Genomic DNA, 71,538 nt, shown 5'->3' on the forward strand with positions numbered 1-71,538 from the left:
CATTGCATGTTGCATTAGTATGCTGATTTTCTGTTCAACATTTTAATTTATATATGTATTTGTTTTTATTATTATTGTTTTTTAATCATTGTGGAGACACCTTGTGGCCCTTTTGTAAGTTTACTGAGCCCTTCGGACGCCCGGTTTGTCCATGTTTGCAAAAATAGGTGTAGCCTGTGTGATTCCTAGAATTACATATTGTGGTCTACTGAAAATTATAATAAAATATTAATAAATAAGTCCTGCACAAATCATATAAACAATCTATATTTGACTATGGGATGGGTATATTACAAATTCTGAAGGCAATCCTGTTCCTGTAGAATATTTGACAGGTATGTGGACAGCAGGACACTGTACACTGACCTGTCCCCTGTCCTGCAGGGGTCCTACATGATCCCTGTTTACAGAACTACACAACATTTTTGTGTAACCATGACAGAAACCAAAAGATGTGGTGTCCTCATGTGGCTGTGAAAGGAAACGCAACCACTTTTCAATAGGTGAAAGCAATTTGGAATTAATTTTGTATTTTGAATACAATAGAGTTTAAAGCTCCAAAAACCTACAGCTGTTGCATAGGGATGTTCTCAGATTGTCTGTCTCTCACCTCAATAGGATTACGAGACAAAAGTCTGATATTAAAATAATTGTCAATTACTAACATTTGCTAAAGTCGTTGAGTAAATAAGTGAACACACGATAATGAAGGTACATTTTAACCTAATGCCTGAACTGTGATTTAAAGAAATACGTATTTTAAGAAATGTCAGGTCAGGGCAAGCTCTCAAGTTGTATTGTTCATACATGGGCGTTACATACATGTGTAAATTCATACAATTTGTTGAACACAATGTTCGGTTGGCCAGTACAATGGTTTAATATTTTTTTGTGCTACCATTTATGTTTGATATTTAATGGAACTTTTTTACCGATCAACTTTCGCTGACAAGCTTATGAGTTATTTTAATGGCATGTTCCCATTGTGAAAACATATGTTTTTTTTTTTCCTGGGCAAAAAAACCAAAATTATTCATAAAATGTTTGTATTAATGTTGACTACAATAAGCAAGTCACAAATAATTATGTAGTGTGATAGGGTCATATGTATGGCACCATGTTAGAGGAGCTCATCATAAATTGATAATGACTTTATAAAGTAAAAAATCAGTTATATTTTGTTTTTCCGATTCCTGGTTGGATTTGTGTGGGGCCTCAGATTTGCTTTATTAGTTTGTCACTGCATGTTGATTATGTTACAGGTTATTAGTCATAACTATTTCATCCCAATAACTTCAAAAGTAAAACTGGCAAAAAGGTAAAAGTCACAATGTTTCAGCAGTGAAGAATGAACCTGAATGGAACTTGGTTTTGATTGCATTTAAGAAAATTAAATGGAAATGGAAAATAAGTGACAATTGTGCATCTGATAAAAAAAGATCCATCTTTCCAGCTGCCCTGCAGGTAATGGTTATCTTAAAACATACACAAGTCCTCAACCTCTCAATAAATGTTTACACAAAGTACAGAGAAATAGGAGAGCGAGCAAAGCACAAAATGTTATTTTATTTACAAAGTTTTTGTCTTACAGAAAGTAAAAATGTAGCTACAACCTTGATTTGCGCCACAGGCTGCCACACTAAAATTATGGCCCGCTTGTCGCACAGTTGCTATAGCAATTGTATTGGGAAATTTGGAACAAAAACTAAAGGGGTAGGAAATGTCAACAAAAGAAAAAAGAAAGAAAGAAAGAAAAACACTTTCAACAAAATATTAAAAGCACAGACCCAAAACTAAATACCAGTCCCCAAAGGTTTTTGGAACACAAACGGGCAGGGGATTGACAGTGGACTTGTGGAATGCCGAGTAAGCCACCGACCCAGAAGGCTTTCATTCAGCTCGTAGGCTCCATATGAACAGCTCCACCCGTCCGGTACAGTCTTGCCCCCACAGGGAGCTTAGCGCTTGGGTAAGGGGGAGAGAAAAGGTTGATGGGATAGCCAAGTTGTTGGAAAGGAAGGAGAGGGAAGGGTTGGTAACAGAGTTGTTCAATGGCTTTTAATCATCCTCGTCATCGTCGTCATCATCATCATCATCCTCCTCCTCATCGGCTTCTCGTTTTCTCTTCTCACCCTTTCCTCCTTGCACTTCGACTGAGCGAGAGAAAAATAATGTTACTTAAAAATCGCTTGGACACCAACAGAACTAAAGGATGCCATAAAAGCAGAAAAAGGTTCATTTGAATATCTCACCTTCATCATCATCGTCGTCGTCATCATCTTCGTCATCCTCTACTTCTCCATCCCGACCAAAGTCTTCCTCCTGAAAGCAACAAGCCATGTAATTAAAAGCCATGTTTTCTGTGTTCTTAGTCTCCATAAATCAACACATAATAGTAAACTCGTACCTCATCCTCTCCACTGCCATCCTCATCATCCTCGCCTTCAACCTCATCTTCGTCGTCATCGTCATCTTCCTCTTCATCAAACTCCTCCTCATCCTCCTCTTCTTCTCCTTCTGTGATTAAAGCGACATAAATGAACATTGGTAACCCTAAAAAATAAACAAACCGCTGTTTAAACACTGAAACAGAGCTGGCCACACCAACCTTCATCATCATCATCATCATCGACTCCATCAGCTTCTCCGTCAGAGTCCGACGCCTCGCGGTCATCCATATCGTAGCCGTCCAGATATGTGAGCTGCGGAAGGAGCTTGAAGACGCTTTCCCGGTAGTCATTCAAGTTTGTGACTTCGCAATTGAAAAGGTCAAGACTTTTCAAATGGTCAAGTTTTTTCTGCCAAAATGAACAGATCAATCACAAAACTGTACAACTCCATGATTGGTTTCATTTTCATCATAATTTTTGATGAGGAAAACAGCTCAAAGTTTTTGTACAATTAAAGGGATATTAATCAAAAATGTACATTTACTCATTCTAATGTCATTGGAAAAACTTTGTTTTCTTAGGTGTAACACAAAACATGATATTTTGAGAAATGTCTTTTTTGGCCAGTAAATCAGTAGCATCCACCTATTTTTATGCACATTTTGGAGTATTGAATAAAAAAAAACACTGTAAGGCCTGTAAAGCCTGACATGAAATAACTGTCCGTAAAAATACAGTTGATTGAACCTTTAGACAAAATCCTAAAAACAAAATCCACAAAACAAACATTTCCATGTGTTGAGTATCATATTTGATACATCAGACTTTTATAGTCAATATTGTATAATACAGGAGATCACATGAGAGGAGGAAAAAAAAAAAGGTCAAAACGGAGCCAAAATATGAAATTTGGTGCAGTTGCTGATATTTATATGGCCAAAAAGAAAGATAAAATTCTGACAGATTGTAATGCAAATCAATGAATAGGTTTAATAAGGTTAAGCTGTAGAAACTTTAACGTGGAAAACTATATGCAAGTTTATGAGACAGGAAGTCTGTACAAACCAAAGGTTCCAATGTGCTGATGTCTTTTAGTTTGTTGCCACTTAGGTTTAGATGTGTGAGATTGGGGAGTTTTTCAGCTAAAACATCAAGGCCACCAGAAATTCTGTTGTCACTGAGTTCCAACTGAAAATGAAAATACATATATAAATATATATATATATATGTCAGAGCACAAATACGATAACATTGTACTATAGAGATAAATAAACACAGTGTGATATTACCTTTTTAAGTTTTCCAAGTTTGGGAAGGTTGGAAACTGAGAGAAGACCAACATTGATCAAACTTAGAAATTCAAGATTAACAAATTCTGCTGTGAGGCCTTCAATTTTCCCTTCATTTGATCTGCAGTTGTCAAGGACAAGTTCTCGTACCTAGAAGGATACAACATAAGAGCAAAAATGTAAATACTGTAACTAACGTGTTAATAAGGTTCAACAACAATAACATGAAATGCAACTAATTTTTATCAAACAGGGGTGTTGGACACGCTGGCTAACATGGACATGCTCAATGGAGGCGACAAACTATGCTGGTTAAAAAAAAAGTTTCTCAACTGAAAAAAAAAAACATGTGTTTTTAAACAACTTGTATTTACAACGTGGTGGGGCGTTTTGAGTTGCCTTATGTTCATGTAAATGTTTATATAGATTTTAGGAAAGAATCTAACGTGAAAATCATTGAACACTGTTTAAGCGGTTGCTGTTGTGGCCCGATGGCTCACTGTCGCAGCGAGTCACCAATGAGAAAACAGCAGATTACACGCCGACAGCCAGACAACATGGACATATCCGAAAGACACCACCGTCTTTTTAGTGAAATTTTGTGTGACATACTGCAAATGGAGGGTACTTAAGCCCCTGTGTAAGATGGAAGCGATATGTCGATGGCGTATTCCTGCTGCGAAAGACGAAGACAGCGGAAATTAGTGAGACAAAAATGGAGAGTTTCTTTCTCTCATGACAACATGGCGCCTCCTCAGATACACTATATTGACAGGAAAACTCTACATATTAAACAAAACTCAAACGCTGCGTTCGAAAACCTGATTCTATGCGGTTCCTTGGATTACATGATCATATTTTACGCGATGTTTTGTTGATTTTATAACTGAATTTATACATTTCCACCGGGTTGTCCAACCAAACTAGCACATGTAACGTTAGCTTCTTCTTACTCAGTCGCTCGTTCCGTCTTTGCAGACGTCGTGCTATTTACTATATCTTTAAAATGTTTGAAAATCACCAGCGCGAGTATTTATTGAGTATACGCGTTAGTTTAATCGGTAGAGGCGCGTGGGGAGTAATGGCGGGAATCGGTGTCTCGCAGCAGCGAGTAACAATTTAACAAATAAAACTCAACACCATCTCATTAATAACAAATACATGTGTTAATAATACATAGTTAAAGACTACTTTTGATAATCTCTTTGCAGTTTAATAAGACACTTTTTAAAATAAAATATCACTTTATTCATATAATCGACAAGCCTCGGTGCCCTTAAAAATAAAATTAATAATGCGACTGTATGTTCGTCAAATTACATATTTATTTATTGAACCGGTGGTATTATTACTCTTCCTGAACATCGTAGGAAAGGAAGAGCTTTGTTTTAGTGTGATGGAGACCAAAATATGACCGTATTTAAGAAAGTGTGTTAGTGTATGGTTATCTTCAGATATATCTGGTTTAACGTTATTACTTTAGCGTTTAAGTGGTTGTGATAAAAGGCGCCTCATGTTAGCAACAAACATGGCCACCACGGTGAAATAAACCATCCCATCCATATCGTACCACGCCGATGTTAAACCGAGCAAATATTAAGCATAAAAAGCATGCTAGATCATGAATACACACATCAAGCATGGGGGGCATAAAATGCTGCAAATAATGCCTTCAGCTTTCTAAACTAACGTTACTCAGTAAGTTATAGCTTAACGTTACACAGTCAGGATCCTTTCATTTCAAAACAAGACGGATGGACAACATTAATGCTGTGAAGATACACGCAGTACGTTACTTTCTCTGTGCCGGGGGTATTACACCCATGTGCTTACCATTAAACTACTACACACAGGTCAGTTGAAGTAGAAAGTAGCCCAGCTAGCATGGCTGGGCACAAAACTAAAGGTTTGGCTCAAAATTACTCACATCAGATGGTGTCCTGTTCCTCAGCTCCAAATGAATCCTCTTTTTCATGTCCATATCGCCCTCAAAAGTTGGACTCTTCCCTCTTGGGTTCTGGTGGAATTTCTGTTCAGCCCAAAAGGTAGAAAGATGCCTTAATGGAGGGAGAATATAGGACTGTATAATGATCAGAGCCCAGCGCCAAGTTACTCTGGGAGAGCAGAAACCATGGAGGGAAACGGCACTGAAACAAATATATACTCAATAGCGCCATCTCTGGCCAACGACACGCACTGCAGCCACACAAACAAGATCAACGACAGCAGTGCTGCATTACAGTAGCCTCTATGTGACATGAGAAGTTTGTCAACATTTTGTACTTACAGTAAAATGGGTTGGAAAGGTTCCATATATTTGGTATGTCATTTATTGTCGTATCAATAAACAATGTTTATTATGGCTTTTAAATACACATTCATGCATCATCTTGGGGAAAGAAGCAGAACCCTGTTTTTCTGTCTGGGACAAAATGACCTTATTTTTGTATGGCATATCTGCGTTAAAACGTGTAAACATCAACATTTTATTTTCCTTGTTACATCAAGTTAGTTATTCTAGCTCAGACAGCCAATTTGATAGCTATTTTATTATTCAATATCTGCAAAAAGACAGCAAGATCTTAAATCCTAAATGTATCCTAAACGTTTCACTAAAGAAATTATATTAGATAGATATTCATTTTTTTTCCAAATATTGTCAAATGGAGTGTTCTCTCATCAACTATATTGATATTCAATATATATATATATATATATATATATATATATATATATATATATATATATATATATATAATGTTATACTTGATTTTCCCTTATGCATACTTTGTTGTATTCTTTCCATATTTATTTCATTAGGTTAACAGTGTCTGGGAAGCAAATCACTTCATACACTAGACTATATACACCAACTTAAATTATTCTAAATTAATTTTTTTCCCCCCATGTTGCTATTGCAGAGAAATAATCTGTGTGTGTTATAGTAATATGCCTCAAAACAGTATGATTTTTTTTAATCGGGGTGATATAATTTATACAATATATTACAAAATTAAAACATATTTGTGTCTTTTTTTCTATTTGCATTATATGTGTTAATGTTATAAGGTTATAATTATTGTTTGCTGTTCAACAAGTTCACTTGCTAGGATCTTGCCAGGAGAGGGCATCATTTTGCTTCTACGTTGTGACAAAAATTAAGTGAAACCAAGGGTAACTAAATAACAATTACAAAAGCATATGCATATGCAAATGGATGTCATACTTTAAATAAAAAACAGTCCTATGTAAGCAAACTATAAGCACACAAGGCAGCAAGGAACAAAGAGGCCACAGAGTCAATCGCAACTCCATTGTTCACAACTGTTCACAACAAATAATGACTTCATTAGCCAGACATGAACAAACTGTATTTACAAAGAAGAACAGTGGTCAAAGCTCACCTAGACAGACAGTTTCCCTGCAGGTTAGTTGGTCAATACTATAAAAGTACAGAATTATGAAACCCCCTGACCCAGTTTTAACAAGCACTCTATGCCAACAAGGTAGGAAATTTGTTGGGTCAGCCATCTTATTGGTATCATTAAACCAATGATTGCTCTGTTCCATAATGGCCAAAGAATATGTTGTACTCGGTGCATGTGGTGCAAACACTTTTCCCTTATGATATTTCAGTGCTCCAGGAGGTTTATTTTGTTAACAACCCAAAATAAACTGCAAAACAAGACCAGTTTCAGTATAGAATTCAAACTCCTTCCATGGCCTCTCTGACTACTGACATCTTTAAAAATGTATTTTATCCTACAAAGAACTGTAGGCTTTTCTTCATGAAGAATAATGCAATATCCCACATACAGGCTTCTGCTGTTCTGAAGGCGTCTTGATATTAAAATGCGGTTCGCTGTTGCTGTTTTTTTGTTATGATGGTGGAGGTAACCACATTATACCAGTGGGAGAGAAGAAAATGAAGTATTTAATTTTAATGGCATGCAACAAAGTGCTAGGGGAAAGTAATTTGTTGCAAAAAGTGTAATGAATTTATAAATAAATGTTAAATCATTTTAATATAAATGATGAATTGTCTATGTTAATTTGTTCATGGAGAAGTCACGCACAGTATCTAAATGGCGGGACTGCAGAACTCAATATGTTTGGACCTGATTGTAACACACCCAGTGAGCAGCAGAGATAAAATGAGAGGGCATGAGCTTTATACTTTTTGAGTATTCAAATAACATGGAAATACAGAAATGCCTTTAATGTCAGCATGGTTTTTTTCTCTTTCAAAATTGATTTATTGTGGGTGGGTTTTCTTTTTTAAACGTCTTCAAAATACAATACTAAGAATTAGAGAGTCAGTGTGTGGATTCATTAGCCATATAGGCTACCTTTTTATCATTTAAATAATTAAATTCTTGTAATCTCCTAAAACATCCTGTTTTATGAGATCCATGACTTTTGTTCACCAAACAATAAACAAAGGAATAGAAGACATGAAAACTGATATGTAGAAGGTTAGGTTAAGAGAACGTTCTCAAAACCTAAACTGAAGGCTACAGAAAACTTGTCTGACTATAGCAAATAGAGAATGTTAGGATGTATATATTCGGGGAACTTTCCCAAAATGTTCCAAAAATTGTTAGCTGGGATACAGTGTCTGAAGCACCTGGCGTCCGTCTTGGACTTTAGTGTCTTTAGTGAAAAACCTTGCTCAACTCCTGTGATATAAAGTTACTTACAAGTTGTCTCTTCAAGATAGATCTTCACAGTATACAATTCTTTGTCTAAGTCAATCTACTTTATATTCATTTAAACCTATAAATGAATTTTTATTAGTTTTGGCCTATATTGATCATTTAGCTACATGTTAGTTTGTCTATGACCCTTGACCAAGTCAAGAATAGCGGTCATCTCTCATGACGACAGGCAAACAGTCACAAAAGTGCACAGGCAGCCAGCATCATGACCTCCTTTTTTTACTTTCTTCTGTGAGTATTGTGCCAAGTCCTCCACCTTTGCAAATAAGATAAGAGCACAACTGCAAGAACTCTCCCAGCACTACGGTAATGTTTAACCAGATAATTATTCTCTTAGCGGCAGGAAGAGTAAATGCGCACATATTTTTTTCAGCCCTGTCATTTCAATACTTCATATTCATGTGACAGGACAACAAAATGGAAGAGATGTTGGAGAAAGAGATTCTGCTGTCAGAAGTAAAAGATTCCGATGAAGGTATGCCTTTTGTATCAAAACTTCAAAATTAATCACTTTTAAGAACAGCTTGATGCCCTGAATTTGTTCATTATCAATTCATTAAGATTGTATATTAGTGACCGTTTAAGTTTTCAAAAAAACTAAACTAAAATGGTTTAGATGAAACATTCAACATCAAGAACAGAAAACTTTTTGAGTAGCCTATATATGTTCTTAAGGATTGTAAGACTTTTCCCCCTGCGGTTTATAAGATATTTGTGTACTAGTTGTTTATTTTTGTGTTGCAATGAGATATTTGAAATGCTCTGGAACCATAATAATTGCCATGATATACTGATCATATATCAAAGTCTGAAACATGCATTGAGCAGCTCTTTTATACACTCATGACCTGAATTCTGAATACTTTTGGTTGGTGCTATACTGTTACAAAGTAAACTAAAACCTGCAGCAGGCAAAACAGCAAAGGACTGAGTGATTTGTTTGTTTGGTAGGTGGAATTCGGCTGCGACTGAGAGACAGAGACCTGTTGAAGAAACGAAAAGCCGAGGCAGAGGAAAAGGCAACCAACCAGTGGGTTTATGGGTAAAGATAGTGTTGAATGAGGCCAATAAAAGCACTGGGAAAGGCTATTGTGCACTGATTATTACTTTTTCAATTCAACTCACATTGTGATACTGTGATGCAGATCCACAAATTTGGAAATTTCGCTCAAATAATGTCTCCTCACATTGACTGCAGGGCACAAAGCCTTAAAAGAGTGAAAAAGAGGACCAGCAGTACACTCTCAGAAATAAAGGTACAGTGAGGGTACAATTAAGTACTTTAAGGTATAAATTTCACAAATGTGCCAGCAAAGGTACAAACATGTATCCAGCTGAGTACCAAAAAGTACCTTTCCAAAGAAAAGGGGTACACAATGAAATATGCATGGTGAAAGGTACATATAGGTACCCTTTGAAAAGGTACATTGTCATATAAAGTAATAGTTAAGGTACAACATTCACAAATGTACCATCAAAGGTCCTATCTTGTTCCCATGGGTACCAAGAAGTACCTTTCTGGTACACATCATGTAAGGCACAAAAAAGTACCTTATTCAAGTCAAAGGGTACACTTCCTGTGGGGTACTAAGAAGTATACTTTTCAAGTGACAGGGTACACAATCCTCTGGGGTAGCAGCTTGTGCCTTTTCTAAGACTGATACCCTTTGTCATAATTTGTAAACAAGTCTGCCGAAGAGAAACGGGTATTTCTCTCTCCCCCACCTCTGCCTGCTGCGCTGTGGCCGTGTGTGTGTGTGACGATCGGCCAACTTGTGGAGTTTAACTCCGAAAAGACAGTTAACCACAGGTTCCCGTTTATCTGGACATGTGTTGTGATATTTAAACAAACGAACCGTCCACGGCGAAATAAAAGCCTCGTATTTACGAGAACGGTCTGAGAGACCTCCAGCTCACAGCGCCAGCGGGGTCTCTGAGCAGGACTGGCCGAGCGACGAGCTAGCGGCCGGGGCAGGCGCCTGCTGGCTGTCGCCTCACTTCATGGAGCTTCTCAACTCCGAAAACTTTGAGGCAAATAGTCAATTCGGCATCAATTTTCACAAGACTGCCTATATTCTAAATCTAAACAGGTAATTTCTCGCCTAAAACGTTCTCATAAGTGAATTTAGTGATGAATAAGGGCGGATTCACATATGATATAGCGCCTAAAAACGCGTAGCAAAAGCTAGGCGCTTATTGAGGCGCGCCGCGTTCTCAATTTTTCCAAAGCGCTAGGGCGGCTGGGCTCCTTTATTGTGTACATTATATTGCACATACATGTTCACATTTAAATGTGAATGTATAAGGTTGACGATTGGCCGAATACCATAAGAAATAATGGCTGTGCACTCCTCGGCACAGTGATAGTCTTTGGCTAAACACTTCAGTACATGCAGGTGTGCTTGTGTTTTTGATAACTACTTTGAAAAAATTAAACATTTATAATGTAAATAAAAAAATAAATAACACATTATATATTTCTTTATGTGAGTTAATGCTGCATGAGTAAACATATCTGCAATATATTACACATGGAGTACCATATCTGATCACATATACATCTATATTATGAAGTGTAGGCCTATTACTGAATATAAAATTACATACATTATGATATATTAGTAAATATAGTGTCTCACATTTTAAATATATGAAAAGTGGCAAATCCTTAATATTATTCAATATAGCCTATTGTAATATATTAACACAATATTCTGTATATTTTCAAATATTAAACCATTTAATATATGTATCACTCATATATAGGGAAATATATTTTCTTTTCCCAGACAGTAAAATGTGATTTTGTAACATCATGATTTTTTTTAAACATACTCACTTCATTAAAGTTTTTAGTCTAACCATTTTTTTTATTATTTGCCTTGATTTCATTATTAGACCTACTAGCAACGTTAGGTCAGATTCACTGTATGTAACTTACAATTCTTAGTTTCATTCATGGTGGTAACATGAAAAATTAGCCATAATCTAGTGGAAAATTGCTGCAATCTCCTGCTGGACAACTAACACTTAATAACATAAAATTTCAACAAAAGCCACTAGATTTCACAATAGCCTGGCTACAATCAGACATAATTTCAATTTATTTATTTTAGTCTAGCTATAGTAAGTGTGCGCTTAGTAATCAAGTGTCATGCCATTTAAATCAATGGAACTTTTCATGTAAGCAAACGTCAAGAATTTGTAACCTTTGTCCAATTTCGATCTTTTCACAGCTCCCTGAAAACTATAAACAAAACGGACAACATCTGCTATTCTTACTTTTGGAAGATAAATTAATGACTGAGAGAAAACAAACTGTTCACAGACTATTTTAAGAATGAATCACTGATCTATATAATGTCATTCTAGATCAGTGGAATGAATGGGGATCGTAGAGGGCGGCGGCGCGACCAGAATATTCCGGAATCTTCCGGTCTCAGCCGCCATTTTGTGAAATAGGCCTATTATGACTGGCTGTTTTTTCGCGCCGGCGGTATTCGCGTTCTAGGTCAGTGGTCACGGCTCTTTCTTTCACTCGGATTGGCGGCAGTCGCTGGAGCCTGCAGGACGCTTGACAGCTCAACAATGGCCTTGCCAACTTTATCCTCAGATGAGCTGATCCAAACATTGATAGAAGGTGGATTAACTATGACAGAAGGAGAAGCGCAGAAATTCAGAGGTGAGTAATACTGTCGCTAGCTAATAACGTGCATTTGAAAGTGACACTTTAAGCTGATTAAAGTTGGCTGATCAGCATTTGCTAACGTAACGCTAGCGCCCGTTAGCTACAGTTAGATCAAGCTAACATTATATCGGGACTTATTTGTAAGTTACCACTAACGTTCGTTACATGTAGCTAGTTGTAAAGAAGAAAGCATAACGTTAATGTTAGCTGACCTTAGCTAACGTTTGCCAGTAAATTCAGCTGGCTGGCTAGCTAACGTTACCTTAAAGTTGGCTACAGCTATCGTTTCCCTCATACAGCCAACGTACTCAACTGAAAAGTTGAGTTAAAGTTAAGTTGATGCCCAAATAGTGCTGCAGCTATGTAGATAATCAAGTATGTAAGTGTTTAGTGTACGGGTATTATATATTTATAAGTTGAAGATGTTGGATGATGTTCGATTCCATTTTGTGCACGTGGAACTGTGTAACACAGTTTAACGTTAGAAGATGGTGGCGTCTATGTTGTGTACGTTAGAATTCCCGGGTCTTCTCTACGCAGTGTTTCTCAAGCTTTTTTCAAAATTGTACCCCTTTTGAATTGCTTTTTTAAGCCAAATACCCCCTAACCAGTGCAAAATATTTTTGGTATAATTTTTTTTTTTTTTAATATAAAGCTTTTTTTTAACTAGCAGATATCACCATGAAACTTTACCAGTTGATTAACGTTACAAGATGAAAAAAAAAATGTTTCACATGTTTTCTGTAATTTAATGTTTAAATATACAAATGAGGCATTATCTAATTAAATATGCACTAAGGGGTGGAACGGTACATGTATTCGTACCGAACCGAAACGGTACGGGCGTCACGGTTCGGTGCACGAATTTACACTGAGAATACACGGTATAAAAATAAATAAAACTCAAGTGAAAATTAATTAATGTAATGCGGAACTACTGTTAGATACGCGGGTTCTTTAGGGACACATAATCTGTACCATCGGCTTAGCTCTGAACGCGCGTTCACTTCAAACGTTGGCTTTATACGCGCGTCCTATTCGCTTTGGACTAGCGTCGAACTAGACGCGATAGACGCGAATTTAACGCTCTATTCGGGTTTGGTGTGACCGCATAATGAACAGGCTGCGATGTCAAGATTGCAATGCTGGAGTGTGTGTGTTTGTGTGTGTGAGAGAGAGGCGCGGCCGCGATTGAACAGTGGAAACATAAAAAACATACTCCGTCATTTTGTTCATACAGATCATTAAACCTGCAAAGTGTTTACTTATATGTGTGTACACTCGCAATAAAACACAACATTGTGCTTTTGTCACACTGTAATCTCTTGTCAAACTGTAACCTACAACTGTCACCAAACCAAAATCTCTCTCTCTCTCTCTCTCTCTCTCTCTCTCTCTCTCTCTCTCTCTCTCTCTCTCTCTCTCTCTCTCTCTCTCTCTCTCTCTCTCTCTCTCTCACACACACACACACTGTTTTAAAAGCAAAACATATTTATCCAACTACATTTCAAAACAGTCTGTGGGTCCCATCTTTTAGACATTCATCATATCGCATTGGTTTTCATTTCTTGTCCCCGGAGCACTAATCTCACACATTCTACATTGATTAAAAAAGAAAATCTAATGCGTTTTTAATGGTAATATTATTTTATACAGAAATCAATTATTTATAATTCAGATGAGAATAATGTTACATTGTTAATTAATAATGTTAATTAAAATTAAGGAAAACAAATATATTGATCTGAAATATAGCAAATTAATTTTAAATTAATTCAGGTACAATTACCAAACATATCGCAAGGTCTTTTTGTCTTTTTATTAATTTAATTAATAAACGAATTATATAAAACTATTGTCAGTGCACTACAAATAAACTGGTTCTATGCCTTTATTAATAAAACTTATTTAAAAAATACAATGCCTTCTGCATTTTTGTTTTGCTTTTCCCTCCATTGTACCGAAATCGTACCGAACCGTGATCCCTGAACCGAGGTATGAACCGAACCGTGACTTCTGTGTACCGTTCCACCCTATATAAACCTATATAGAACCTATATAAGGCCAGGTTCAAAATTATTTTTTCATTGTGTTCACATATTAGATGGGGAAAACATTACAGGATATCTACTTTTTGTTATCCCTGTAAATCAGAATATAGCCTACTGCCAATAGCCTTAAAAATTTTCCCCATGTTTTTTGGAATAAAATGTTATATAAACCAGGCTAGGAATAATATATTTACAAATCCCTTTGTTAATGTCTTTATAATATAACTAGGTACAAGACTGGAAGGTTTGGTGTATACAGGTGCTACTGAAGTGGAGGTTTCTATTTTCGTTTTAAACCAAAACATTTAAATGCTACATTTCAAATGTAGAATCCATCACTTAGGCTAATTCATTCATTATTATAGTATAATTATTGTAGGAATTATGCATGACATATTTTTAAATTAGTTTTTTTTTGTAAAAAAATCACATACTCCAAAGTATCCCTAGGGGTACACATACCCTTATTTGAGAAACACTGCTCTACTGTACAAATGGAATCTGTGGGAATTTCTGAAATGTGGACAACCAGTTACTGTGTATATACCCATAATGCATGAGTAATGATCAAATTCAATGTGCTATTTATTCCGTAGAAAATGAAGTGGATGGAGAGACGGTACACCTGGGCTTAACTGACTCAATGCTAGACCATCTATTCAAAGGCTCGTTCAAAAAGCAGGCCAAGTTCCTTCAAATAGTACGACAGATGCAAGAGCCTGGACACGGAGAGGCCTGTCCCACTCAAAGCAACACACAACCCAACATAGGTAGAGGCTGTCCCGTAACGGCTACTCACAGCACAGGTAGCCCTAGGTCTCCCACCATTCCTTCCACCTTGTTATCAATTATTTAAACAAATTATTTATTCTTACAGAGGAGATGGACACAGAGGAGATGCACACAATTACATTTCAAGTGCTAGATGTTGATGCTGCTATGAGGCAAGTGTTGAGTTTCATTCAACTGTAACACTGCAACACCAACTCCCTTTTATTAAGCTCTCATACTTACCTGTTTTAAAGAAATCGAAACAAATCGTTGTACTTTACGGTGGCCGTGAGGGGTCACATGTGAGTGTGACCCCTCTCGGCTACCATAGTACTTACTATAACGAACTTACAGACGTAAATTGTCTATTTTTTCTTGTAGAACTAGTTCTCAGTCCGTTGGGAGACTGCCTGATGTTTATGTCCTCCCATCATTCCCTAAAGAGCTTCAAGCAAAGCTGGATGCTAAAGAGGAGGTCCAGAGAGTTCCACAATATAGGCACAAAATAATAAGAGTATTGCATGAGACTGTTGCCATGTATACTATGTAAGTACTACTGGCTGAATTCTTTGTCCCGTGTGTGTGTTGTGTCTTGTCTTTTGATCACCGATCCAATCCAGATGCTATATCTGTCACTAATCATCGTCTTAGGTAGATAAGCTATTGTTTATTCTTAATAAACATTTTTACCACAGCTAGCGAGCCATGATTTAAAGCTGCACATTTTAAGGTCATAACATAATTTGTCAGTTTTTATGGGAAGTGGGGAGCTGCATACAAATCTCCTACCATAATGCATAGCGATATGCAGTACCTCCCTGCGACCACACCTTTAGATGTAATGTGCACTCACTTGGAGCTTCCAAGGTTCTGGTGCAGGTTAGACAGCTGTCCCTGTATATAGCTTGTAATTATGATTGGCGACAGGTTAAGTGTCGATTCTGCATTTACTTTTACTTGTTTCTGTTCTATGGTAGGTATCCCACTCACGCAGAATATGTCAAGGTAGCCCAGGCATTAATCCGGAAATACCCATTCCTGAAGGATGTTACAGGAAATGGCTATGTAAGTAGCTTTGCTTAATTTACTCCATGATAAATATTAAACCATGTGAATGAGCCCTGATAGTCATTATTGTCTAGCTAGCTTTGTTGTAGTCCTATCCTTCATCCTAATAGGTGAGTATTAAGTCTCAGAAGTGACAATGGAAGCATCCATATGCCAATCGACCGTTTCACAGTTTATAGGAGCAATGTGACCACTCACCTGCAGCAGGTCACTGAATGAAAGCACAAATGTTGAAAAGAATGATACTTTGAAACTAAACCGCCAGTAGGAGGCGGCAGGCGGCCGTCTTAATGAGCGAGTTATTGAGTCATTCATTTAAACGATTTGTTCAAAAACGGCTGATTGATTCAGAATGAGGCGGTTTAATAATGGGTAATTGAATCTTTGACTGGAGCGATTCGGTCAAAACCCTAATCATTCAGTAATGAATCATGGATGAGTGTTGCTGTGAGATGCGCTGTGGTTCTGTTGTTTGGAACTATTTTCGCTGCTGAAACAGAACAAAAACAGTCATTGCATCTAAAAATGTAAGTAACTTAATTTAAACTTTTTGTTTATTGAACTGTTATGAAATCAATATCTCGGTTTCAATCGTGATGTCATTCTGGAAAACAGCACTCTGGTCATGTGTAGCCTTTATTGTTTCTTAACTATAATGTTATAAATAACTGCGCGAGCCTCAACAGCGCAACTTTGTAACCGTCCGTACATTACCATGATGGGAGTTCCGTGTCTTTATTACACTCAACACATTATAATGATTTATCTGTCATCCACCCTCAATTGAATTGAATGTTGTTATTACTCGGCTCGCTCGACCCGCGGTGTATGATCCGTGCAGCACTATCGGCAAACTATACGGTTTGACCCAAGCGGGAACCGCAACAGAACCGTCACGGTGGAAAAAGTGTATATGAGCACGTGACTGTCTGTCCGAGTTGTGTAGAGAGGCGGAGGCGGCACGAAATTTGATGGAGGTGGCCACCTCATAATTGTCTATGCAGGAAAAACCCTGTAGTGGAACTGGTGAATATAGCCTATAGGCTACTGTAGATGGACACACATTTGTGCCTTGATTCCGTGACCTGCTGCAGGTGAGTGGTAATATTGCACATATAAACTGTGAAACAGTCGTTTGGCGTATGGACTCTTCCATTGTTGTAACTGCTGAAACCTAATACACATGTATAAGGACGAAGCATGGGACTAGCTTTGTTCATCCAAAGTGAGTGGTTTTGTTGAGTAATTTTGATTTTTTTGTTGAAATAAGCATACCTGGCACATGTCGCTGAAACGGAAATTCAAGACCGAACGTGCTCCGCTTGTCCAAAATGAAGAAGTGAAACTGATCAAAGAGAAGTTTGCCCATGGAACGAAGTCCAAGCTACCTGACGCTGAGATTCCAAACACCTGTCTGAGAACCAAGCCACGATCAGTGAGTTGGGTGTAAACAATTTTTGTTGTTTGATTGTCAAATTTCAATTTAAGGGGGGGGCAGTTGATTAGTCACATGTGCACACACAAGCCGTGGTTGGGGTCGTATCCTTACCTAATCTCTTGTCTCAGCTCAAATCTGTCCCACACTCCCCTGGCCTGATCCTTTTTTTATTTTTCTGTTCGTTACTATTTTTGTCAATAGGAACTTGATATTCTTGGTGAAGATGCATCTTCAATTGCTGGTCATGTTAAAATTCTACAAACACAATACAGCAAGGCGCAGCCAGACACTGCGATTGTACGCAACCTAATGCAGAGAACCTTTGCATGGAGGCAAAAGGAGATCGCCGAAGGAATGAGTGTTGAGGACACTGTGAAGAAATATCCCTTCTTAAAGACACCCTCAGGAGTAAGTGTTAAAAGTTAGATGTACCCTAGAACAACATCGAGCTGAACAACTAGACCTTTATCAAAACATGTAAATAAATATGGCTTTCTAGACTATACTAGCACCGTTTAAACAAACCATGTTTATAAAATCTTCACTTACTAAAATTGGCAGCATCACCCATAGGTTCAGGAAGTGAGTCTGGCCCCACCCCCTTCAACTGTTTGTAACTTTCGTAGAAGTACTTCCTGAACCTTGGTGATGCTGCCAAGTTTAGGAACTTAAGATTTTGTAAACATGGTTTGTTTAAACAGCTAGTATAGTCTAGAACTATACTCCACTTTGCATTGTTACAACTCCCCATAGCGTGTTAAAATACTCTGTAATCCCCTTTCTCTCATGGTCAGGTGCTTAATTGTCTGTCTTTGTCTTTCTGCAGCTGTTGGATGAGGTGGGTCGTATCCACTCCACAGTGAGCATTAGCTTCACTGATAGCTTTAACCAGATTGTTCCCAAAGTGCTTGCCCTGGCTCAAGGAAAATCTCCACTAGCCAAACAGTACTTGGAGGCCAGAGAAGAAGCGCTCACCGAGGATCTACCAGGTACTTACAAAAAGCTTATTATGAGTGTACTCACACAAATCATTTATAATGATCATAATCATAATATTAATTTCCTTCAGGATGAATAAAGTATTGATTTTTCTTGATTCTCTTCTAGGAATGGACTTCAGAGCGGCGCTCATCCTCCTGCCAATTATTTTTAAAGAGAGTGTGGATCATCACATTATGATAGGACAGGTATGCATCTCTAGCACTCTAGTGTTTTTATTTTAATTTTATTTTGACTATCTCTCTTTTTTTGACCAAACATGTGTTTGCATCCCTGTCTGCTTTGCTGTATTCTTCAGAGTGAACCCAACACACCATACCCAATTGTCCAGGTGACCCAAGAAGACTGGAAGTCCACATTTGGGGGACAAAGCTCCTGTTCCCTGAAGGTAGACAGAGTCGAGGTGTGTGAAGGCATGAAGGTAGAGGAAGCAACGATCTCATCGTTTTATTCATATTTTGTTTTCAATCTTGAATACCAACCCAAAATCAAGAACACTCTGACCTTCCTCCAGCGATGTATTGCGAAAATTAATGTGAAGGGAGACCGGCCTCTGCCGACGACTGTAACTAGAGTAATAAACCTCCTCTTCTAAATGCCTCGTTTACGCCCTCGTGTACACCAGTGCCCTAAGTGCCAAAGAAAAACTTTCACTCTCATGAAGTTGGTCCAACATGTGGGACTAACTCATGCCCATGAGGCAGGCTTCTCGATCACATGTGGACTCAATGACTGCCAATCCACTTTTTCCAGTTACCCATCTTTCAGATGTCATGTTTATAGAAAACATAGAGCTTGCATTTTACCTACTGTTGATCCTGCTAGTGAGGAGCCTGCTAGTGAAAACCCTGCTTCTGAAGATTAACTTGAGCGTGTTATGTGTGATAATGATGCAGATGTCCAACCCCCCCCCCCTTGTATGGATACAATTTTATATAACTTTAAAAATAATCTTTGTAGCTTCATCCTAAAATGCAGGGAAAAAAACAATTTACCAGAATCTGTTCAGCAAGAAATACTTAGTGATGTAAACTTTCTATTTAGTTTTTTTAAGGAGAATTACGATGAATTTTTATCTTATCATCTTAAAGAAAATGGTTTTGATGTCAAAGGATGTCCTGAACTTCAGCAGGTTTTACAGTCCAATGATTTTTTTGAGGAAGCATCAAAAGAGTTCTCTTCTCAGTTCAAATTGAAAGAATACTGCAAGTCGATGTTAGACTTGACTGAACCAGTTCAATACACTTTAAGAGGGTCTACAGGACATAAAATAGGTTGCTTCTCCTATGTTCCTGTTTCTGATGTTTTAAAAAAATATTGTTCCCATGAGGATGTATGGGATGACATGGTCTCTGTAAATATTGAAGATGAACTGGTCTTAACTGACTTTTGTGATGGATTGTACTATAAAGAGCATCCTTTCTTTAGAGAATATCCAAATGCATTACGACTGCATTTTTATGAGGATGAATTTGAGGTAGTTAATCCTTTGGGTTCAAAGAGAACAAAACACAAACTGTGCGCCTTCTACTACACTGTAGGTAATGTACATGGAAGGTACAGGTCTCAAGTGAAGCATATTCATTTAGCATTACTGGTGCGCTATTCCTTTTTAAAGGAGTGTGGCTTAGATGTTATCCTAAAGCCACTGCTAGATGATCTTAAAGTGCTCTCAACAGATGGGTTTACCCTCACTGTTGGTGGGGTTGAGCAGAATGTCCATGCAGCCCTAGCTACCATTTCAGGTGATAACCTTTCAGCTCACATGATTGGAGGATTCAGTATGTCATTTAACTCAGGAAGAGTTTGTAGACATTGTATGGGAACATATACAGATATAAAAGAGAAATTTCAGGAAGATAGTTATGTTTTAAGAACATCTGACGTTCACCGGTATCACCTGGAATGTATCCAGCAAAATCCTGACAGTAGAGTAACATATGGGGTACAGTGTAGTTGTCCATTTAATGTGCTTCCTTATTTTGATGTTACTAAGTCCTTACCTCCAGACATAATGCATGACATGTTAGAGGGTGTCATACCTTTAGTTTTGAAACTTGTCCTGTGCCAAGCTCATAAAGAGAAACATATTAGCATACCAGAGGTAAACGAAGAGCTACAGAGAATGACAATAGGTCAAAATGATAGAGCAAATAAGCCGGTACAGTTGTCTGAAAGACTACTACAAAAAGGAGGCATTGTGGGCTCAGCATCTCAGAAATGGTGCCTTTTTAGACTTGTTCCTTTTTTGATCGCACATCGTATACCTCCTGAGTGTCAATATTGGCGTGTGTACCTGTTGTGCAGAGAAATTGTAGATATTGTTCTAGCTCCAACGGTGAGAAGAGAGAACCTTCCTCTTTTAGATGTACTTGTGCAAGAATTTTTGACAGAGTTGAAAGCTGTATTTGGAAATGTTATTACACCGAAGTGCCATTATTTAATTCATTATTCTAGATTAATGTCAATGTTTGGGCCTCTTCGTTCTCTCTGGTGCATGAGGTTTGAAGGCAAACACCAATATTTTAAGAATATTGCAAGTAATTGTCGTAATTTCATTAATATAGCTTCCACTCTGAGCAACCGTCACCAGTTAAAACAATGCTGGGAGTTTTCTTCAAATAATTTCTTAGATGATTTTGAGAAGGTACCAAGAAGCAGTACTAGCACTCCATTTTGTTCCTTACCACGTACTCTCCAGTGTGCTCTAAAGCAATATTTTACTGATGTTTCTTTTAGTGAAGATAAAGTAATTCAACGTGTTTCAGAAGTAACCATTAACAATGTCAAGTATGCCACACAAGATGTTTTTGTTTTGGATGTGTTGCATGGTGAGAGAATTCCTCTTTTTTTCCAAGTGAAATACATTTTTAATGTGGACACTACGTGGGTTCTTTGTGGAAAACTGATATTTCCGAAGTATTTTAGCCAGCACTTTTTTGCTTATTCAGTCAAATTTGACCAGGAATGGACTGTGATTCAGCCTGGGGCAGAGCTAGATTTTAATGCCCTTGATATGTATACAGTTGATGGTGATATCTTTGTGGCAATGAAATACTGTGTGTAAGAATAGATTAAAAGAATTTGGAGGGGAAGGATAGAGGTTGATCTGAAACCTACATGCATGTGAGGAGCCTGCTAGTGAAAACCCTGCTTCTGAAGATGAACTTGAGCGTGTTATGTGTGATAATGATGCAGATGTCCACCCCCCCCCCCCCCCGTATGGATACACTTTTATATAACTTTAAAAATTATCTTTGTAGCTTCATCCTAAAATGCAGGGGGAAAAACAATTTACCAGAATCTGTTCAGCAAGAAATACTTATTGATGTAAACTTTCTATTTTGTTTTGTTTTTTAAGGAGAATTACGATGAATTTGTACTTTTATATAACTTTAAAAATAATATTTGGAGCTTCATCCTAAAATGCAGGGAAAAAACAATTTACCAGAATCTGTTCAACAAGAAATACTTATTGATGTAAACTTTCTATTTTGTTTTGTTTTTTAAGGAGAATTACGATGAATTTGTACTTTTATATAACTTTAAAAATAATATTTGGAGCTTCATCCTAAAATGCAGGGGGAAAAACAATTTACCAGAATCTGTTCAGCAAGAAATACTTATTGATGTAAACTTTCTATTTTGTTTTGTTTTTTAAGGAGAATTACGATGAATTTGTACTTTTATATAACTTTAAAAATAATATTTGGAGCTTCATCCTAAAATGCAGGGAAAAAACAATTTACCAGAATCTGTTCAACAAGAAATACTTATTGATGTAAACTTTCTATTTTGTTTTGTTTTTTAAGGAGAATTACGATGAATTTGTACTTTTATATAACTTTAAAAATAATATTTGGAGCTTCATCCTAAAATGCAGGGAAAAAACAATTTACCAGAATCTGTTCAGCAAGAAATACTTATTGATGTAAACTTTCTATTTTGTTTTGTTTTTTAAGGAGAATTACGATGAATTTGTACTTTTATATAACTTTAAAAATAATATTTGGAGCTTCATCCTAAAATGCAGGGAAAAAACAATTTACCAGAATCTGTTCAGCAAGAAATACTTATTGATGTAAACTTTCTATTTTGTTTTGTTTTTTAAGGAGAATTACGATGAATTTGTACTTTTATATAACTTTAAAAATAATATTTGGAGCTTCATCCTAAAATGCAGGGAAAAAACAATTTACCAGAATCTGTTCAGCAAGAAATACTTAGTGATGTAAACTTTGTATTGTTTTTTTTTAAGGAGAATTACAATGAATTTTTATCTTATCTTAAAGAAAATGGTTTTGATGTCAAAGGACTTGATGTTTTACAGTCCAATGATTTTTTTGAGGAAGCATCAAAAGAGTTCTCTTCTCAGTTCAAATTGAAAGAATACTGCAAGTCGATGTTAGACTTGACTGAACCAGTTCAATACACTTTAAGAGGGTCTACAGGACATAAAATAGGTTGCTTCTCCTATGTTCCTGTTTCTGATGTTTTAAAAAAATATTGTTCCCATGAGGATGTATGGGATGACATGGTCTCTGTAAATATTGAAGATCAACTGACTTTTGTGATGGATTGTACTATAAAGAGCATGCAGATGAGGCACTTGTAGATCTGTATTTGTGGCAATGAGATACTGTGTAAGAATAGTAAAAATTACACCTTCAGATTGTACAAATATTTTAGCACTTGTGTTAATTGACTAATCTTTTGATGTTGCCTTTCTCTATAAGCATACAATGACCACTCACAGTAGCTTTTAGTCAGTATAACGCATGATGTAATGTCTCCATTAAAGTTGTTTAAATGTGAAAAAATGTGTTCATTAAAGTATTGCAAACGAAGATTGTGGTGTGCAGTAGTTATTCATTTTCCAGTATTTTAATTTGTACAATTTAACTTTTAAATCATTGATTGTGGGAAAACAAAACATTGCTTTCTTTTGATCTCATTCTTTTCTATTTATCAAGGACATTTTTGCCACTTTATAGGTACAATGGCATCGTCGCTGGGGTGGTACCCCTAACGAGAACAAATTGGTACCATCTAATGGGGTACCTTTTTGTACCAGTGGATTAAGGTACAAATGTATTGCTAAGGTACCAAATTGTCTCTCAAAGGTACAGTATAAAAGGGCACAACTCTGTACCTATGGTAAGGGTACCATTTCTGTACCTCGGGGGTACCACCCCAGCGACGAGCCATTTGTACCCTTGAAGGAACATATTTGTACCTAAAAGGCACAAACTGTAGTGGTACTTCTTTGTACCCATTAATATGGTACAAGTTTGTTCCCCTTGGGGGTACTGCCCCAGCGACGAGCATTTGTACCTTTTTTTTTACTTTTCTGTACCTTTATTTCTGAGAGTGTACCCCAGGAAGGAAAGGTCGACCAAGGAAAGAACAGCCCATAGTTATTCCAGAAGATCTTGGTCTGGCTGAGGAAACAGATCCTTCTCCTGTCACACTTCCCATCACAGTAATACCCACTACAGCAGAGACAGTGCCTATTCAACCAGCTGAGCCACAACCAGAGCTGGTGCCTGTGGAAGCAGCAAGTGAAAAACCTCTCGAGGAGTTTCTGATCGAGGATCTGGGGCCGGATGAGGAGGAAGACATGCCTCAAAGAAGCCTTATCATTGATACAGGTATTTGGGGAAATGGCCCTACATTTTTCAGTAGTGCATGGTCTCCATTAATTACTGGGTTATTCATTTGTAAAATGATATATATTGATTTGTCAATGCAAATGAATGCATGTTGGTTTTTTAGGTGATAGTGAGCAGCCATTTGCTGATGTGCCTGAACAAAGTGAAGTCTCAATGCCAGCATTTCTCCCGCTACCTGGTCCTTCTCAAGCAGACAGCCTAAGCCTATCTGAGAATGTACTTATCTGAGTATCTATTTTCTACAGTAAAATAAAGCATTTTCTATATTTACTTTATCTCAAAGCATTTCAAAACCTGAAACAAGAAAAAGTGTATATTTATTAAAATTGTTCATGTTTCTGTGTATATAAGCCACTCATCAATATACTCTGTCCAAATTATTTCAATTAAAAAATAAAAATATGAAATCTAGTATAGCACTTTTGTGCCCCCTGGTGATTATAAAATAGAACTTTTAATACCAAATAACCAGATATTTTCCTTTAACCTCTATGACAAATAATCAGTTTAGTTTGTTTGTACAACTTACTTACTTTAAAATAAACGGGTTTTATATTTTGTCTTTGTCTACAGCAATTTCTTCATTGGATCCATCATCCATCTATGAGAATCTATTTTATTTGCAACATTTTGTAAACAGTACTTCACTGGACACATATTCAACAAATTCTAAAATGCAACAAACAACACACAAACTATGATTAAAATACAAATTTTATTACGTTGTTAAACTACAAAATTCTAGGACAGTGCAACCCCATACAGTTTCAAACCATTTTTGCTGAGCACAGTATGTTAATCTATAGAAAGTCAATGCTGCGAACCACAAGAATATCTTTAGGTGTTTTGTGAAGGTCTTAAAATTATTATTTTTTAATGACAAGGATGCTGCATCAGTTAGGTTTGAGATTTACTTCACGTCCTGCTGCTATTAGTGCACACACACACACACAAAAAAATACACTTTTTTTATTTTTTTATAATTATACAAATTAAAGGGTAACTAACCTAAACATTTCTGTCATCATTTAATCACCCTCATGCCACTCCAAACATACATGACTGTATTTCTTATGTGAAAAATATTTTGAAGAATGTTGGTAACCAACCAGTTTTGGTGAACACTGACTTTCATTATATGGACAAAAAACATTTCAAAGTTTGAAGGCGAGTAAATGATGACTGATGATGATGACATTTTCATTTGTGGGTGAACTATCCTACAAGTAATTTTCACTGAAAGTGCAAATCTGACAAAACTCACACAATATTTGTGAGTTCTGAACTCTGCACAGGTTTGACTCTCACAACCTCCGCACAACCATCTCCAAACCAGCAGGTGATGTCAGCTGTATCCAGGGTAAAGAAGAACAGGCGGTCTTGACAACGAGTGCGACGATATACTGATCTGGGGTCAGCTGACAGAATGCCGTGGATAGCAGCCACTGCTTCATTTGGTCCTTTCAAGAACTGGAACTTTGGTCTTGTGCTGTCTATTAAATAAGAAATCAATTAGAAAAATGACATTTGCCTTGATTAGAAAAACACTCAGGTATCAGAACGATCTAATACCTGTACTGTCGCAGGGAAGAAACTCTTTGAGCTCTTTATCAGCATTTGCAGTAAATCGCACATTTAGGTTACTGATAGGAGGTGCCCTGACCCAGGCAGCGATAGTACTGTAGTCCTCATGGCCAAATCTGAGACTGGATGAACTTAAAGGGTTTGTACCCGCCGAAGTGCCTTCAGGAGTATCCGTGTTTTTGTCTTGATTCTCAGGGAAAAGTTGTTGCTGTCTGAGATAGTTTTTAACTTCTTCAAGTACATCAGTCACTTCACTGGATCCAGACCTTTCTGAAAAAGAAAAATCTGAAGCAGCGGCTGGACAAAGACTGAGCTCTGAGGAAGGTTCAGATGATGTCTCTAAGGTGTCTGGTTCTTCATCTAGATCCATCGGGTCTGTGAATGATGATGTTTGTTTATATTTACTGTTGGTATCATCTGTTCTTGTTTTGGGAGAATCGTAGTCTGGAATATACGGCTTGATGTCCAGGACAGGTGTTCCAGCGATAATATCAACCCCTGACAAGTGAAGTGTATCCCCTTGAAAATCAAATGATAACTGATTACTTATATTAAATATTGACTATGTCAAACTAGATGCTACACTAGCTGTCCCGTTAAGCGGAAAGTCATTGTTCGTTTTCATTAAAGCTTTGATTGATGATGATAATGGCCTAAAGTGAAAATAAAAAGTCACTGTTATCACTGTTTCCTCTGAAAAATCTTACAATGCAGTACATCTCTACACAATATATTGAATCTATCCAAGTTAATTTAATAATAATAGTAATTATAATACAAACACAACAACCAACTGGTTAGTTAACAGTTGTTGTTAACAAACTAAAACTATTAAAAATAAATTGTCAATTGACAAAGCTGAAATAAAATAAAATATAAATTTGAGGTGAAAAACATAAAACTGAGAAATGTCACCTTGCCAACTAACTTAAATAAAATGTAAATAACATTTAAATAAATAAAAGTACTAAAATGACTAAAAGTGAAATAAAAAGAAATCTAAAAAGAAATAAATGCGAACAAAATTGCTAAAACTTAAACACTGAAAACATAAAAATAAAGCCTATTGCAAAATATTAATAAATACTATAATAGTACATAAATAACACTGCACAGATGACAATCATCTTTTAGAGCAGTGGTTCTCAAGCTTTTTGGCGCCCCTCATTGTTCACAACATTATTTAAAGGCCCAATGACTTTTTCTGTTGTTCTTGATTTACTGGATAAGGATTAAGGATAAGAATTTTTTCACTCAAATTCTTTCTGACAAAATATTTTTTGAGCTAAGCATAACTAGAAAAATGTTTATTCATAAAACGCTCATGGAGTTTTTAGATAATTTATTAATATACACAACTTCTCCAGTTCTAGAAATTACATTTTAAAAATTAGGCGGCCACGGCTCATACAGTATATCTGGACATTGGAAACCCTGGTTCTTCAAGAGGTGAATTAAAATGGGAAATACTTCTTATCATATCACAAGTTATTGATAATTAGTTGTTTTGGCTTCTTTAATGCTTATTTTGTTGTCATTTTGATGCCCCCTTGGAAGTTTGCTAGGTTGAGAACCGCTGTCCTAGAGTTCATTAAGTCCAGTAAAACTGTGGTACCTGTGATTCTTTCTAGCTTTGCCAAGGTCAGTCCCAAAGCATTGGGCCTGTGGGGGCTGCGGGTGGAGTACACCCCCACCCTCTGGCCATTCAGACGGGGCGGCTTTACTTTGGCTTTATAGCTCATTTGCCCATTCTTATGGAAAAGGAAAATGATCCTGAGAATGTGAAAGAAAAAGAGAAAAGAGTTCACACAAATGTGTACTTAACTTTCAATTGTCATTAATTAGGTCTGGCCACTTGTCAGGCCTGTTTAGAAACATTATCAAATGTACTTCTTCTAACGGCTAAACCCATTCACTTTTGATTTTGAATGACCAACATTATCTCCTACAGTGCGTTGCTATTTAAAAAGTGCAGTTCAGTTAAATTATTCTATCTATTGTCCAGACCGTCCAGCTAAGCTCTGAGGATGGTGGTGAACATTATGATTTTGCCACTAGGCTTGCAATGGTATTAGATTTTCATGGAATGGCAACTGTCTCAGAAAATATCATGGTTTCACAGTATACAGTATTACACTATAATTGTTATTATTATAAAAGCTACATACATCATAACAGTAACACGTACGCTTAAGAACGTTGTTTGGCTGAACATTATGATTGAAACTTGAAACCATTTTTAATGGAAGTATGTGTACAAAAGTCTGCCTTTTGAAAAATAAATTAAAAAGATATGTACATCTTCCATTTGAACAAAATAAATTAGTTCTAAAAAAGTAATAGTCACATTTACTGTTGTTCTGCTATTTTTTTGTGAGCAAAATCCAGTCATTTCAACAGGAATACTTTTTGTATATAATATAATTTTGAATGAGGAGGAAAGTTTTCCCCACGCTGATTTAGCAACGGGTTGAAGTTGGTCAAGCGGATTTGCCACGGTGACAAACAAAAAGCTGCACATCAACTGTCAAAAGTTTTTTTATGTTGTTTTTTAGACAACATACATGGCAGTATATATATATTTTTAAATACTATTTTGTTACCGAGATCAGATTATTATAGCAGCATGAATTTCTTGATTTCTGTCTGTAATGAAAGTTGGCAAATCTGACAGGTAGTCGAGGAGGAAAGGAGATGATGTGGATGCGCAAATGAAATTCTCTGCCCAGATTTATTTGTCAATATCCTAGATAAGCAATTTTTTAATACCTTAGAATACCATGAAAACCAGTATACCACTGCAAACCTATTTTCTACACACCAGATATGGGAGTATTGTTCCAGTCCAACTAAAGAATGTTCAGGATTATTGAAGACTGATGGGTCAATCTTCAAGCTGGCCCGTGAAGAACTGCATATTGTGGGTTGACGTGGAGTGCCAGTTTTGACTGCAAAACATGAGCTGATATATCCAATAGGTACCGTCTGAATACGCCCTGGGATTTTAAAGACAGACACATATGGTTTAGACATATTTATATGGCATGATGAAAACAAGGTGTGACCACAGCCTCTATAATACTTAGGTTGGTTAACATGGTGGCGAGAACAACATCTGGACCCAAAAAGAGACTCTGACAGCTTTGACATTATCTATGACAGTTTATTCATCCAATTCTGAAAAGGTGCAGCAAATACAAATGTTGCCTACAAAGGTAGACTGCTGTATCAAAAGTGAAAGTGCTGTTAGGTTCATTTTACCTTGTTCTAATAATTGATTAATTCCACCGGGGCTCTGAGATGGGCTTTTGCTCACTGATTGTAATCTGTCATCATGTTTCATACAGTCTGTCAGCATGGACTGAAGAGACGACAACTGCTTCTTATGTGCTCGTATGGATCCATCAATCTGCTGTCTGTTTGATCAACAAACCAATAAAGGAATCACATTTTCAGGATAATCATATCTCATATACGACAATCATGCTGATTTGAGGACCTACCTGAGATTTTTTATCTCTCTTCTCATTATTGATGCCTGCTGTGTCAATTTTCTGACTTGTTCGGCACAACTACACAATGATGGCGGCATTTTAGTGATGCTAACTGTATAACTTATACACTTCAGAAATTATTTGATGTGATGGTAAACTAGTTTGTTTGTTTGTTCCATCAGTTGTTTGCTTCACTGACTGCAACTGCAATACGAACACGTGTTTCGCTATTGAGAAGAAAATGTTGGACGACCAACTACTTTCAAGGAATGACCTTCTTCTGGTGTAGTACCGTACCGCCACCTACTGTTTACTGTGCTATCAACACAGGCCATCTTAGACTAAATGCCTTACTGACCAAAAAAGACAATATCTACTAAAGCATCTCATGGGTTTCTTTAATATAAATGTGAAATTTGGAAAGCGAGGAAAATTATTTGTATGTCAATGACAATGATTTTTTAAAATGTTTTTGAAAGAAGTCTCTTATGTGTACCTATTTGATTAAAATACAGTGAAACAGTAATATTGTGAAATAGTATTACAATTTAAAATAACTGTTTTCTGTATTTAAAAAAAAAAGTAATTATTCATGTGTGATGGTAAAGCTGAATTTTCAGCATCATTACTGATGGTCTTCACTGCAGTCTTCAGTGTCACATCACATGATCCTTCAGAAATCATTCTATCCTGATTTGGTTATCAAGAAACAGTTCAGATGATTTTTTTTTTTTTTTTTTTTTTCTGTTTAATACTTTGTAGTGTATATGGCTTTACTACGATCTATAGTCTTTTAACAAAATTTGGATTTGACAAAACTATGTGTAATTTTTGACCATCGACATTTATGAATGTGATATTTCTGTCTAACTGTTGTACAATAACGACGCACGGACGTTAACCTCCAGGGGGCGGTTGGAGAACTGTAAAACAGGGGAATAAAACGTCCTATCCTCCATAATAGCAAACGCGATAGCAGTCCTCATTCTACGTTGTGCAAATAATGTTCTATGATCTAAACGGATTTCGTAAAAAACAAACAAAACAAAACAAAAAAACAAGAAGAAAGAATGCCCTAAGAGGAAATGAAAGAAAATAATGATTTCACAACAGTCCAGTAGCTGGCACTGTGCACATGGCATGCGCATTTCCAATAAACCAAAGACGAAGAAGAAGAAGAAATGCGTTTCCGTATGTCACGTGGTGTTTTTACCCAATGAGGTGTTTGTGCGTTTTATTTTGAACGTCGTATTGGCGGTTAAGTCGATAACATTGTGGGTTTTTTTATAGTAACGTTACTCAAGTCAGAATCAAAATAAGCAGTAACGTTAAGCGCTTATGAGACGCAAAGGTAAGAATTAAAGAAGGAACATACTTTATTATAAATGTAATCACTAATAATATTTTGTGTTAGTCGATGTCGCTTTGTCCAATTTACTTTATTATTCTGCTAAATAAAGACTGTGTTTCAGAACTTACCGAGTTAACTTAACCTACCTTCCTGAAGTTACCTGAACAGTAACTGTTATTTAAGCAGCATTTGATAGGCGCGTTTGACAGTCTGCTGGGCTGGCTAACGTTAGGCGTTGAGACACCGCCAAAGTTGACATTTCTTGAGAGGATGCAATCAGTGTTATTTATGTCTTAATGCTAATATATATCTATAAAGATATCAAACAGCTAAACTACTTAAAAAATGTACTCTCTGTAGAAACGTTAACCTCATTTCAACAATGTCTTAAGCAGATGTGAGAAATGGGTGCAATATATAAAGACCTCCGATGCAAAAGCCTCTAAAAGCCACCTATGTCAAACATGAGATAATAACATTGAGTGGATGCTCTCCGCACATACCGTAGTATAACGTTACGTTCATCAATACTTTCACTTCAAACTCACTAAATCCCAGACTCAGCCCATTCAGAAATGTCGGTACTTAGGTAGAAACATATAACGTTACATATGAGCCTGATAAAAATGTTAATATTAAAGAAAAAAAGTTTTAGAGGACTTAGTTAGAGGTTTTTGCATCTGCATTCTTCATATAATTGTATATTTAACTTCAAAGCAATGTAGCCTAGTTATCTCGGCTTGTAGTGTAAGCAAGATTTATATATAAAAAAGCGTTTATATAGATCTAACCTTCCCTAAAGATGTACTTATTACTGTTGTTGTTTGCTTATGATATGCTCTATTACATATTCATCAAACTCTTGTCAAAATGAAATCAACATGACTTTTAAAAACTGCTGATTTAACCTATGTTGTGTATACTTGACGATGGTAATGGAAAATCGTAATGTTAAATTTTTTTTTTTTATGTTCTTTGAGAAGTTTGCTTGTTGAATCATCTTGTATCATGACCTCTACTTAATTATTGTGTGATTGCAGATATTAATCTAAAAACATGTCATATGTCAGTGGCTTGTCAAATGTGAGTACTACATGCCCATGCATATTTTAAATATAAAAATGAATCTATTGTTCCTAGCATCAGTATGACAGTTTGAGCTCTAGGAATAATTGATTTTGTTCTGCATTTCAGCCCAGATCAGATAGAGTCCCATTCAGAGATGTACAGAATGAACTGCTTAATTTGCAGGACACTCCAGCTCTGATGCTTAAACCTGTGCCAATGCATGAGAGGGACCCTAAAATGAAGGTATGAAGTCATTCCTTCACTGATTTCAGATCACTTGCTTTATCTTTCTGTGATGTCTAGTTCATAGTAATAAAAATAAGGAATTTTACTATTATTATGATATTTCTATTTCCAACAGCCTGAAGTTGTCCCTGATGAAAACCCAAGCTTAACTATTACAACAGAGGTCCAAAATGATGGGCAAGTTGTTGGTGCCACTGATGAACATCAAGATGTCATATTAAAATCCTTTGTGTGTCTTGAAGGAGAAGTGGTAGTTGAGGATGAACCTGTAAAGTCAGATGAGTCTGTTCTCATCAGTCGTCTGGCACTGGAGGATAATGACCCACTTGACCCAAATGAAACTGCCGAAGCCGAGGGCACAGAGGATAATCAGACCAGTCCAGAGCATGTTGATCATCCATACTATTATAGGAGCAGGTCGACTGGTTCAGATTCTTCATCCATGCTGTATCAGGGGGAAGAGGTTTCCACCTGTGAGCTGGGAAATGTCACATTCAAATCCCTCATGTGCTTAGGTGGAGAGATTCAGGTTTCAGATTGCTCACCCATCTCTAATGAATCGATTCTCACAAAAGATCTAACATCAGGAAATCAGTCACAATGTAAAAATACTCATGTTTCTAAAGTTGCTGAATCAGTAAACCCTCAACCTTTGGGACATTCTTACTGTATTTGGAAGAACCATGTGTCTTTATGTGAAGATAGTAGCACTATCAGTACAGTCAATGCTGATGACACTTCTCAGTCAACTCTCGAAGACATTGGAGGTACTCCGTGCAAGCCTAAAAATACAGTGAATCTAAACAATCACAAGAACACTGATCGCTCTGAAGGATGTCATGGTGTGTTAAGCAGAGAAGGAGAGGTCACATTTAAATGCTTGTGTTGTTCTGGGGTTGAAATAGAAATAGCTGATTTATCCAAGGTGTCAGAAATGTCTGTGCTCATGGAGAATCTCGCTGAAGAACAAAGTCTGCTTAGTTTAAATGACATCAGTGAAAATGACGGTCAAAGCTTTACAGCTTTGGCACCTGCAAACAAGCATGTTGACCACATCTACTGCCATACTAAAGAAAAGTCACAGGTCCTAAATATATCAAGCACTGAAAATGAGGTCTGTTCCAAGTCACAGCTTTCCTCAGCAGGTATTTTGGAAAAATCTGAAAATACAATTGGTTATACAACATCGATTATTGGAAACATAGAGAAAATATATGAATCAGTCACATGCCATGAAATGGAAGCATCAAAGACGGTTGCTAGCAAGGAGTCAAGCCAATTCTTGTCAGCACTGAATAGTGAATATAAAATGGAAAGTACAAATGCTGTACTGTTAAGTGATAATAATGACAAACTTAATTTGCCCAAGGATGACTCTTCTGCCACGACTGAAAAGAATGTGGAGCATCTTGATCAACAGTTTCTGCCAGAAAGGACCATGGAAGTTTCACTTTCTGAGGAAATCCTTTGTCCTCAAGGTGCCTCTTTTGAAAATGTTGCCCATAAAGCCAGCATTCTCAAAGATAAGACACTGGATTTAAAGGATGAGGAGAGCCACCCAGAGATTGAAGTTATGCGGTTGTGTAATAGATCTGGTGAAGCTGTCTCTGTTCATCAAGATCTTCCTAGTGCTCTTGTTCTGACAGGTCCCTGCACTCCAAAGACGCCCACCCTAAGCAGGAGTGTTTTGAATAACCACACAGCCGAGAACTTATTGAGCCATCTGTGGCCTGAACTCCCGGAGAGTCCCATGCCGCCTCCACTCTTGAACTCCACATCCCTGGCCAATGCTTTGAGCTATACACCTGTTCCTCCAGACCCACCCAATAAAAAGGGTTTGGAACCTAAATGGGCTTCTGCAGACCATCATAAGCTGTTGAAAGGCCCTCCTATTGTGGGCAATGGGCCTCTACAGGAACAGCTCATACAGATGGCTGAACTGTTAATGGCTGCGTCAGGAAAGGTGGTTGTTCCAGTTTCAGCACCAGTGAATCACCACAATGCCTTAGTGGGCACTTCTCCAATTGCGATGCGTAGCGCTTGTGTGTGGAGAACCCCAGTTCAACTGATGGAGCGGAGCGTTAATACTTCAGGAGCCGTGGAGATTTTAAAGGAAGTTTATGTTTCTGATGCCAGCACTTCAACGGACTCTCTGCTGTGGAAGTAAGTTAAGATAAGCAAATAAGCATGAATCATTGACTCTGTTGATGTGATCTATATTGTTTCTGTGTGACTTTTTTTCTTTGAAGCCTTACTCCTGGAAATCTGGAGCATTTGTCTAGATCAGAGCTGGAGCAGAGACTGACTTCAACACTCATCATGGTGGAGGTTCTTTCCCAGCAGCTCACTTCTGCACGGGCACATAATCCGAGCAAAGACGCTTCTCCATCTGATCTCAGAGATAAACTCATCCAGACGGACCACACTGAGCTCAGACAGGTAAGAACCCCCATAGCTAATATGCGTTGTATCCAGGTATGATGGCAATGATCAACCAAATTGCGGAAACTTCCCCGGTTAAAATTTTGGATTTTGTTCAATTCAATTCAAATTTATTTGAATAGCGCTTTTCACAATACATATTGTTTCAAAGCAGCTTTACAGAAAGTGCATTTCAGAAATGTACATAGAAAAAATACAGTTAGTTAATCATGTATTAATTAGGGCATAACATATCGCTGGCGTTGAGTCGTCTCTCCACAGGCGTCGAGTCGTCTCTTCATAGGCGTTTAGTCATCTCATCTCAGGTGTTGGGGCATCTGAAGTCTCCGTGAGAGGCTGGATACAAACTGGAACTGACAAACTCTATTTACCTTGGGACTAGCGTCCCGAGATAACAGCAGAAAAGCAGATGGGAAATAATTAGCATAGCTGCTGTTCATAATATGAATGCATTCGATCTGATTCAACAGTAAGTAGTATAAAAGGTAAGCATTATGTGAATGCTTGGCTAAAGAGATGCGTCTTTAATCTAGTTTTAAACTGGGACAGCGAGTCTGAGCCTCGAACAATATCAGGAAGGCTATTCCAGAGTTTAGGAGCTAAATGTGAGAACGCCCTCCCTCCTTTAGTGGACTTAGATATCCTAGGAATGACCAGAAGCCTCGAATTTAGTGATCTTAAAGAACGCGATGGATTGTAGGGCGGTAGAAGGTCCATTAAATACACAGGAGCTAGACCATTTAGGGCTTTATAGGTAATTAGTAATACTTTGTAATTGATTTGTTTGATTGATTGATTTTGTTCATATTTTTTCTGAAGAAAGACAAAGATAAATAGTGATGAAAGCCAAAATATTAAATGTCATGAATGTGTTTTCACTGAGTAATCCACTATTTTGTGGATTGGGGTCAAAATGACAATTTTCACCTGAGATATGGAGCCAAATTGCAGGGGGGTAAACATGATTTTAGAAAGATGGCAGCATCATTATTTAATTTTTACACAGAGATTAGTACGTCTATTAGTCAAATCTACTGACTTTAGCAATCTTTGTTGCATTATATGCCAACGGTGACAGTTCAAAAATGGAAAAAAGCACTTTTTTGCCCCAAGTTTGCATGCCTGTAACTCAAGAATTATTAAAGATATCTTAATATCCTTTTATATTTTGGTTTTTAACAAACATTTCTTTTGGTATCTTGGCATTGCTCGATGATCTGGCGAGAGCGTGTCTGCAAACAGCGGCAATTTTGACGAGAGCAACAAAAAGCTGTAAGGAAAGCGTGTGTGAAAAGCCCTTAACCATAATGGAGATGGTTTGTGCATGTTTTATGCAAATAGCTAACCTTGTGCACACTGTCGCTCATTTAGAATACTTCAAATTCACTAACATCAGAACGATGTTAGGAATAAATTCATGTGCGTAGTCTGCGTACGAGCGTGTTGTGAATTCAAACGATTTTTTATGTACAAATACGAAATCCATGCAATTATTAGTGAATGAGACCCACTGTTTTTTGTTTAAAACAGATCATGATTCTCTCTCGATTCTGAATAGACAACTAAACAAAATAACACGTAATTTACTAGAGGTTCTAACAAAATGTTAATTGCTGCTGTCTATTAAATTTTAATAATAAATTCAAAAGGTGATTTATTCTGTTTTGATCACTACGGTAGATATCAGTGTTTATATTCGAGCTATAAACTTTTATCCCAGTACTTCTGTGATAATTTGAATTATTGTTATAGATATTATGAGACTGTGTGGTTGAAAAAGATTGTTTGTGAAGCTGTTTCATACCTATACATGAGAACTGCTCTCTCTTGGTCAGCGGCAGCGCCAACGTAGATTTGAATGTTCAGCTGTGATCGTATTTGTCAAAGGGTTAGTAGACCTAGCCGAATCGTTGTCATTTAGGGATAAGATCCCAATCTTTTGACAATTAATCAGATCTATTACATTTTAAACCATTAAGTTGATCATGTTTTATGTATTTATTTCATTAGACATCATTTTTGATTATAAATTTGTATAAAATAAAACGACAATCATGTTTACACTTATTCTTAAGGTCTAACAAACATGTGGAATTAATTTCCTTCCCCATTAATTGTATGAAATTAATATTGTGACAAATGTCGACATAGAATGATATGTAAAAAAAAAAAAAAAATCCTGACCACTGAAAGTTCAGTGCTGTGTTAAGCTGCCTATTAAAACATTTTTTTGTCGAATAGACTGTGCACAGGAGGATTTTGGACCAATGAGATTACTCAGCCGGAGGAACAATCAAAGCTCCACAAAAAAAAAAAAAGCTTCCTACAAAGCTTTCTGTAAAAAAAAAAAAAAAACTCTGAATGTGTCTTGTTTTGATTTTTCTTTATCTTGTCTTTATTTGCCAGAATGGGACATACAGAGATTTGTATGGGACAGCACTGGAGAGAATTCAGAGTCTTGAGCATGATCAGGAGGTTCTTCAAAGTTTATTTAACAGCATTCAATCAATGCGGGTTGGGATGGTGAGACATTTCTCTTAATTTTTCAAAGCTACACTTACATCTAAAAATTAAAGTGCTTAAAATGTTATAATTATTCTACAGAATTCATTTAAGTCAAGCACAGAGGATGCCATCTTCAAAATGAAACAGATTGGAAATACTGTTAATGTTGATCAGGATACTTTATCTAGACAGGTAAGTCAAAGAGCTTCATAGAAGATATTTGCCAAGGACTCACAGCTCATAATAATAAGTCTTGTGTTATGTAGGCCAGTCAGATGAAGTCTCTTTATGGGAGGTACAAGGAAACGCTCCATAGGATGGAGCAGAAGATGAAAGACATGAGACATCGCATGAATGATTCTCTAATGGAGAAGGAAGCGGTGAGATGACATTTTATTGGTTTTGCTGAAGCTTTAGAACACAAGATTTTTTTGATGAATATGCTGTTGATCTTAGCCTATCCTCTTATCCTGTTCAATTGTTTTTGTTTGTCAGGCCTTCAGTGTAACGCAGCAGCTGAGGAATTACCATACTTCTCAGGTGGCCAAACTAGAGCACACTATTGGGTCTCATCAGGAACTGATGTCAGGCCTCAAACTGGCCTACCCATCACTGGTCTGCTCATATTGCTTGAATCACTGCCTCAATTTATATGAAAATATAATGTTCCCATTAGCTTAACTCTTTCCCCGCCAGAGTTTTTTTTTTTTTTTTTTGCCAGCCTGCTCCAGCATTTTTTTTAATCAATTTCACAAAATTTCATGGTCCCCACTCCCCAGAATATTTTGTTGTGTGAATGTCTGAACATACAATATAACAAAAGAAAGAACAGAGCCTCTACCTAAAAAAATGCATTATTTTTTATCAACACTTGAATGTGGGTACGTTTCATAAAACATTTTGAACAAAAAGCTGAGAAAATTTCATTTTTCTCAAAATGTCCGGATCGGATTCAAAACATAGATGGAGTAGATAGAGTCCTCTTCATGGGTTTGACATTTTATTTGGTAACGTTAGGCAGTTTTGATTTATGTTGTTGAATGTTTGATGATGGCGTTAGCTTAAAATGTGCGTAAGCAATCTTCTATCACTTGTTTCTGACACTTCTTTGCTTGTTTTTGGATCCAGAGATCCTGTACTATTTCAGAAAATGCGTAATAGAGCCCCTTTACCGTATAAGAGCGAAAGCAGGGAAGCGTTGGCATAAATGATGGAAAATCTGGCGGGGAAAGAGTGACTACAGATAGTCTTGGCATGATTGTTTTGCATAATGCATGCTTGAATTTGTGTGTCATTTCCTTGTATTCTGAATGTGAATTGTGTAAACCAAGGTTGATCTGAGCAAGTCCTACATGGAATCCATCAGTGCAGCAAATGTCCATTTGAGAAGGAAGCTTGAAGATGACATGGGCTTGTTAGCGGAGGTAAGACTTTGCATTTAAAGTCTTTGCATGTCATTTTCATTTTATTGTAAAGACATGCAACCTTTAAATAGCAAAGTAACAAATTTGCCTCCTTTCCTCCATGGGAAGCTGAGAAAGGCTCAAGAGCTGGTTCAGAGGATAAACCCAGTGCTTCACCAGCTCCATCAGAGGACTACCACCGCCGTGGAGCACAGCAAGCAGCATCTGGCAATGAGAGAGAGAGCCATGGAAGAGAGAAACCTGGTTAGGCATTTACTACTGAAATGAAATGAAATGAAAATTCTATCAGTATTTATTCATCCTCAGTTCCATGTCTGTTAAACCTTAAAATAGAACCCCAAAACCACCAAGAAAATAGTCTGAAGCTATATGATAGCTTTGTGCGAAGAACAGACCGAAATTTGTGAGGAACAGATCCAATGATGTTATATTTGATTTTAAAATCGCACCATCTCATTTTGAGAGAGTCACATTTACCGTTGTTTGCGAAGCAGGTGAAATCCAGTCATTTAGGGCAAAGGTTCTGCCCATGCAGATTTCACAACTGGATCAAGGTGGTCAATCAAAATCACCACATTGACCAAGAGAAAGCTGCTTGGCTTGAAAGTGACTGACTTGATTTGTGAGCTGTGATTCATAGATTGCTAGACTATTGACAGTAGAAAATGGGCCTTTTTGCATGTAAAGATTTGTAGAAATTTTTAGATTTTTCGCTTTCCACTGGTATCACTGCTGCTTGCTCATAATTCAAATAACGTCATTGGTTCCTACACATACCAAAAGACTATTGAGCTTCTAGCCTTTTCTCTGCATCTCCATAGACTTTACAGATTAATTCTTTAAAGTCATGACTCTGACAATACGCTTGTATTAATTTGCAATGTATTATGAAATGTATGTCATACAGCCCTGCAGCACATGATCAATCCAATTTGCTTTTCTTTAGGACTGAATGTCTGCACTGTCATTTCTTTCATTCAAGTGAAGAAATCGGATCCATTTGTTCAGACAGTCAGGTCATCAATATCTGGTTCATTTGTTACTGTAGTAACAAGTTAACAACTTGAGCTTCAGCACAATGGCAAAGAACATAAAAGAAAAAGCTGTCATTGTGGGAAGATTCTAAATTTCATCTCGCTTGAACTAATGATATTCTCTGTCAGAAGCGTTGGGTAAGAGGCAGGGCTATTATAGTTAACTAAAACCATAAAAGAAAACCTTTTTGTTAAAATAAATGTTAACTAAAATACAATATGCATATATTGTTTATGTCTAAAGCATTAGTTTCAATAAATGGGTAGACGGGGTGAAAGCTTTGTGTTGTGAACGTTAAGAGTATGTATATATCTGAAAATATATTTGAAAAAAGCAAACGCAAAATCTTTTTAATCTCCATCCAAAGAACTTTATGCATTTATTTTAAATGCAGTCTCTCTTTCTTTAAACACTTACATTTCTGTAAATCCCCAGATGGAAAATGAACTAGAGCACGTGAGTTCAAGCTTGCATGAAGCCAGTCAACAGATTTCAGACTTGAAGATGCAGCAGACCATCATGACTTCAGGTGTGATAGTGATATACTTTGAATTGACTTATTCCCTGTATAGTCAAAGGTGAGCTTTTGCTTGATTTTGTTGTGTGTGTTTGTTCAGAGATGTCAGTGCTGAGGGAGCAGCTGAATCAGGCAGAGAAGGAGCATTTTCAGCTGAAGAGGAGAAGCACTGAGCTCTCAGCCACTGTAACATCCACACTGGCCTCTTACGCCTTCCTAGAACAGACCCTCGCCTCTGAGACCAGCAAGTATGTTAGCAGAAATGCCTTTTGGTTGACTAAATTGGTGCTGAAACTCACCTAAATGAATGGATGCAATTCATAATTTTGGTCACACTTTAGATTAGGGTTCAATTCTCACTATTAACTAACTATTAACTGCTGCCTTTGCCCCAATAAACTCCTAATTACTGCTTATTAATAGTTAGTAAGATAGCCTAGTTGTTAAGTTTAGGTATTGGGTAGGATTTAAGGGATGTAGAATATGGTCATGCAGAATAAGGCATTAATATAAGTATAATAAACAGCCAAATGCCAACATTCTAGTAATATGCATGCTAATTAGCAACTAGGTAATAGTGAGAATTGGACCCTTAAAGTGTTGCCTGAATTTTTACACATAACAATTATGTTAATATGTTGATTTTATATGTTTATACTAGAATCAAGAGCAGAGGGGGCTGTACTTAAAATTATGTAAAATAAGCCAAAACATGCATTAAAATAATCCAAAACAACTAAAAAGATATTTAAAAAAAGAAATGATATTTCTCAATTCATCCTGATTCATGATTAATTCATGATTCTAGAATCATCCAAGTCATATAAATTAATAATAATCTTATAACTACCATATGCATTTTTGTACTGAATATACTGTACATTTTTTTGAGTTATGCCAACTTTGAAGTACTGTACTGTGTATAAATGTAAGCATATTTCTTTAAAATCCTTATCCAGTAAATCTTGAAAAAACTGTAAAAGTCATGGTGTCTTTAAAAATGGTTGTGGACTGAACAATGGGGGCCCCGGAGTCAAAATTGGTGAGAAGAACCACTTATCTATTCTAGAGTATAGAATCTTTGCTTTAAGTGTTATCATCAGACATCAAACATTGTAGTGTACAGTATACATGCTGGATTATTGTTTAGTACATTTCAAATCAGGCACAGAAATGGAGATCTGTTAAAAATCACTTTTTAATTCACATATTCTTGAGAATGCCTGCCCTGCACAAAACAGGCTACAAAATGTTTACCTTGGGTCTTTAGTGATCCGGATCGTCATTCACTGCCCTCCTTATATATTTTTAAGTTAGACATCAACCTTCTTAGTATTCCTCAAACAATTCATTATAAACAATATAACAAGAAAAAAAAAAAGTCCGATGTCTGATACACAATGATGAAGTGACGTTTCACTCATAGTTGCCGCAGGCAGAAAACAAAAGAATAGGAAGTATCATCAGCAACACTTGAAATGGCTCAGTGATTTACTGCAGAGCAAGTACTGAATGCAATCAAATATTAGTGTCACTGTCACTTGATGGTGGGTCTGGTGAATAAGCTGTCAGCGATCAAATTAATGATTTTAAAGCTGTTGAAAATTATAGTTTTGAGAATGTTTGAGATCGCGAATATGAGCCAGATGCTGAATGTATTGGGAAATGACCTCTGACAAGGACAGTGATGATGGTATAAAACATCTGCTCAAACTGAACCCTTCAAAGCTCCAAAAGGAAACAAAATATGCTTTATTTTATTCTTCTGTAATTTTTACTCCAATATCAGGAGAGTTTTATATTATCGCGACAAGCAGAGATCCATCTGTGTTAGATATAGATGTGGGTCGCTAAAGACCTGAATTTAAGGGTAAATCTAACATCTAATTTGACATGTTTAGATCAATTCATCATGGGTGCAGTTTTGCAGACGCTTTTATCCAAAGCGACTTAAAAATGAGGAGATCAATTGAACCAATCAAACCAACAATATGCAAGTGCTGTGACTAGTCCCAGTTAAGGTCATTGCACACTGAGTGCGAAATTTTCGTTTTCGTGATTTGGTTGGTGGCTCTGAATTGTCAAAACACCTCTGAAAATGCTTGCTACGGATGCGGAAAAAATAAATATGACCTTATGTCTTGTTAATCACGCTTACACACTGCCTCCGAAACTTTCGTCTGTCATAAAAAAAATCGGATCGGGTTCAATTTTCTGCGTTTTTCGCATCTGTTGCAAGCATTTTTAATGGTGTTTTGACAATTCAGAGCCACCGAATCACGAATACGAAAAAACGCATACGAAAATTACTCGATGTGCAAGGACATTTAGTCTAGTACAGTACATGCTGCAAGGTGTTTTTTATTAAATAGATATATAGAATAGTAAGTGTTCGTACCGTATTAAAGGGGTGGTTAAGAATTTTGGACATCGGGCCTCATTTCCAAGTTAGCCTTAGTGTTATTTATCAGTGGAGACAGTTTTAAAAAAAATTTCATCCAGTCGTTCCAGTTGCATAGTTCGCCGGTGGTAGGCTAGCGCGAGTCAACGGTTACTGCTAGCCTGCCATTGAAAACAGTTTTACCCACTCCACAGTACACCAAAAGCAAATAAATTATAACGCCAGACTATCGATGTAAATTTCTGTTGAGAGAATAATGTTAGAAATCAAACTACCCTTTCATTGCATTGCAATAGTTACACTTTGTTCCCTGTATTTATTAGCACAGTCTACAGCAGCGGCGGAGTGATATGTAGTTACCTAGGCAACCGAGAGAAGTAGTGAGAGAGAGAGAGGTAGTACAGGTAGTTCCGACTGTAGTGCGCTTCTGTTCTGTGTTTACTTTTCGGCGCAGTACTACTAACCGGAGCAAAGTAAAATTCCGCCGCTGCTGAGAAACTATAGTTTCTGTAAATGTATTGCGATCATTGAGATGCAAGAGTAGTTTGATTTTTAACATTATTCTCTTAACAGACATTTACATCGATAGTCTGGCGTTATAATTTATTTGCTTTTGGTGTACTATTATGGAGGACCAACTCTACCATATTTAAAAATAAATACAGAAATAAATAAATGCTCAATAAATAAATAAATAAGCATACAATTAATTGCCCCAAAAAATACAATAAACAAATAAATGTAGTTAGAAATTAAATTATACAGTGAGACATAAATGTATATACCTCTTTTAATTAGCTTCTTTATTTATTTACCTTTGTAATAATTACCTTATTTATTTATTGTCCGTTATAATCTTCAACTTTATTTATTAATTACTTATTTTTTGAAGTATTTATTTATGTGCATGTTATAATATTTGTGTCTGTTATTCTTCCTTTGTATTTTTTTACCCTATTTATTTCTTCAAAGCTATTTATTTCTGCCTGTCGTTTTTACATTTCTGTATGCATTTCTGCCTCATTATGCAAATGAGGAGGGGCTGTGTCTTAAGCGGTCAACTTCTGCCCATTGGTTGGTTAGCATTTTACTGCATCGGTCGAATCTACATGCAACCGGCTGCGATTTTTTTTTTTTTTTGCAGGGTGGTAGCATAGACTGTAAAGGGTGGTAGGGGAAGACTCGTTAATATTCATTAGGGAACTCATCCCTGATTGTCAATTTAAAAGATACATTTTAAAGTCAAGAAAGTCACAGTTTGATGTAAAACTGTTGAGGTATAAGACTGTGAAAATACGTAATTAAAAAGACTACAAACCCAAAAGGCGCACATTTTCTCTCAATGAATGAAGCTAACTTTACTGAAGCTAACGTCTGTCATTTGTTCTATGGTCTTACATTATAATCGTAACGTTACGCCGTCATGCCTGAGTGTTTTGTACCAGACTGCACACACACGAGCAGCGGATCTCGCTCGTTGTTTCGCTTCCCGGGAGATGTAGTTCATTGAGCGATTTTCACATAAAACTAAATGTCACTCTTCTGTTTTATGACAAACTGCGACTTTCTTGACTTTCATAATTATCTTTTAAATTGACAAACATCATATGTGTAATTCAGGGCACAGTTCAGACGGAATAAAAAGATAAGTTGTCTCTCGCCATTGACTACCATACATATTTTTTCCGAAATAAGGTTCCATGAGCCGGAAGCGGAGGGGAGGGACTTAGGCTCTCTATGGGCAGAAGTTGACCCCTTAAGACACAGCCCCTCCTCATTTGCATAATGAGGCAGAAATGCATACAGAAATGTAGAAACGACAGGCAGAAATAAATAGCATTGAAGAAATAAATAGGGTAAAAAAATACCAAGGAAGAATAAAACAGACACAAATATTATGACATGCACATAAATAAATACTTCAAAAAATAAGTAATTAATAAATAAAGTTGTAGATTATAATGGACAATAAATAAATAAGGTAATTATTACAAAGGTGATTAAATAAAGAAGCTAACTAAAAGAGATATATACATTTATGTCTCACTGTATAATTTAATTTCTACCTACATTTATTTGTTTATTGTATTTTTTGGGGCAATTAATTGTATGCTTATTTATTTATTGAGCATTTATTTATTTGTGTATATGGTAGAGTTGGTCCTCCAGTGTAGTGGGTAAAACTGTTTTTAATGGCAGGCTAGCAGTTACCGTTGACTCGCGCTAGCCTACCACCGGTGAACTATGCAACTGGAACGACTGGATGAGAATTTTTGAAAACTGTCTCCACTGATAAATAACACTAAGGTTAACTTGGAAATGAGGCCCGATGTCCAAAATTCTGAACCACCCCTTTAATGTGTCATGTGTTGATAAAAAAAGATGCGTTTTCAGCCGTTCCTTGGAAATGGCTAAAGACTCAGCAGCTCAATTGAGTTATTATTTTCTATCATTTTATTTTTCTACTTTAGGTTGCAGCAGTCAATGTGTGATGCACAGCAAGCTACTGAGAGAGCAAACTGGTATAACTTTTAATTCCTCTTTTGTTTATTGTTGTATAAATACATGTACAAAAATTTACTTTTAAATATAAAAATGCTTTTGGCAGTCTTGAAGAAGCTCTAGAAACATCCAGGAAACAGCTAGAGGAATATGAGGATGCTCTGTCACAGAGAGAAACCCTGATTAAAGAACTCCACACTGAAGCTGAGGTTCATCGCCGTCAGCTCGGTCAACTGGCTCAGCTGCAGACTGAACTCTCCAGTGCAAAAGAAATGAGTGAAGTGAGGAGATATTACACATTTCACCATAAAACATTGTTAGTACATGTTCACAATACCTTTGCCATGCCAGGTCCTCTCACAATATCAGATATTTGTTTCGTTCTATCAGTTCCTGCAGGAAGAACATGTACTGGCACGGGAACAGATGGAGGAAAGTGAGAGATTTCTGCGGTGCCACTTACAAGGCCTCAGGGAGAGAAACCTGGAGTGTGAAGACCTCAAACTAGCACTGGAACAACTGCGGTACAGCATATTCTTCTCTACCCATTTTAGAACAAATATGTCAGAATAAATGGCTTTTTTTTCTGATCCCGTGCTGCATCCTCTAAGGCTTGAGAAAGAGTCCCTTCAGGAAGAGCTGGACAGCACACGGGACAAAGCTCGCAGTATGTTGCTGGAACAAGGAGAGCAGATGGCTCAGGCCTCTAATGATGTCATGCTCCTAAACCACAGAGTTTGCTGTCTCACGAGTATCTTAAAGGAAACCCTAACCTCCAAGGTCCTCATGCTTTAAACTCATCATCATTTTCTTTGTATCATTTCTAAAGTTTTTTTTTGTTTTTTATAGTTTTAGTTAACATACAATAACAACGCTGGTTTGTAAAGTTTGCACTTACTATGGAAGTATATTGGTCAGTTTCACAGGAAAGTTTAAAATCAGAAATGACCTAATGGGTATTCTTTATTACAAATCCATAATATATTCCATGAATGTTATTGTCATATTTCAGAATTTTAGTCTAAAAACTGAGTTTTTAGTGCTCTCCTCCCTTCTGCTCTGGTTGGCTCTCTGTACTGTAAAAGTAAAAAAATTACTTAACTTGCTTATTTAAATAAATAACATTGTTTTGCTGTCTTGCATTGCTCAGGAGTCAGAGTGCTTCGATAAGGCACTCCAATCTCGACATCCCTCCAGCTCTTTTGTGGATTCTGTGATGGTGGCCATGATGAAGACACAGGAACCTGAGGCAGAGTCTCCTGAGGATTCAGGTGTGTTAGTGTTTGGTGCTTGATTTGCCTTATTTATTTGCATTATTATAATGATGCATAATTTATTGAGGACAACCTTCTATTTTGTGTGAAAGGTTTCTGGATACAAAACTAAAACCTAATCACAAACAGTGTTTGTGTGTGGATGTTGTGGTGAATCAAAAGGCCTTAGAAGTTATATATAGGCCTATGGATGTGTACATTTTAGGAATATGGCATAGAGACCCACACAAAACTATATTGATGTCAATTCTATTATAATTTATGTTCATTGTTTAATCACTTTTACATCAATGGAAAATAGATCTGAGATTTATTTGTCATAATTGTGCAGCCGTCTTTTGTTATCTAATGTTTTGCAGAGGAAAGGGAGGTGCAACAAGACAGCATTGGCAGTGAAACCAGTGCTTTTACCCGAATACCCCCAACTACTCACACTGAAGTGAAAGGTATATTCATTACCAGATTATAACAGTCATATATCAGAACTCAGTTGTCAAATTAAATCGGAATTTCGAATATTCGTCAAACTGAAAATAAAAATCCACATTTGAATGCAAAAACGTTGCATTCGAATTGTAGATGTGCATCAGGCAGTGGCGCACGAGATGCGATGATGTCATTGTTGTTTTTGTTTTCGTTAGCCTATCCAGTTGAACCCACTAGATGCGGCGCTGATACAAAACATTGCAGAAATAGAGAATCTCAATGCGGAAAAGATCTTGGTTACGTCAAAATCGTAACCAAGCCGTTCACATAGAACACATTTTCCATGCTGCTTTTCCATCGTTTTCTATGTAAACAGGTCCTAGACTAGACGGACATCTTTGACAGTTGCACTCGCGTCTCACAAGAGAGCCGCATTTTTAGATAGCCATGTAAAGTTAAAAGTTAAAAAAACATGTCTCGAGACTTTGTGGGGGTTTTTTTCCATTCCACTGCATGTCATGTTTTTAAACGCAAAAAAAGTGATCCTTGTATTAATTTATGCATTGATACATGATGCTGTGTTATGTTCATAATTATTTATGCAATTTACAAAATTATATTTTATTTATAAAAGTTAGTTTAAACTTTATGCTTTTTTTTTTTTTTTTTTTTTTTTTTTTTTTTTACTGACAGTCATGTTATTTCATTGCTTTGAATAAACAATTTAATGTGGTGCAATTTGTCTTGTAGCCTCAGGAGACAAGCCAAAAGCTTTTTTTTCCCCTTTAACTTAAATGATGCCTTGTTACAGGCCTCCCCGTTTGTCTAGGGTTTGGAGTAACAATTATTGTAAGTTAAAAGAAAAAATAATGATAAATATAACGAAAAAGACTGACGGTCACTTTAATCCCTTGATCCAGAAATACAACAAACTAAAATTAAGCAAATCTTAAAGTGCCCCTATTATGCCATTTAAAGGTTCCTTATTTTGTTTTGGAGGTCTCCTAAAACAGGTTTACATGCATCAAAGGTAAAAAAAAAAAAATACTCTTCATTTTCTCATAATATACATTGCACCACCACTTTTTTCAATGATTCTCAAAAGACTCGTCCGATGATTCAGTCTCTCTAAATCCGTCCTTTCCGAGAGCTTTCTCTGCTCTGATTGGCCAGACGGCCCAGTCTTTTGTGACTGGTCTACCTCTTACTGTCTACCGCTTGCTTATTTTTCTGTCGTCAGAAATAAAACGCCCCATTAGCATTAGAGCCCGACCGATATGGATTTTTGGGGGCCGATACCGATATTAGGGAGTAAAAAAAGCCCGATACCGATATATCGCCCGATATTATTTATGTGTATATTATAATACAGTAGCAATATTATTTATGTGTATTATAGTACAGTATACCAGTCAAAAGTTTGGACACTTTCCTATTGGTGTGTACAAACTTTTGATGGGTACTTTACACAGTAGCTATAAACAGAATAAATATATTTTATAAACACGTTTTGCAATGATCACTCAAATGTGGTAATCAAACACTTGTGTGACACAGATATGTAATGGAGGCAGGGGGAATGATAGAATGAGAATTATACAGCTGAGCTGTAACCAAACTAGTTTGCATTGCATGTTATATTATATTATATTATATTCTAAATACTGTTGCATAATCTTCACTAACGACGACTTTGTCTTTTAATTTAGTCATAACTTGTATCAATAAATATATAAAAAGTGTTACTGACAAAACCTTATTATCTTCTATTTTGACTCTTAATTCCTCTAATCTCTACCAGTGGAGGAAGAACTCAGATCTTTTTACTAAAGTAAAATTAATAATATCATAATGAAAACGTTTTTAATTACATATGTACAGTACTTTTATACTATTTTAAATAATTAGTAACCAAAATGTACTAAACGTGAAACTAGGCTACTCTTAATGCAAAATGGCCCTATATAAAGTGTTATAATTATATACATTTTTGGAATATTGCTTGATGTTGTAACGTAGCGTTATAGGCAGAATGAGCTTTAAAGTCCCACTCCGATCATATTTTGAGCTATTTTTAAACATTGCCAGTGGTCTTTAAATTATGATTATGCCATTTTTAGCCAAAATCACAAAACCTGTGCCGTTTTCTGGGACTTCGCTTCAGCAGAGCGGCAGTAGCTCATTAGCAATTCGCCTCTGCGTTGTGGGCGGAGCCGTTGGCACGGAGACGACCCTCCCCCTCCCCGTTGCTGAGAGCTCGGTCTCTCCCGCTAGCTTACATCCCCAATACCGGTGGGGCAACAGTATTATATACACGTTAATTATTATTATCCGAAGTTAATCAAAGTTATCACCGATTACCGATCATTATTTCACTCCAAGACGTCGCGTGTGGAGACGCCCAGTGGAGTTACTACGTCACAACTCCAGTCTATTTTAGCTGGCATTTTAGCGTCTGCTACTGATTCACAGCCATTTGAATGTAGAAATACTCAGAAATACAACTTTGAGCTTATTTTTCTCAAGGTATGTCCTCTAACATCAGAAAAATGCCACAAGAACATGTTAACACCTAGAAAAACATTATTTTCATCGGAGTGGGTCTTCACACCGGACGCGGCCGTTACTGCTCGCGTTGCAACAGCTGTTTACCCGAGACAAAGCAGAACCAGTTTACTGTCGGAGATCGTTCGCGCCACGCATTTTAATCAATGTTTCATCAACCAATTGCCTTAATAAATAAGAAGTAGGCCTAAATATAGCAGACAATATAATCAGGACTTCTCAGCTGCGCGCTTGCAATAGTCACAAGCTCACACAATACGTGACAGAGGCTTGTAGCAGAGAAATCAATTCTGTGAATTACACTGCGCAAATCACAAGTAGGCTACTACCCACCGGATGAAGAAGGGTTGGCTCTCAGTCTCCTCAGGCTACATAAAATATTCGTTTTATTTTATTTTATTTTTCGTGTTCGCATTTATGAGGAAAAAAAACAATGTTACAGACGCGACAGTTCAGCACTACGGACGTGAGCGCTCTGAAAGCGGCACTAAAATATGCTTTGAAACTTTCACATAGACATCAAACAGAAAGCACAAAACCTTTCGTTTCAAAGTGAATTTCGTTTTGTATTAATTGTATCTTAATTTTAATCAATGTTTCATCAACCATTTGCCTGGATTTAATTTATAAGAAGTAAATATAGCAGACGATAGATAATCTCGACACGGAGGCGCCTGCGGGTGAACTGGAGCTCGTCTCATGAACCGAAACTCAGCGTATAGACCTGAGAATTGAAATATATCTATATTGAAATGTCTACTTTTAAACAGAACAATTCAAAACGAAAGATAGACAGACTCATGTAATATTATGAAATGTGCATTTCTCTCTGGCACGCGTTCACTGAAGATCGCGAGTCAGCATCGTCAACTTCATCTTTGGCTGACACTGACTGAAAACACTTGTTTATTAATAAACAATTAAAATGTCTCCTTGCTATATTTGTTGTATTCATAATCATTACTTTTGCCAGTTCTTGTGACAGCTTTTAGATGCTTTATTGGCAGCGCCACCCTTACATGAATCACCGCACCCGCATTTTTTTTAAATATTCATTTATCGGCCATTATAAATGCCGATACCGATAGTTAGGAAAATGCCTAAAATCGGCCGATAATATCGGCCCGCCGATATATCGGTCGGGCTCTAATTAGCATGACTGAATTCAGCTCCGGGGGCGTCCTCAGCGATTGTACACTGTAAAGACAGTAAAGACAAAAAAATGTTTTGCAGTGGACATGCGGGAACTATATTATTAACTGTATCATAACAGCGCGTACGTTAGCCGAGCACTAACGTGAATGACTGATGTAACAGTAAAATTTGTAAAACAAATCTCGCTCCATCCTTGCACAATCTGCATTAATGGTGGGGCCACAGCTGATTAGCAGAAGTATTTCAGTAAGACTAGCCAGAGACCTACACAATATAAAACGCAAAACTACGTATTTTTAAAACCCGGTAGAAAATATATATACATTAATAATTAATCATACTTGCAGTTTGTGATTCAGAGGAACAAGTTGGTCCAAATAAAGGGGGCACTGTCCCATCTTTAAGGAATAAGCATTTTGTAAATTCCATTTAAACCTCACAGAGATTTGAGAAGCAATCATCAAAAGGTTATACTGCTGTTGTATCGCTGTGGTCATTTGAAACACTGACCCTTCACATCCTCATCCTTTTGAAGTGTTTACAAAGAGAATTTGCTTTTGCAGAGCAGAAAACAGTGTCTTCTCGACATGCACACAACACCACTACAGCGCTTGAGGGTTGGTCAATGTAGATTGTAAAATGGATAGTTCGCGGGCATTATGCAAATGTGTTACCCAGTGACGTGAAGTGGGATTCGAATTACTGACGACTCGTTTAGGAGGTTCAGAGTCGATTCATTGTATTTTGAAAGACAATAACTTTTTTTTATCGTGCACTTTCAGCTTTACATCCTTGCAGATTGTTTACATTCACAGACAGCTACATTACGAATTGCATGATAGGTAATATTCGAAAAAGCATAATAGGCCGGGGCACTTTAATTTTATTGAAAACAACTCAAAGATAACAAAAAATAAAACCCTATACGAAAGAAAACAAATCAACAACTGAGGCTTACCTCGCTCCCTGTCAAACATAAGCAAAGTTCAAAGAAAATAGCATATCTACATTTAATGATGTCTATTGTCATGTGTTCTCAGAGGAGAGACGGAGCCATGTGTTGGAGCTGTTGTCTGATTTTGGTGAGGCCATCTCAGATCTTCAGTTAACCATAGACCAACTGAGAATCCATAAAGACACGGAGCAGCAGACTCTGAAGCAGACCATGTGAGTTACTCAAACTCAGATTTACTCAGAAATGCTCATTGTTCCAAGGGGACAGGAGAAGGGCTGGCTGATAAATTTAGTTACTTGGTTAGAACTTGGTTAAAATGTGACACCTGCTAATGTGAAAGATTTATATATAATATGAATATACATGTATAACATTTATTGTCATTACTTACTCACCCTCATGTCATTCCAAATCTATGACATTTCTTCTGCACAACACAGACGATATTTTGAAGAACATTTGTAACCACTTTTTCCATGTAATGGAAGTCTGTGGGCACAAATGTTCTTCAAAATATATTTTGTGTTGCGCAGAAGAAAAAGTCATACAGTTTTGGAAAGACATGAGGGTGAGTATAAGATAACTTTCATTTTTAGGTGAAATAATTATTTAATATAGTGTAAGTGAGCACAAGCCACAAATGGCACGCAAACAGACTGTTTAATATTTTGCCATTTTATTTCATATTATAGGTTTTGTGATAGAATAGGCCTATACAGTTTGTACAGTATAAAAAAATGTGTCTATGGAGAGTCTCCATAAAACATGAAAACACAACCTGTTGTTTTTTCTTTACTTTTTTAGTATAAAACCTGTTTCTATGTAAAAAAAAAAAAAAAAAACTTTTTACTGGGCTTATGATGTGGTTGAGAGGAATTTTTTGCCAGGGCATAGCTACCTGCATTTTATTATGTAGTAACAATTTTAGCATTTCCATTTTGCACAAAATAACTCAAACTAACAGCAAGTGAGTAATTAAATGTTGCTGTTGTGATTGAAATGTATAAATGCTTCATAGAGTGAACATAAATCAGTTGGAGTGAAAAAGAAAGTGCAATCCCTTTCTCATATTCATTGTTGGACACCAAATTGAGGTTTTAAATGAATCATTATTAATTCAAGTCAGTTGTCACGCAACTGTTTTTATATGTACGGCAGTACAGGATTACTGAAAAGCAGTGTTTACATAGTCATCTTCTATGAGGTATTGCCTCACCCCAGCCTGCTGTTTCAGATGTGACCTGCAGGAGGCGCTGCAGGTAGAGTCTCAGAGACGCACACTGGAGGTCTCAGAGCTGAGGCAGAATGTGGACCGTTTGCAGGCTCAGGTGGAGAAGGATGCTGTGGTCCTGCAGCAAAAAGCTCAGGTAAACGTTCATCTTGCTGATTACAAGCGGATTGAATATGTGATTACATAAGTCATATGTCTGTCTTTGCTCTTTAAGGATGAAAGAAACCTGAGGAAACTCTGCAGTGAGATGGAGGAAAATCTGGAAGCGGCACACAAATACAGAGCAGAGAATAGTGTATGTACCCATAGACGTAATGCTGACTATACTTAAAAAAAAAAAACTGTGCTGTTGTTAGATTGTTGAATAGTAACTAGCCTTTGCTCTGGTTGTGTGAAACAGGAGTTGCGTCGAGAAGTTGCTGATTTGCGTCGACTGGAACAGCAGGCACAGGTGGAGGCTCAGGTCTTGAGGGAGGAGCTCAACCGAACAGGTGTCCAATCAGCAGCCAGTACCAATGCATTAGATGAAAGAATCAAACTGCTCAGAGAGGTATGGTAGTTTATCCAGTTTTTCCTCTGTGACTAGCACAAAACATTAAATAATACTAAATATAAGTTTCACTTTATACCCCCCAACTCTCCAGCTGTCCAAATCCTAGACTGTCTCGCATGTAAAAATAGATTTTTTCATTTAATGTCATTATGAAAAAGAAAGAAAAAATAGAAATGAGTAAATTCACTATTTCTCATAGTTCGCAGTTCTCATTTAGACATGTCATGGACTCAGGATTTGGGAAATTTAAAAAGAAAGAAAAAAAAATCAACACCCATGCACATATGAACCTGTTCTTAGGTTGAGAAGCTTAAGGCAAATTTAATGGAAACTGAGGAAAATCGTACTAAGGTCTTGGAGAGGGCAAAACGACATGTAAGTCTTACCTGCTTTATTATTATTATTATTATTATTATTACATTATATTAGTTTTCCTATAGAAGCTGTGGAAAACAGTGCTATCTGTGTAGAACAGAAAATGTATTGTATGCATTTTTTTTTTTTAATGATGATCAAATAAATGCTTTTTTAAAGGGGTCCTATTATGTACTTTTACAAAGTCTTGATTTTGTTTTTAGGATGTACTAGAATGTTTTAATGCTTGATTGTTCAAAAAACGCATTATTTTTCACATTTTACATTATTACAGCACCTTCTCTCCCCATTCTGGCTCGAACACGCTGATTTCGACGAAGCCCCTCGTTCCGAAATACGAAATGTGCTGTGATTGGTCAGCTGGCCCAGTGTGTGGTGATTGGCACCGCTTGGCGCGTGTTCAGGAAATGTCCCGCCCCTCCATAACTGCGAGTTCTTCTCTAGTGTAAATATTAATGATGGCGTCAATTTCAAACCAATTCAAGCCCGATTCAGACCTTGACAATGTTAACGAACAAGAGGATCGTGATTTCATGCACAGACTTTGCAAGCACAGATTCACAGGATTTTTCGGAGTGGTGTTTTTAGAAATTTTCTTATAGATTATAGATACGACTATCCACCATTTAATCGTGATATTTGTCGGAAAACTAAGGTAACACAAACAGTAATGGATCACTAAACCATGGTTAATTTTCCAAAGGAGCGGTCAACAGCCTTACAAAAGCGAGAGCTTACAAAAGCAACAGAAAATAAGCTTTTCTCCATAAAATGTGCAGCGCACAGATAAACGTTTGGGTTTTAATGTTCAGGAACAGTGTTTAATAGAAATTTTAACCACACTCTTAAGTTCGTCAGCCTTATAGGAAGATCAAGCAAATTAATTTTGGAAGCGGGGTGGACAACACTGTCTTCTCCAATGCAGCTCAACCAGGCCTCGTCCCCTTTCTTGCGTATTCTGTGGGCTTGGATTATTTAAATGAGTAACATTGTGACTACATAAGAAAAATCACGTTGTAGTTAATGTTCCCTTAAAGCTGCGCGCGTGTGCGGCAGCGCACTTCTGATGTTGCGCAGAAAGAATGTAATGCCGCGCAGAGGACAGATGCGAAATGTGTGGGGAAAACCATTTGATTGTACCGATAGTTTAAATGAGATATTCTCTGGTCAACTGATCGTTAGTGTGACGTGTCGCTATAGAGTAAGAACCGGTGAATGCAGTTTACAGGTTTCATAAAAAGAGAATGATGTTGAGTGGCAGTGGCAGTGAGCCAAATCAGTCGTGGTAAAAAAATACTGTCATGTTTGCAGACCAAGTAGCTCAATACAGCGAAACTCAAACCAAATCAAACCTCTGAGACATTTACAATTACACAACCTCCACAGGTGTAGTAGTGTGCAAACTCAAAATACATCAATAACATACATCAGTTTAAAAAGATTTTTGTTGTGTGTGCTGGGGGGGGGGTTTCAGGGATGTTTAGATGACTATAAAAGAGTTCTCACATTCACATTTCTAAATATTAGCTATTATCTATTTAAATGCTTCAGTTTGTTTTCATATTATAATAATATAATATTAAAACAAATCGAAGCATTTAAACTGATATTAAATCACTTTAAATACTTCAATTCTTTATTAGGCTTATAATATAAAAAATATGTAATATAATATAAAAACTAATTGATCTCACAAGGGGATTGTTTAGAGCTCCTTGCCATTAAAAAGTTTGAAAACCCCTGATTAAGAAAATATGGCAATAAAAAAAAAATATCATGGTTTAATGCTGCCTGTAGCCAATAATTGACTATCCAGAAACACTTAATTGTTGTCCCAAACCATGTCAGTGTAACTACTTAATTTTTTTCGTACTATATTATATTATTGTAAAGAATGTCCTGCAGGAGATTTTTTTTATTTTTTATTTTTTATAGAATTTATTGGTAAATACTGGTACAATTAACAGCACTGTAAAAAAAAAAATTCTCAGGTAACCTAAAATGTGCTTAATTTAGTGACTTGTTTTCAAAAATATTAATACCACTAAGTTACATCAAGGGTCAAATTAAACTTTAATGTGCCATTTCTATTTTAAGTTACAACTGCATGATGAAACCTTTTTTGTGTGTATTTATGTACGCTGTACAGGTCTGCTATAAAGAATGTTTTTGCTCAGGTGGCGAACAATGTCCGTCCAATAGTGAGAAGTTTTGCTCAGCAAGACAAAAATTATAGGGAACATTGGTTGTAGTCCGAACGAGCCGTTCGTTGCAGTTCTTGGAAAGTGGATTCTGTTAAATAGAATATCTCCCTTTTGAAGTTGACTTTGTAACCTTGCAGATATTTTTTATGCTCAAACAGCAACATTACCCAACATTGCACTAACTAAAGTTGAAAAAGTGGAAAAGCATAATAGGACTCCTTTAAAAAAAAAAATATCAGAAAAAAATACTTTAAATATACTAAAATAATTTAATGTCAATGTGTATTCACTTTTGATGTCATTTTAATTCTGTAATAAATGAACTGTGGTTTTGTAGCAAAGGGTTCATGCCATGAACCAGAGTAAACTGGAGAGAGAACTACATATGCTCGATGATATGATTGAAACAGTCAGGAAGGTAATGGAGACTTTAAAAGACTACATTTGCATGTAATACTGTCATTTATTGTAAATTTATTAACACATGTACTTTTTTCATATTTTTTTTATTTTATTTACAGACATTGTCCTCTGTACCGGATCTTGTCAAGAGCTGCCCTGAACTACAAAAGCTTGTAGAATTTCTTGGATGAGTTCTGAAAATTCTTAAATGTGTCAGTTTAATTTTTAAATGCATAATTGTTGAATGCATAATTGTTGAATAAACAGGCTTCATGTTTTCTTATCAATATGTTTTTATTTTAAGTAAAGAAACATCTTCTGACATTACGCCTGGGGAAGTGTAGGTCAATCCGCTCACTGTGTAAGATTAATTTAAGATTAATAAGTTCAATTAGTGTATGGAAACAAAAAGTTATTGTATTATATTAAAGGTCTGTACATGTGTATTAAACTATTATAGTTGTTATCAGGACGTCAGTAACATTTTTGCTTTTTTTTTTTTAGCATTTTAAATTCTTGTATTACAGATTGGGTATAAACTAATTTATGATTGAATGCTTTTTTTAGGTGTTTATTCATAGTCTGAATCATATACATAAAGGCTGATTGATGAGCAGATAGTCCAGTAATTAATCATAGTTATTCTAATCATGCCAGTGCTTGTGAAAACCTGGTGAACGTTGTGATGTTTTAATCCACCCATTCAAGCACAATGTGTTACTCTGCTTCACTGATACTCAATACCTTGGTCTCTACTTTGGCCTGCCGTTTAAAACCTACGCAGGTGACTGCTAAACTTTCCCTTCTCACCATATTAAGATTTTAGTTTTCTTCTTTACCTTTTGTTGGATAAGTACAGAGTTGTTGAATTTGTGACTAATACAGCAGGACATGTATAATATGTTGAAAAATGTCATGTTAAGCCTAGCACAAACACTGAAGACTTCACAAGCTTGTCAAAAATGCCAGCATTACACTACCCTGATCTTTGAGTCATGAGACATGCTACATTGTGGAGTTGATGTAGGTTTGAAAAAAACAAAAACAAAAACCTCAGGATATTTTCAGTTTAATTGTTAGGTATCAGTCCCTTTTATTTGTATACTGTTTATTGCTGTATGTTTTATGCATTGCTTTTGTTTTGCGACTGTTTTTTGGTAACACTTTACAATAAGGTTTCATTAGTTGACATTAGTTAATGTATTCACTATGAACTAACAATTACCAAAATATTTGTTACAGCATGTATTAATCTTTGTTAATATTAGTTAATATAAATACAGCTGTTCGTTGTTTGTTCATTTAGTTCACAGTGCATTAACTAATGTTAACAAATAAAACTCTTGATTTTAATAATGTATTAGTAAATGTTGAAATTAACATTAATTTAGATGAATAAATCCTGTAGTTAACATGAATTAAGAATGAACAAGATTTCTAAAGTAGTTAACTAATGAAACCTTATTGTAAAGTGTTACCATTTTTTTTCTTTTCATTGTTATTTAGTTAGTTGGTCTTTAACTACACTAAATTATTCTGCAGCATTGACCTTACTAGTGTTTTCAATTTTGTCAGCAAGCGTGCATCTGGTATACTTTTACTAGCATATGTCTTTTTAATATTACTCCTTTTAAAAAAATGTATGCATGTAAAATAAAATGGAGAGTGACAGGACAGATATAATACGTCTGGTGTCAGATCGCAAACTATTTTGTGGAACTGGAAGACTTTAATTCTAATAAACTTAACAAACATAAGTGGCAAAACAGTCCTGCACTCTTTTAAGAACATCACTGAAAGGTATATATATATATATTTTATTATGACCATTTTGTCATCAATTAAATATGTGCAGTGTAACCAACATTAAAAACCACAGTTGCTAATTTGCGTCTATATAAAGCACTGTAAGCTGCTTTGAAACAATCTGTATTGTAAAAAGCTCTATATAAATTAAGGTAATTATATGCATATGCATATTTGACTGAAAGCTTGTCACAAAAGAATATACACATAAATTCCTTAATATATATATTTTTAAATTATTTTAGTGCTATATGAATGAGCTGATTGTTTATTCTTTCAAATTATATAATATGCTGTAATATTTTTCAGTAATATAAAACCAGGAGAAAAGTATAATTTGGCATGATCAGTTTTATAAAAAAAAAAATGTATGTAGATTTAGAGCTCTGCTGGAGGATGTATTTAGGACATGTATATTTGATGATTTTCTTTATTTAGAGCCTAGTGTGTATATATTCAATGTTAAATAAAAAAAAAAAAAAGATTTCCTCATTCTCTGAAAGATCCAGCAACACAGCCTCTTTTAGAAAATGTTTATATCACTGACTTAAGTAAATGTAGTAACTTAATTCAATGAAAAGTAAATGGAAGCATTTATACTTTTACCACAGACGGAAATAAGAAAAGCAGGTATAAAGCATATGAACACATTTCACAAATAATTAAAAAACACCTTGCTTAAAAGACAATGTTTAAAAAAAAATGTAATTTGTAAACATTTTTTCAACTTGTTGAAATAGGAAAGGTCTGTATGTGTAAATTGAGATAATTAACATTTCAATTTACTATATGGAGGGAATCACAATAAAACAACAACATTTTAAATATCACAGTTGTTTTTCACAATGTTTTTCATAGTCACTAAAATCGTCTTTCCAAATCTGTTCCTTTGTGCCAGCAGTTCTCGCTATGGGAAAAGATCCTTGATCTTTGTTAGTTGGCAGACACAAATCTGTCCATATTACCCGAGTAAGCTGGATGCCTGATGTAGGCTCCCGAGTTTCCTACTGGACCAGAGTTATTGTATTGAACAAAAGAGCCCAGCTGTGCCGGGGAGGTTCTACCATACGGGTCCCCGACAGCATCACCAGCAATGGGAGACAAACTGGAGATGGCCACCCTCCCTGTTGGCCCATATGCCTGGGTGCTGCCTTGTGTATATGATATCTGAGTTTGTCCATGTCCCGGGCTGGAGTAGGCAAATGCCATGTTGTTTGAGGAGCTAGAACAGCAGGATAGCACCGTCTCCCCGCTGCAGGACTGATGTTGGAAGCCTGGTCCACCCAAACTGCAGGAGCCACTCTCAGGACTGAAACTGCGGCAAGACTGCTGAGGAATCATTTCTGCGCTTTGGCCCATCCTGCTTGGCGACCCAATGAGAGAGTTGATTCTGAAGACCCTCGACTGACTTCCGCCAAAGCTCGGAGTGGAGGCCTGGTAGTAGGAGGAAGGCAGCTGTTGTGCGTATGGCGGGCTCATGTTAGAGTAGACCGAGTTGGCGTAGGCTGAGCGTGCAATTTGGACTGGCGAGAAGACAGGAGACTCGTGCACGTACGATGAATACGTAGTGAAGTCGCTGCGTTTAAAGCGCTTTCGGCGTCTTAGAAAGCTTCCGCTCTCAAACATGTCTTCAGCATTGGGGTCCAGCGCCCAATAGTTGCCTTTTCCGGGTCTACCAGGCTCTCGAGGGATCTTGATAAAACAGTCATTGAGTGTCAAGTTATGGCGGATGGAATTCTGCCATTTCTTGGAGTTGTCTCGGTAGAAAGGAAACCTCTCTGTGATGAACTTGTAGATCCCTCCCAGAGTGAGTTTGCGGTCGGGCGAGTTGGCGATGGCCATGGAGATCAGGGCGATGTAGCTGTATGGTGGTTTGCCTCGCTGAAGGGGCCTCTTCCTCCGGCGCCCTCTTTGCGGATCTGCTCTCTGACTGTCATTCACTGGAAGAGTGGTTTCAGAGGGAGAGTCACTCTCCACTTTAACCACAGGCATGACTCGAGGTAAAATGACTCCCAACGGTAGCACGATTGGAAATCACAATTAGTCTGTCACAGTTTTGGATCGCTTGGTTCTTTGTCAGGAGTAACAAATGGTTTTTGCTTGCTGGATATATTTTGGTGAAAAAATACCAGTCATTATTCAAACCTTAGAATCCCTAACCAGAAATATCAGTTCCTTTGCACTTCATCTGTAACGACAGGTGTGTCCTTATGCAGAGATGCCCTTAAATCTGAGCAATTCTTGCAAGACCAAGTTTAAGAAAAATGGAAGCACTCACATAAACAGCCTTATTTGATGGTGGTCTTCATAACGTTGAAGAGAGAAGTGAGCCGTCAATAACTGGCTGTGCTACCGAAGGAACACACAACCTGAAGAGTTAATAGCCACTCCTCCTCAAGCAGGTTATCTGTCACGTGGCTAAAAGCACATGCCTCTGCAGATTTGTATATCTTTAAGTGCTGTCCAAATCGGTAACATTTACTTCAACTTTTGTGGAAACAAGTACATTGTACACTGTAGCCGACAAATACAAAAATTTAAATCTATTGAATGAGTGTATTTTCTGTAAAAAAAAATCTTCTATCTCAGAAAATCCACCAAAGCACTTTTTCCCCAGACAAAATAAAATAAAATGAAAAAACCCTGAAAGATTTAAAGGTATCAACTATTTGAGTACTCATCCTGTTTTTGTTTATGCTGTAGATTAGTGGCTCCTATCATCTTACCTTTTCCCTACATGCAGCTCATTCTCTTTCGAGGTCCTAATTTTCTAGCTCCCGGCAACTAATGGAAAACAAGTCAGTTTATTTTTGTAGCAAGCAAAACAGATTGGGATTCATTTAGGCTAAAGTGGGGCATTATTGAGCTCTAATAGCCCTGTTTAGTGGTTACACAAACTCCATGGCCTCCGCAGAATGTATATTTTTCTTCAGTGCCGTGTCAGGCGGTTTCATCTGTGTGAGAAGATGTAAATATGTTATTGTAAGCCACAGTGTGTGCCTCCCTATGTTTTAACAGCATGCAAATCTGGGTCACATTTTGGTGTGTGGGTATAAACAGGCTGATACCTAGGCCTGGTATCCTGTTTCCATGTTGGGGAGATGTTTAATAAAGAGAATAAAACAAATACAATTCCTGGTATTGTTACCCTGGTATTATACTGATTCTCATTGAGACTTCTTGATTTAGGCGAATTATAAAATTCTGTCCTTAAACAACCTCTCTGACCTGATCAGGTGAGCATCATGCATTATATTCAGTGGTTTGCTTCAAGCTAGTATTTAGCAAATACTCAGGCAAAACCTCTTACGTGAGAATCTGCACTTTGAGGCCAAATGAGGGGTCTTGAACCTGGAGAGTTTGAGAGGTTATGCCGAGAAGGGTTGTTCCTCGGACAGACGCCAAGACAATGAGCCTGTCTGTAAAGGTTAAACATTACTTGGGCTTAAATAGAGATTCCTCACTTGTCATCTGAGGGTTATCTCTTGTGCTCGGCGGATTTATACAGGATCATTCCTAAGGGCTGCCCACCTTTGTGCAGTTGGCAGAAAATGCTCTAGGGATGAGTCATAAAATGTTGCTCTCTAACACATAAAGGATTTTACATTTAAGAGAAAGAGTTTACCTTAATACCTCATATTTTGTTCATGCTGTCATTGACGTCATCAGAGTTTATAAAAAAAGATACTCAAACAATTAGTCTACCAAACACTCTTAATTCTACTCATTACAGCATTGAATTGATTAAATACAACAGCTCTGCCTATAGAATTAATAATCGTAAAGACTATTACTTAATTACATGTTGACAGTTAATTTTTTGAATATTTTAATATTTAATACCTTTTCTTGAAATGTGGGTCATGCAATCTCAATGGTAATGTATGAGTAAATTTGCCACATCTGAATGATGCACTTTGTTAAAATGAATATAAGAAATTATTTATTTGGTAACACTTTACAATAAGGATTCTGCATAAAATTTTAATTCTATATTTGAAAGAGCATTTTCTGTACTTTTACCTACGTAACGTAACCAACTACATTTGCCCAAATATGTGACATTGCTGCGTGGAATACTGCATCTGATAATGCAACGCTCTTAACTTGACCTGCAACTTCAAGTGTGTTGAATGAACCAGAATAACCGGAATAATGCCATCAGTGAATCTCCCTGGTATCATCATTTTATCTCACCACCAGAAATATTCTTTACAGAAAAAAGCAATATCAGCATTTCACATTTAGCAAAAAACAACAACAACAGGAGGCAGCAGTAAGCAGTACATTAGTATCCCATTTATATTTTGAAATGTGGCAGCTGTGCCAGAATGACAGGAATTTTAATTCTGTAGAAATCACCAGCGCTTTCCCTGGAGTTCTGTGGGCACAGAGTTGAAAAGATTTAATGACAAAGCAAACAATCAAACTTCTTCTTCTTCTTTTTTTTTTACTTTTTTTTTTTTTTTTTACTTATTGAGTATGTAATATGTGTATTGTTTGGAGCTGATTGTTCTGCTGATCTCTCCTGAAATTGCCTGACCTAATAATGATGATAATAATAGAAACTTTTTTTTTTTTTTTCTGTGGTCACACTTTAGATTAGGGTCCAATTCTCACTATCAACTAACTATTAGCTAAGACTTTTGCCTCAGTAAACTCCTAATTACTGCTTATTAATAGTTAGTAAGGTAGTTGTTATGTTTAGGATTTAAGGGATGCAGAAAATGGTCATGCAGAATAAGGCATTAATATGTGCTTTATAAGTACTAATAATAAACAGCCAATATCCTAGTAAAATGTATGCTAATAGCAACTAGTTAGTGAGAATTGGACTCTAAACTAAGGTGTTACCATTTCTTTTACATACAGACTAACCTTTATTTAATATGCTTGAAATGTTGACATATACTATATGTTGAGTTTTAGTTTGTCTGCTGCCTGAATCAAATAGCCAATGGAGTTGTATAATCTGTCCAAACCGACAGGCAAGAGTATCAAAGTTTCTCCTAAAAGCATGTAGATTTTATTTAATGATGTAAAACATTGTCAGAATTATTTTATTAGAAAATTGTTCTGCACAAGTATCAATGCGAACAGAACTTTGTTTTGTTCAAATGGTTCAAGAGGCCATCCATTGATGAATTATGTAAATCAGAGCTTTGTCATTATAAGCCATGCAAAAGCCTCTGACACCCCCTCACTCATCAGGTGAAAAATGGAACCCCATAAAAAAAAAACACGTCAGTACGTAAAGTCACTTTAGACTGTTTGTGTCATGTGTAAAAGACTTTATAAACTCTGTTCCTTATTGTTCATCTGTGTTATAAATTAGATCACAATCTCATCTGTAATTATTATTTCATCTAAAAAAACAAAAAAACATCTGGTATTGAACTATGATTTGGTCATATCCACTGTTCATTACTTTTTGTATTTTTTCAGCAATATCATTATTATTTTACAATTATCCTAACTGTAATTTGATTAGGAAAAGCTATAGTGGAGAGGACAGACAGATAGCATGTTATTAGTATGTTAGCATATCTGAAGGCTATAACCCTCTGATGCTGCTGACAGTATTTGTGTTGATTTTCTCTTGGTGCTCCTCTTGCTGGTTTAGAATAATAGACATGACTAATTGCTCAGGTGTTCAGTGTATAACATGGCCACTCATTTGCTCCTGCTATGGTCCGTGTATATCAGTGAGTGTTCAGCACTTTACAAGCTGGTAAATTCAGCAGATTCTGGAGATCTTGCACATTTTTGTTGTTACTTGATCTTGAAGTAATAATGACCGTTAGGCTCTATGGGTTTAAAATGGCTTTAACATATGAATTTAATCACTGACAGTATTTAGGTTGGTTTTAGAAGTGTAGCACTAATCTAATGATGGTGGTCTAGTCTCATTGGCAGAGATGTTGTGCTTCAGAACTAGAGAGCCAAGCTTTATATGCAGAAACTGCCCTTGCAAATATAATCTAGGTATAATCAAACATTACCTCAGATGTTTTCTCCTCAAGGAATTATTTCTCTCTTGTTTTTAATATTTATGCAGTAACCTTTAAATGAATATTTTCTTTATATTTTTTCCATATGAAACATTATTTAAAAGAATTACATAAATAAAACAAAAAATGTAATTTATACACTACTGGTCAAAAGTTCACCAAACATTTTTGGAATCATTAAGATTTTTTAATGTTTTTGAATGAAGTTTCACAAAGGCAGCATTTATTTGTTAAAAATACAGTAAAACAGTTTTCTGAAGGACTGTTTTCTATTTTAATATATTTTAAAATTTAATTTATTCATATTCCATTTTAATATGATTTCGTGCACCTTTATTATCACTTACTAATTGTGATTGATTATTAATAATGGTTTTTATTGTCAATTATGAAAATGCTGCTTAATATTTTTTTGGGGAAATTTATTTACACATGTATTACATTATTATTGACATTCCAACTGTACTTTCTATGAGCAACAGCACAGATGAACTCCAAACACACACTTAATTACACGAACAGATGATGTTTCTCCTTGTATATGAGCATTCGAATGTTATGCAATTGATCGCTGTCCGATGAAAACCGCGTATGTCCATTTTGCCGATTTTGAGATTTTTTGACGGATATAATGTCCAGGTTCATTTCCGTATACAGCATGCTTCACATTATCTAAATGACCAATGAAAAGTTGTGAAATCATGTCATCTGATTTTCACGTATATCCATTTGGTGTCAAAGCTGCCAATCACGCCGCGTATCTCCCACCCTGTGGATGCATCTCGCCGGTCTCGTGAAGATTCGAAGCACTGCTACTTGGTAGGGGTGTAACGATTCATTCGTTTTCTCGATGCATCGATTACAAATCCTGACGATGCATATGCATCGATCTTGAAACATGTATTTCGAATCGTGAATCGTTTATTTCGGTCAATATTCGATTTAAAATGCTAAGAATCGAATAATTTGCGATTCTATATCGATTCAGTGCTTTAAAACATATAAACATTAAATGACTACATGCGCGAATTAATGAGGCGTTGTGCGGCGTCATTTCGCGTCCTCACAGCTCTCACATACTCGCTGCACTCTTACCATCTTTCACTGGATTTCGCTCGCGCTCGGTCCCATATAGCTCTCATCTACAGATTTTTGAGCAGTCCGTGTTTGAGCTCTCCTCAGGACAGGTGTTCACATGAGCAGATGACAGCTCTCTATCGAGAAAGCAAGCCATCGATAAAGCTGTCATTGCGCGGTCACTGCTATGAAACAACGCGTTCGTTGCGTGGAAACGTCACCGTTATTTTCTTTAAGATAAGATAGGCTACTGAAGTTTTACGGAAATGGGTCATACCCGTCCTTAGCAGTTAAAGGTGCTCTAAGCGATGTCGCGCGTTTTTTGGCCAAAACATTTTTTGTCACATACAGCAAACATCTCCTCACTATCCGCTGGGCTGCCTGTCCTCTGAACACACTGTAAAGAAACGCGATCTCTGTAGACAGCCCAGGCTCCACAAACAGCAACAAAAACAAACTGCAGCGACCCGCTCCCCGAAACATAACAAACTGTTCCAGCCAATGACCGACAAGAAGGGTTTGGGGGGTTAGTGTGCGGATGAGGAGGAGGGAGGGTCTAGCTAGCCTCCGTTTTGTTTGACAATAGTTCGAACGTCAACAAGAAGTGATGTCACCCAGGATCGCTTAGAGAACCTTTAAAGTAAAACCCCACTTATTCAAGGGTGCGCATTTATTACATGGAAAGAGAAAACGTATAATAGGTGTCTAAAATGCACACGCTTCCAATTAATCATGAATGATGAATGAAATGTAACTTAATGTCGTTAAACTGAACTGATGAAATAACTACAACATTAATTACACTGAAATAAGAGCGCGTGGTTTATCCATCAATCAGATGCGCATTAAAGTTGCATTCCTAATCGTTAATATAGCACAAGTAGACAGCCGGTGCGTTTTCTTTCAGAATCACAAGGACAATCAGTCGAGTAGCTATTCCATGAGGAAACGTTAGTTAAGGTTTAGTTGGGAAAGTTCATGGTATTTTTAGTCTCACAATGGAGGATGTTTAATGTACCAGGAACACTTTAAGGTTGTGTATCCATTCCTACAAAATAGTTTGCATGATGAACTAACTATACTTTTAAAGCCTTTTTAAATCTTGGTTTACATTTTTACAAATGCTAATTTATAGGCTTTGGAAATATTTTTTATAATAATAGATTCATTAAAAACTAACATGGACTAACGTTAACAATTAGACAAAATGTCGTTTTTTTTTTTCACCCTCTGACCCCCGAAGGCAGCTGTATAATTCACACCCTGACTAAGACCCATAGGGGGAAGCATTTAAATAATCCTATGAATGCATATAAAAAATTAAGAATCGAATCGAATTAATCGAATCGCATCGAATTTTAATGTGAATCGCATTGAATCGAATCTTTCTGAATTTGCAAAAAATCGTTCTTGAATCGAATCGAAAACCTATGAATCGTGAATCGAATCGATTCGCTGCCTACCCAAAGATTCACAGCCCTACTACTTGGGCGCAGAGATATCACGCAACACCTGAAATAAAGCTTGCCACAAAGAACCGGTGAAGGTAATGATTATGCATGAAACATTTGAATTGTTGATAAAGTTGACGATACAGACTCGCCATCTTAGCAGTAGTGAACGCGCCTATAGAGAGAAATGCACACTTCATATGAAGTGCTTATTTATTAATCCAGGCAAATTTGTTGATGAAACATTGATTAAAATGAAGATACAATTTATACAAAACGAAATAAAATTTAAAGAAAGGCTTTCTACAAAACAAAACTTAGTAGATCAAAATCTGACCCATTCCAAATGTTTTCCGATATAGGCCTAATTGGTCATCTTATGATCCTCTTACTCATCTCATGCGGTTCCGTTTTCATATAATCAACATAGATGAAAAAAATAAATAAAATAACATTGTATTATTTAAACATAAATATGAAACGTTAACGTATGTTTAAGTTTTTTAACTTATAAGCGTCACACCGCTCCGCTTTGCTCACATGCTAATAATCAAATAATACCCAGTGATCTTCGAATATTATTTTTGCTTGAAAATTTCGTTTTGTATAAATTGTATCTTCATTTTAATCAATGTTTTCATCAACAAATTTGCAAGCTTTATTTCAGGTGTTGCTTGATAGCTGATCTCTGCGCCCAAGTAGCAGTGCTCCGCCTGTGCTTCCCCCTCATAGTATCAGTCTATCATTGCCATGTCAGTGTATTGATTCATTGTCCCTTCATAGTTTGCAAGAGACATATAATAAACTGAGCGTATTAATAAACTGAGACGTAGGCTATTTAATAAACTGAGCGTAGCCTATTCATCTGTCAAAATGAAACGCGACTGGGTCATTCTAATTAATGATCGGAAAAACGCGTATCGACCACCGTTACTGTAAAATATGCACGTATGTCCATTTAAACTCAATTTTGGTCAAATGTGGATTATATCATTACACTGGCAAGAATATGGTTACATTTAAAGTTGTCGTACCAAGTATGACAACGCTACGTTCAACTGCTTTTGAAAGGCACCCTTTAGCGTCATATGAGACGCAGATATATGGCGCCTCCTAGTGGTCTAACCCTAACACTACCCCAGACCTAAACCTACCCAAAACCGAAGCGTGTTATATTGACGCTAAAGGGTGCCATGTGCGTTGGATATAGACGCTTTGTCAAAAGAGTCAATATATTACGCTTTGGGATGAGAATGCGTTGGTTTTTTTCACTTCCTGAAAAGTAACCGTTTTGGACATACGTGAGTTTCATCGGGCAGTGACGAATATATATATATATATATATATATATATATGATATTTTAATGATATCATTAAAATGCTGCTTAATTTTTTGTGGACATTTATTTACACGGATAGTGTACATTACATTATTACTAGGCTACTATATTAATTTGTTTGTTTGTCTATTTATTTGCCCATCGTGTGTTATGCATAAGTGTAGTCATGGATGTAAGTGTGTATTTGTGTACATCAACATGTATACTGTTTGCATTTAGCCCGAGCCTTGTCAGTGGCAATGCAAACTCCTAGTGCCGGTTGACTGGTTCTCAGGCCTGGCCAGTTTACATAACTGAAGCAGAATGCTGGCTCTCTCTGCTAACGTTCACTCTTTATGACTCTCCACAAGCCAGCCACCTGTCTGTATTGACACGGCCAATCAGCACTGCTCTGTGTACTGTACATTCGCATGGGGTTAGTAGAATTATATATAAATTGAACAACTAGTCTGAAAAGATTTTCAGTTGAAGGTTTTTCATAAGATAAAGTCACCCCAAAGAGGGAAGCATTTTACCATACATTTTCATTACAAACCTTTCATAGGAGTTGTTATTCCACAGCATACATATATATTCTGTTTTTGGGACTGTATGACTGCTCTAAAGCTATGTTCAGACATAGCCCAAATCCGATATATATATATATATATATATATATATATATATATATATATATATATATATATATATATATATATATATATATATATATATATATATATATATATATATATATATATATATATATATATATATATATATATATATATATATATATATATATATATATATATATATATATATATATATATATATATATATATATATATATATATATATATATATAAATATAAATATAAATATGGTGGTGGTGTATATGGTGCAGGTGGTGATGGTGCAGTGGATAAGACACATGCCTTTGGTGTGAGAGACCCGGGTTCGAATCCACTGTGAGACACCAATGTGTCCCTGAGCAAGACACTTAACCCCTAGTTGCTCCAGAGGCGTGCGACCTCTGACATATATAGCAATTGTAAGTCGCTTTGGATAAAAGCGTCAGCTAAATGAAAATGAATAAATGTAAATATATATATATATATACACTCACCTGAAGGATTATTAGGAACACCATACTAATACTGTGTTTGACCCCCTTTCGCCTTCAGAACTGCCTTAATTCTACGTGGCATTGATTCAACAAGGTCCTGAAAGCATTCTTTAGAAATGTTGGCCCATATTGATAGGATAGCATCTTGCAGTTGATGGAGATTTGTGGGATGCACATCCAGGGCACGAAGCTCCCGTTCCACCACATCCCAAAGATGCTCTATTGGGTTGAGATCTGGTGACTGTGGAGGCCATTTTAGTACAGTGAACTCATTGTCATGTTCAAGAAACCAATTTAAAAAATGATTCGAGCTTTGTGACATGGTGCATTATCCTGCTGGAAGTAGCCATCAGAGGATGGGTACATGGTGGCCATAAAGGGATGGACATGGTCAGAAACAATGCTCAGGTAGGCCGTGGCATTTAAACAATGCCCAATTGGCACTAAGGGGCCTAAAGTGTGCCAAGAAAACATCCCCCACACCATTACACCACCACCACCAGCCTGCACAGTGGTAACAAGCACGGCCGCATTAACAATAGGGCTAGGCGGGGCTAAAGCCCCGGGGCCCGAACAAGGAGGGGGCCCTTGATTGGGTGTGGAGCAGATAGACCTACTACTAGCCATCTGATTGCCAAAGCCTTACCACGCAACGCCCCCCACAAATTAGCCCTGTTATTTAGTAGCGCTTTGCCAAATATTCCATGCATTATCATGGAATCATTATCATTAATATTATAGTGACCGTTCGCAAAGACCCGCCTTTTTTAGTTTCTGTGTGACAAGCCAGGCGGCTCTCACGAGTCACGCACATCATGTTCTCACTCACGCACTGAAAAATACATCGCGGGGCAAAGACTAACGTTACACAATTGACTACGAGAGAGAGTTCAGAGCAGCTTACTGTTGATATGAAACAAAGTCTCAACTTTCAAATATTGTAATTTAAATAATTTAAACAATACCGTTTTCAAGTTCAAGTCCACCGACGTTCATGTACTGACAGCTTTGTTGTCGGACTAAATTGCATATTCGGGGTTATGATTGGCCAGGTCTCCTGTCAATCAAACCCCCGTGGGCAGCAGGACAGGGCATGGTTTTTATTTAATTTAACATAATACATTTATTCTATATTTAACTTGTGAACGATCGACCTGCTGCTGCACATAGGCCTAGATGGCTGCCTGGAGTGCCTGCGCCTTATTAGAATATAGCTACGCATCAACCAATAAATCGCCTCCACCCTTCACTTCATTCTAGAGTCTAGACTATTTTTTAAAACACAGCGTCATCGTCGACCCCACAAATATTCGGTAAGTTTGATTATTAACTTGATGGATGTTTGATCTTGCTTTTTGTGTTTGATCAAACTCTATATTCGCCTAAAGGGCTGGCGATAATATCCGGTAGAAATATGTAAATTTTGCTGAGACATCATGATGTAAGTTTATAAATTAAAAGCGTTTTTAATCATTGTGGTTTGGATACAAATTATTTTAAATGATGGTGAACTTGAGGCGGTTTTGCACAGCGCACTTGAGTTCCGACCCTGAGGTCTTAAAGTGACAGTAGCTGCTAATAAAGCTGCTGTCGCCGTTTGTGTCCACAATGTTAATCAAACATCAGAAAGAAAGTAATTTTTCTGCCCTTGAATGAATCACTTTTGTAAAATTAATAAGAATGAATGTTGAATTTATAGTGAAAACTATGTATTGTATATTTGATTACTTTATACAATATAATATTATTCAGTGCTTTAAGTTTTTCAAGGTCGATTTCTTATGTGCCTTTGTTCTATTGTTATTTGTGACTCTTGTCATCGGTAAGCTTGAGATTCTTTTCTTAAGTTACTATTATTTTTTGTGATATTGAAATTGGTCACAAGAATTATGAAATGTTAGTGCCATTAAATTTTGATATGATAAAAAATCGTTTTAAAAGTAATATTAACTGTGAAGTATATCATAGATTGATAAAATGACTCGTATAATGATAGAACATTTAGCTCATGTAGTTGGTGACCTGTAGTGGTGGGGGGCCCTGCAGTAACTCATAGCCCCGGGGCCCAGTGAGCTCTTAATGCGGCCCTGGTAACAAGGCATGATGGATCCATGTTCTCATTCTGTTTACGCCAAATTCTGACTCTACCAACTGAATGTCTCAACAGAAATCGAGACTCATCAGTCCAGGCAACATTTTTCCAGTCTTCAACTGTCCTATTTGTAGTGGAGATGAGTGGTACCCGGTGGGGTCTTCTGCTGTTGTAGCCCATCCGCCTCAAGGTTGTGCTTGTTGTGGCTTCACAAATGCTTTACTGCATACCTCGGTTGTAACGAGTGGTTATTTCAGTCAAAGTTGCTCTTCTATCAGCTTGAATCAGTCGGCCCATTCTCCTCTGACCTCTAGCATCAACAAGGCATTTTCGCCCACAGGACTGCCGCATACTGGATGTTTTTCCCTTTTCACACCATTCTTTGTAAACCCTAGAAATGGTTGTGCGTGAAAATCCCAGTAACTGAGCAGATTGTGAAATACTCAGACCGGCCCGTCTGGCACCAACAACCATGCCACGCTCAAAATTGCTTAAATCATCTTTCTTTCCCATTCTGACATTCAGTTTGGAGTTCAGGAGATTGTCTTGACCAGGACCACACCCCTAAATGCATTGGAGCAACTGCCATGTGATTGGTTGATTAGATAATTGCATTAATGAGAAATTGAACAGGTGTTCCTAATAATCCTTTAGGTGAGTGTATATATATATATATATATTTATTTTGTTTGTTTGTTTGTTTGTTTGTTTTGCTCATATATGACTCACATCTGTTTTTCTCATGACAACCACACAAACCACATGGAATCTGATATTTTCAATTCCGATTTGCGCCACTTCCATATGTGATCCTAAATCCGATACAGATTTTCCAATGCGACCACAGTCATATCGGAATA

General features: G+C 36.7%; 6 protein-coding genes across 7 annotated transcripts; 3 read left to right on the forward strand and 3 right to left on the reverse strand.

Moving 5' to 3' along the window:
• Positions 1-1,546: 1,546 nt before the first annotated feature.
• Positions 1,547-5,835, reverse strand: anp32b (acidic (leucine-rich) nuclear phosphoprotein 32 family, member B). Its single transcript, XM_056265152.1, has 7 exons — positions 5,607-5,835; positions 3,680-3,829; positions 3,456-3,578; positions 2,609-2,798; positions 2,408-2,514; positions 2,253-2,322; positions 1,547-2,153 (listed from the first exon to the last, which is right to left on the reverse strand). Exons 1-7 carry the CDS (start codon positions 5,658-5,660, stop codon positions 2,059-2,061), a joined length of 789 nt encoding a protein of 262 aa, XP_056121127.1. The 5' UTR covers positions 5,661-5,835; the 3' UTR covers positions 1,547-2,058.
• Positions 5,836-8,696: 2,861 nt separating this feature from the next.
• hemgn (hemogen) lies at positions 8,697-24,354 on the forward strand. Of its 2 annotated transcripts, none has more exons than XM_056265153.1 (5): positions 8,697-8,872; positions 9,349-9,439; positions 9,596-9,633; positions 23,785-24,063; positions 24,188-24,354. In XM_056265153.1, the coding sequence occupies exons 1-5, from the start codon at positions 8,815-8,817 to the stop codon at positions 24,310-24,312; spliced, it is 591 nt and encodes a 196-aa protein (XP_056121128.1). In that variant the 5' UTR covers positions 8,697-8,814; the 3' UTR covers positions 24,313-24,354. The 2 variants fall into 2 exon arrangements, with proteins under 2 accessions (XP_056121128.1, XP_056121129.1); XM_056265154.1 differs by having other exon boundaries at positions 8,699-8,872; positions 9,349-9,427.
• Positions 24,355-25,262: 908 nt separating this feature from the next.
• Positions 25,263-29,330, reverse strand: trmo (tRNA methyltransferase O). The gene is made up of 6 exons (XM_056265148.1): positions 29,172-29,330; positions 28,930-29,084; positions 28,490-28,664; positions 27,284-27,441; positions 25,657-26,187; positions 25,263-25,577 (listed from the first exon to the last, which is right to left on the reverse strand). Exons 1-6 carry the CDS (start codon positions 29,258-29,260, stop codon positions 25,345-25,347), a joined length of 1,341 nt encoding a protein of 446 aa, XP_056121123.1. The 5' UTR covers positions 29,261-29,330; the 3' UTR covers positions 25,263-25,344.
• Positions 29,331-30,365: 1,035 nt separating this feature from the next.
• LOC130099454 (uncharacterized) lies at positions 30,366-32,732 on the forward strand. Its single transcript, XM_056265161.1, has 5 exons — positions 30,366-30,513; positions 31,554-31,596; positions 31,708-31,824; positions 31,943-32,594; positions 32,683-32,732. Exons 2-5 carry the CDS (start codon positions 31,570-31,572, stop codon positions 32,730-32,732), a joined length of 846 nt encoding a protein of 281 aa, XP_056121136.1. The 5' UTR covers positions 30,366-30,513; positions 31,554-31,569.
• LOC130099440 (sperm-associated antigen 5-like) lies at positions 32,458-56,120 on the forward strand. Its single transcript, XM_056265142.1, has 23 exons — positions 32,458-33,990; positions 34,077-34,266; positions 36,676-36,792; positions 36,874-36,966; positions 37,041-37,154; positions 37,270-37,389; positions 38,106-38,198; positions 38,307-38,441; positions 39,669-39,762; positions 39,851-39,998; positions 44,623-44,673; positions 44,760-44,934; positions 45,044-45,177; positions 45,265-45,433; positions 45,804-45,924; positions 46,287-46,373; positions 51,114-51,240; positions 52,263-52,395; positions 52,474-52,554; positions 52,660-52,809; positions 53,113-53,187; positions 55,729-55,809; positions 55,913-56,120. The coding sequence occupies exons 1-23, from the start codon at positions 32,762-32,764 to the stop codon at positions 55,982-55,984; spliced, it is 3,789 nt and encodes a 1,262-aa protein (XP_056121117.1). The 5' UTR covers positions 32,458-32,761; the 3' UTR covers positions 55,985-56,120.
• A 1,903-nt stretch (positions 56,121-58,023) lies between these two features.
• foxe1 (forkhead box E1) lies at positions 58,024-59,972 on the reverse strand. Its single transcript, XM_056265149.1, has one exon. The coding sequence runs from the start codon at positions 59,589-59,591 to the stop codon at positions 58,533-58,535; it is 1,059 nt and encodes a 352-aa protein (XP_056121124.1). The 5' UTR covers positions 59,592-59,972; the 3' UTR covers positions 58,024-58,532.
• Between the last annotated feature and the right edge of the window lie 11,566 nt (positions 59,973-71,538).

This window comes from Rhinichthys klamathensis, unplaced genomic scaffold (genome assembly GCF_029890125.1).
Source record: "Rhinichthys klamathensis goyatoka isolate OS25496 unplaced genomic scaffold, OSU_Roscu_1.1 h1tg000229l_1, whole genome shotgun sequence".
In the NCBI taxonomy this organism is placed as follows: domain Eukaryota; kingdom Metazoa; phylum Chordata; class Actinopteri; order Cypriniformes; family Leuciscidae; genus Rhinichthys; species Rhinichthys klamathensis.

Excerpts from the sequence above, each read along its gene's own strand:
- anp32b (XM_056265152.1), bottom strand. The coding sequence starts at position 5,660 with ATGGACATGAAAAAGAGGATTCATTTGGAGCTGAGGAACAGGACACCA. Across the intron at positions 3,579-3,679 it reads AACTTGGAAAACTTAAAAAG|TTGGAACTCAGTGACAACAG; the intron begins GTAATATCACAC and ends TTTCATTTTCAG. Across the intron at positions 2,515-2,608 it reads TGATGATGATGATGATGAAG|GAGAAGAAGAGGAGGATGAG; the intron begins GTTGGTGTGGCC and ends TAATCACAGAAG.
- hemgn (XM_056265153.1), top strand. The coding sequence starts at position 8,815 with ATGGAAGAGATGTTGGAGAAAGAGATTCTGCTGTCAGAAGTAAAAGAT. Across the intron at positions 9,634-23,784 it reads AGTGAAAAAGAGGACCAGCA|GTACCCCAGGAAGGAAAGGT; the intron begins GTACACTCTCAG and ends ATTTCTGAGAGT. Across the intron at positions 24,064-24,187 it reads AAGCCTTATCATTGATACAG|GTGATAGTGAGCAGCCATTT; the intron begins GTATTTGGGGAA and ends TTGGTTTTTTAG.
- trmo (XM_056265148.1), bottom strand. The coding sequence starts at position 29,260 with ATGCCGCCATCATTGTGTAGTTGTGCCGAACAAGTCAGAAAATTGACA. Across the intron at positions 26,188-27,283 it reads AAAGCTAGAAAGAATCACAG|GGGATACACTTCACTTGTCA; the intron begins GTACCACAGTTT and ends TTGATTTTCAAG. Across the intron at positions 25,578-25,656 it reads TCTTCCCTGCGACAGTACAG|ACAGCACAAGACCAAAGTTC; the intron begins GTATTAGATCGT and ends CTTATTTAATAG.
- LOC130099454 (XM_056265161.1), top strand. The coding sequence starts at position 31,570 with ATGTCATATGTCAGTGGCTTGTCAAAT. Across the intron at positions 31,597-31,707 it reads ATGTCAGTGGCTTGTCAAAT|CCCAGATCAGATAGAGTCCC; the intron begins GTGAGTACTACA and ends TCTGCATTTCAG. Across the intron at positions 32,595-32,682 it reads AACTCTCGAAGACATTGGAG|AGAAGGAGAGGTCACATTTA; the intron begins GTACTCCGTGCA and ends TGTGTTAAGCAG.
- LOC130099440 (XM_056265142.1), top strand. The coding sequence starts at position 32,762 with ATGTCTGTGCTCATGGAGAATCTCGCTGAAGAACAAAGTCTGCTTAGT. Across the intron at positions 38,442-39,668 it reads CCATGGAAGAGAGAAACCTG|ATGGAAAATGAACTAGAGCA; the intron begins GTTAGGCATTTA and ends GTAAATCCCCAG. Across the intron at positions 52,396-52,473 it reads TCCTGCAGCAAAAAGCTCAG|GATGAAAGAAACCTGAGGAA; the intron begins GTAAACGTTCAT and ends TTGCTCTTTAAG.
- foxe1 (XM_056265149.1), bottom strand. The coding sequence starts at position 59,591 with ATGCCTGTGGTTAAAGTGGAGAGTGACTCTCCCTCTGAAACCACTCTT.